Consider the following 72089-nt stretch of genomic DNA (forward strand, 5'->3'; position numbering starts at 1 on the left):
TCAAAGATTCAAATTGACCCGATCATGTCTGTCTTCTGTGTAAGTCACTATATGGCTTGAAATAGAATCCTCGGGCTTGGTATCAGCAATTTGTAGACTTTCTAGCTACTATTGGTTTTGAAAACAGCAGATCCGACAACTCACTATACATTTATCGCCATGGTAATGATACTGCTTACATTCTTCTTTTTGTTGATGATATTGTTCTCACTGCTTCTTCAGAGTCTCTGCGTTGTCATGTGATCTCTAAACTCAGCTCTGAATTTTCTATGAAAGATTTGGGTAAGTTGAGTTATTTTTTGGGAATTGCTGTCTCCCGAGCCAAAAGTTACTTGTTTATTGTCTCAAAATAAATAAGCTCAGGAAATCATTCAGAAAGCAGGAATGACCAACTGTAAACCTTCCCCTACTCCTGTTGATTCCAGAGGCAAGCTTAATGTCGATTCTGGTGCACCTTATGATGATCCGACGACTTATCGTCGTCTCTGTGGTGCCTTACAGTACTTGACATTTACTCGTCCCGATATATCTTATGCGATGCAATAGGTTTGTCTATTTATGCACGCACCTCACGTTGAACACATGAATGCGTTGAAACGCATCCTTCGTTACATCCAATGTACAACTGATTTTGGTTTGCATTTGTATAGTCATCGGTTTCTTCTCTTCTTTCATACACGGATGTCGATTGGGGGGGTGTCCTAGCACTCGTCGTTCCACATCAGGGTAATGTGTGTTTCTTGGTGATAATCTGATATCTTGGTCTTCCAAATGCCAACCTACTTTGTCCAAGTCTAGTGCTGAAGTAGAGTACAGGGGCGTTGCTAATGTTGTTTCAGAATCTTATTGGGTACCCAATTTGTTGCTTGAGCTTTCACTTCCGATTTCTAAAGCAACATTAGTTTACTGCGGCAATGTTAGTGTCATCTATCTCTCTAGTAATCCGGTACAACATCAGCGCACTAAACATATTGAGATGGACATACACTTCGTTCGTGAGAAAGTTCAACGGGGCGAAGTTCGTGTCTTACATGTTCTTTCCCATTACCAGATTGCAGACATTTTTATGAAAGGTCTGCCTAAGTTCTATTTGATGATTTTCGGGATAGTTTCAGCGTTCGTGGTCCTCCCGTTTCGACTACGGGGGTGTGTTAGATTATGTAAATAATCTTGTATATAATTAGCTTGTATTTTACTAATATAGCCTTATCCCTAACTGTAGACACCCATTTGTGTCTCCCCAAAACCAAACCCAGTGATGAGTACCTTTCACGTCGAATCATAATCGAATGAAACGAAAGTGTGGAAAGTCTAGTGTTGCGGAAAGTTTTTATTTCTTTTCTCTTCTTTTTGTTTTTGAAAACTTATTTTAAGAAAAAAGCCAATCCAGTTTGGTTGGTCCATGATATGGGTCCAATAGTAGTGTAGTTGGATGAGGCTTGCAAAGACCTTTCCAACGATATATTATAAGCCCAATTCCGATGAATATTGAGGAAGTTATGGCCAATTTACTAAACTGGGCCCGGTTTGAGCTTATGTAGGGCCCAATGATCTAGGGGAGGGCCTAATATGATTTATCATTCCTAATACAATTAGGAATGGTTTTAGTCTTATAGATTCCTCTAGAAGGTTCTTTTCATTCCTAATTCAATTAGCATTGATAAATTGACTTTTGTTGACTTTTCAGAGTTTTAATCAAAATCAAATAGCATTTTTGAGGAAATTATATTATTTTATCCTCCAGTACGGTAAACTTATCGGATTTTCGAAAACGCGTTGGAATCAGGCTTGGCGCCTAACCCCAGGCCTTGGCGCCTGGAACCAGGCCTGGCGCCTGGCGCTAGTGGTGGTGCCTGGCGCCAGCTAGCCAGGGTTGGCGCCAGCTCTATTTTTTTAGCGTCAGACTCTGTTTTGTTAATTTATCTTTTTTGGCTGATTTTCTCTATAAATATCGTATTAAAAACTCCGTTTTGAATCATCAACAATCATTAATTCTTTAGCATTCTCTAAATCATTCATCTCTCTTAAAACATTCGTTCTTCTTACTTTGCTTTTTCATACAAAATTCCGCATTCGCAAGACTTAGAAACACCTAGCCATATTCGAAGTTGCCTTCGCCCTAGACGTGAAAGGTTTTAATTTCTGAGGGTTTGGTCCCAAATCTCTATTTCAATTATTTAATTTGATTGTTTTGTTTATTATTTTCCTTGAAGTTACTAACGTGTGTATTTTGTTATTAGAAAGAGGTACGAGGCATCAAAGTAAGTACTTTGATGGTTTTTATTGATATTATGATGTAGATATCATGTTTATATTGTTATTATGATATTCCTAGTATCATGTCTAGGGTAATTTTAATATTAAATATGATTGTTATGATTCTTCCTATGTTCTTCCTAATATTTATGATTGTTAGTATCATGTTAGGGTTAAAGATTTGATTTTTATTGCTTAGTGACATGCTAGGGTTTGTTATTAATCTTGTTAGTATCATGCCTAGGATCTTGCTATTTTTATTATGCTTTAACATGGTTCATGATTATTATTATGGTTAATATGATTGTTATTATGATGATTATTTCATTGTTATAATTTTATGATCATGATTATTATTATTATTAAGTTGCTTGATATTTATTTTATTGCTTGATCACACCTTTATTGCATGATTAAAGGGAATTGGTATTTGTAATCACGCTTAATAAGATAATTAATAATCTTGTTTAGGGTTAATTGTGATTATAATTTTAAGTGATCGCCAATAATAGTTTGTTTGTGCATTAAATTCAACCAACATAGATAAACAGGTTTAGGGTTAATCCTATTGATTGTATGTTAATCAGAAAGCGCACATGAATACGATCAGAATAAAGTAGAGGCCTATTATTAGGGCAGGTTCAATCTCTTTTAGGTTGGATTTGTACCTTCATCCCCGAACCCTTATTTGGTTCTAGACCTTATGGAGTTGACGATCTCTTGGATCGTTAAGGGGTGTAACCTTCATCCTATGAACGGTTTACAAGTTCCTAAAACTTGTTGGCGACTCTTTTGCTCTATCTTCTTCCCTTTTGGACGCCACCGTACTTTAGTATATGATCACAGTGGGGTTCGAGCTAGTGGGATTAAAAGCTTCAAAATATTCCCTATAGTTTTTTGGCGACTCCAGTGGGGAGGATTTCTATTTTAATTCCTGAATTTGTTTCGGCAATGATTTAGAATGAGTGGATGAGACTCGAAAATTTCTAAGTATTTCATGTGCGTAATTTTGATTAACATTATTGTCATATGCATAAAAAAGATCTCATTGGAAAAACCAGCCGTAATGAGTTAAAAACATAGGATTTTACACATAGGAAATTTGAGAAACATCTTTCACAACTAGGACTGAAATAACACCGCGCGAAACTGGAAAATTTGATCGAGCACAGAAAGCTGCTGAGGCAGGTGGGAAGTAACGTCAGGGGCCAGAGCTTGGCGCCAGCATTTTAGTCGTAGCGCCAGACGCTAGCATTGGCGCCAGGCACTACAGTTAAAAGCTGGCGCCAGTCTCTGATTGTTGGCGCCAATTTCCCCCAATACCGAGCCAGAAATATGCGTTCTAATTTCGACCGGTTTTTCGTATTGTTTGCTCGATCCTACTTCCTGATTGAATTTTTTCTCACTTTTCTGAAATCCATATGTGTTCTACATATGGACATAACCCTCTGGTAATTCATGCTCCATCTACCCGATTGAACGCTCCGTGCAACAAAGGGTACATCCGAGATGTTGAATTCACCAAACCATGGAAGCGAGTTTTTTCTAAAAACTCACGGTGTCCCATCCACTCGCGCCAACCCTTCACGGTTAGGCTTCCGCGCGGTGCATCCGGAAAATTAACCATGGACCCTCTATTGACTAAACCATATCCCGAACTTTAGAGAACTAGAGCCATGGTTAGGTTGCGAACTCATTGCATCATGTTGTGCCTACTTGACTAATTGTGCATTATTTGTTGTGCATATATATTCTATGTTTCTCTTAACCGTTTGTTGACTTGTGTTGAGACTAAATAAATGAATAACTTAAAGAACTTTGCCTAATTAATTAATTAATTAATTTGAGTCAATAAAGTCTAATATTTTAATCTGAATTGATCTAGTACGACTTTAGGCATACCCCAGTTGACTAATAACACCGAAAACAGTCCCAGACCGAAGCTCCAATACTGGCGCCAAGGTTTGAGCTGTAGCGCCACACTATGGAGTGTAGCGCCTGACGACAGCTATGTTGTCTGGCGCCAAGCTCCACAGTGTGACGCCAGTCCTGTCGCTTGGCCGACATTTTGGATTATTGGTCGAGTCATCACCTAGGGTCTAATTAACCAGTTTGCTAATTAATTCGGTTAATTTTCGCTGTCAATAACACCTTGTCGAGTCATTAATCGAGTCTTAGTCACATAGTCTAGCCACATGGTCATGACACGAGTCTTAACATGTCACATACACTCACTAATCTTAGCACACACTTTGAGTACACATCACCATGACCATGTCTTAGGTCCATGCATGAGTCGGTCTTTCTGTCATTTGAGTTGGGGGTACATTCTATTCCTAATCCTTCATATCCCTCCATCTAAATCTTCTTCACATTCTATTCCAATCTTTTTTCACTTCCTCCATCCATTGCATGTTGAATAAAGTTTGAGTCAAATAATTAATAATAAGTATCCCCAAATTCCTTTTCCACAGTACTTGGTCAAGGAGAGAAGGGCGATTAATCAAGGACAACCTCTTTATTCAAGTCTCTCTTTTTGATAAACCAATTCGTCAAAAGAGGAAGGCTAAGAAGATAATGGCAACTCAAGAAGAAGTCAATGATCTTAAGAACCAACTGGCTACCGTGACTGAAACACTGAAGCTTCTCTCACTCAAGGTTGATGATCCCGTGAAGCAACAACAAATGAACCTCATGCAAGAAAGTTTGAGGAAGCTATCTAATGACTATAAATTTCAGGGCATGAGTTCACAAGGGGTCTCGCTGGACAAGGAACTTCTTCCACATAAGTTCAACGCCACTGACATCCCTAAAATCAAGGCAATAGATAATCCTTATTTTCATCTAAGAGCTTTCGAAACTATAATGAACATTAAGGGCATCGATAAGGAGGTATTCCCTTCTCTATTCTCACTATCTCTTGAAACCGTTTGCCAACAATGGTACTTCTCCCTCGACAAAGAGAAAACCTCTACCTGGGAATCAATAGTAAACGCTTTCGTTGATAGATACAAGTGCAATATTCAAGTTGAAACCGATCATAGACAACTTGAGATGCTAAGACAAAAAGAGAATGAAGGTTTTACTTCTTTCTTTAATAAGTGGAGGGAAACTTCCGCCAAGATGATTGAGGTCCCCACCGAAAAGGAGTCTGTGAGGATGTTTATCAAGAATCTTCAAGAGAAGTATTCGAAGCATTTGAAATATCAACACAATTTGAATACTTTCAAGGCCGTTTATGACATCGGAATTGAAATCGAAGACGACCTCGCAAAGCAAAAAGCTACTAACAACAGCAACCACGGTGGCTGGAAAGGAAAAAAGAGCGACAATCTTTCTTCTTCCGAAAATGCCCACTCCAGTAATAATGTTAGTACCTTCGACCATAATGGTGTCTTAGCCATGGAAAATCAAGGATCTAAAAGGAAACCCAGGCGAGAGTTCACATCCATTGGAATGACCTACGATGCTGCTTTCGATCGTCTCTATGATCGAGGATTAATCAAACCTATTGGCCCTACCGAGGATCCAACACCAGAAAATCGATCTTCGAGATGGAATCCAAACTCCTATTGCAAGTACCATCGAGGAAACGGTCATACCACTGATGAATGCTACAGGTTTCAAAGCCTCATTCAAGATCTCATAGAAGCAAACAAGGTCCCATTGCCTCTAGCTAGCGAGAAGACTGGGTGATGATGAAACAACACAAGACAGAGGCGAGCTTCAACGACAAGATTTCATGACCTCTTTTTCTATCTCTTTTTCATTTTTTCCTTTCCCCAATAAGTCTAGCATAGCACCTTTTCTTTTCCTTTAGATTAACTTTGTAGATTTGTTCTTTTCCTTTTTTTAATAAAATGAGCATTTATTTTCTTGCATATGATCATTACATTACATTGCATCGTAAAAAAAAATAAATAAAAAAAATAAAAAAAAAATCCATGTCGAATTAAGCACAAGGCATACCAATGATTTGAGGCACCCCTTGTAGCCACATCATATCTTCTTTCATCTTCCAAATTTACAATCCTTTCTTCATAAACCACTTTGAGCCTCGTCTAACGATAGACCCTTCTTTTTTCAACCTACATCTACCTAACCTTGGGATGGGATGGTGTGCAACTTATGAAATCCTAAAGAAAGCTTTAGCAAATTCAAAAATAAGCAAAAGCAAAAAATTAATAAAAGTGTACAAAAGGGTAAGTGTTCCAATGTCTTTGATATGAAAATATCTTCGATAAGAACACGTCTCATATTGCGTCTCTTATCGAGTGCTCGGTACCGTGCCTGAGAAACATGAATGCCAAGTTAGTGATAGACCGCATGATAGGGATTGCCTACACTTATTAAAATAAAATAAATGCTAAAGCAAAAAGAGCTAAAAAAGAGTAGGAACTCAAGCATGAAAATACAAAGATTCAAAAGCAAGGCTACACACCTTGGGGGCTTATCTAGGGTCTTGGGCCTTTATCCCCTTCTTCTTCAACCTTTAGCCTAACCACGTTACTACCCTTAAAAAGACCTTTTTGAGGTATACACACTTGTGCGAGGTTCGGCTAGAGCTACGTTCGGCCTGATTCCTAACGGATACGTAGGCAATCTCACAAAGAGGTGCGGCCGTAATAAACATGCATTCATATTCACATTCACACACTTACACCATGATCATATCAAGGGATCACTAATGCTCATCCCTATTCACTTAGAGCTAGACTTGGGGGCTTGATCCTTATATTATTAGCTTACCTAGCCTAAGAGTCACCATCATTTGACTCTTTTCAATATATGTTTCCACACTTAGCTCTTGCGGCCTGACTTTAGTGTCACTTTCACACACATCACAAATACATGACCAAATATACTTCCCTTAGGAACCCTTTGTCATGGAATCTTAACACAACGTTGAAGCATGCCTTGTCATATCAACATCACTTATCAATCATTACCATCATTGCATCACGAAGTATGAAGTGCTTAGCCTCCATGCCTAAGTTACCCAAATACTTTCATTGAGTCAACAGTTGAGATAGCCTAGGATGAATTAATCCTTGCACCTTGAGAGATAGTATCAAATGACATTTGATTAAGCTCATTCAACATGCATCTTCAAAACTTCGCTTCTTCTTTTTCACGTCTTTCTTTTTCGGGAGAAAGTCGGTACCCTCCACAAAAATGGCGGAAAACTTTTGCTTTTCTGCATTTTTGAGTCGCAGAATCATAATACAATGCATACACGAGTCATGTACACATTGATTCATGTCATGTCATATCACTTTGATTTGAGTCTAACACATGTGTCAAACAGTTTGATTCGAGTCAACCTCGAGTCAGTCAATCACATCGAGTCAAGTTTATACCTTGAGTCGTGTCAAGTCGATGAGTCAAGCAACGCTAAACCTTAGGACAACCCTAAGATAATTAAAAAGATTGGCAAAGTTCTATAGTCAAAAATAAATACAGGTGCAGCAGAATAGGGAAGACCCTATCACAGCGTTCGGCGACAGAGTCAATTCTTGGCACTAGAGATATTTCAGCAGTGACAGAGCTCGAAGCCTCTCCAAAAGGTGATTTCGACCTCATACAGCAATTTTGGGTTCCTTGGTACGCCAGTTAGCCCCTATAAGCAATTTGACATGATTAAGTAGTCAGTTTGATTACAATCACAATAAGTGGTCGACCTGATGAAAGATCGTCTCACTTAGCTTAAGCGCCTAAAACACTGGCTCATTACAATCGGTTCAAAAGCAAGCACTTAAACGACAATATTTCCAAATATGGATTGTCGCGCATTCTTAATTAAACGACAAAGTTTTCCAAAAATTGGATTGTCATCACCAACTGACAATATTTCCAAAAATGGATTGTCGTGCATCTTCTTCAACGACAATTTTTCCAAGATTGGATTGTCATCTCTGGCAAAGTTCCCAAGCGTGGATTGTCGTGCTCCTTCTTTATTGGCAAGTTTTTTCCAAGTTCGGATTGTCATACATTCATAGATCACTGGCAAGTTTTCCGAGATTGGATTGTCATACACCCAGTTCCCTATGGCAAAATTTCCCAAAGGATTGTTGTAGGTCTCTATTCATCATAAATTTCCGCAAAGGTTCCTCAACGTGGATTGTCTTCAACAAGTGGAAAATTTTCCCGAAGAGGATTGTCGGTTGACTCTTTTTTTTGCAAATGTTCCAAGACGCAGATTGTCAATAGTGGCAATATTTCCACAAAAGGATTGTCGCATAGCATTTGGAAAATTTCCAAGGTGGATTGCTTTCAAGAGTTATATTCCAAGATGTGGATTGTCGATCGTAGCAAAGTTCTTATGAAAGATTGTAACGAAGCATTGGCAACTTTTCCAAAGATTGGATTTTGACAAATTTTCGAGATATGGATTGTCGCTTCATCGTGGCAACATTTCCAAGGATGGATTGTTACGAAGCATTGACAACTTTCCCTAAATCGGATTGTCATACATCATACAAGAGTTGTGTTGGCAACTATTCCCAAAGAAAAGAGGATTGTCATCACAGCAAAAGCACCGACATACTGGTTCACAAGCAGCAAAGCGCCGACGTACTAGCATAGCAAATATTAAAAAGCAGTGATCTTTTCGAAGACTATCACAGAGGGAAAAAGAAGCTCTTTGTTCAGAATGTCAAAGCAGCAAGGTGGCATTCCCTAGATTGTGAAGAGTTGTCACGAACGAGTGGAGGTAATTTCGGGCGAAGTTATCTTCGATGGTATTCCCTTGGACGTAGAATATTATCAATGCGGATGAGGATTGTTTCAAGAGAAATAATCTTCGATAGTATTCCCTTGAACGTGGAATATTATCAATATAGATGAGGATTTGTTTCAAGAGAAATAATCTTCGATGATATTCCCTTGGACGGAATATTATCATTGCGGGGAGGATCGTTTCAGGCGAAGCAATCTTCTAATTTGGAAGCAGTTATGGGCGTAGCGGTTTTCAAGCGGGATGGCATTCTCTAGCTTGCAGGAGGTCATCAAAAACAATCGGTTACTTTCAGAGATGTGTGCTCGACGGTGCAAAATACGCGTTTCTTAACTCTTTTATCTGTTTAACTAATGCTAGTTTTGCAGGTATCGGCGTTACAAGAGTGATTTAGGATTGCAGAACGTTCTGAATCATTCTCCGTCCCTATCGATACTTTGACTTTTGTTTTCGAAACCTGCGTTTCTCCAAACTCAGTCAAAGTGGGGGCTTCTGTAGACACCCATTTGTGTCTCCCCAAAACCAAACCCAGTGATGAGTACCTTTCACGTCGGATCATACTCGAATGAAACGAAAGTGTGGAAAGTCTAGTGTTGCGGAAAGTTTTTATTTCTTTTCTCTTCTTTCTGTTTTTGAAAACATATTTTAAGAAAACAGTCAATCCAGTTTGGTTGGTCCATGATATGGGTCCAATAGTAGTGTAGTTGGATGGAGCTTGCAAAGACCTTTCCAACGATATATTATAAGCCCAATTCCGATGAATATTGAGGAAGTTATGGCCAATTTACTAAACTGGGCCCGGTTTGAACTTTATGTACGACCCAATGATATAGGGGAGGGCCTAATATGATTTATCATTCCTAATACAATTAGGAATGGTTTTAGTCTTCTAGATTTCTCTAGAAGGTTCTTTTCATTCCTAATTCAAGTAGCATTGATAAATTGACTTTTGTTGACTTTTCAGAGTTTTAATCAAAATCAAATAGCATTTTTGAGGAAATTATATTATTTTATCCTCCAGTACGGTAAACTTATCGGATTTTCGAAAACGCGTTGGAATCAGGCTTTGCGCCTAACCCCAGGCCTTGGCGCCTGGAACCAGGCCTGGTGCCTGGCGCTAGTGGTGGTGCCTGGCGCCAGCTCTACTTTTTTAGCGTCAGACTCTGTTTTGTTAATTTATCTTTTTTGGCTGATTTTCTCTATAAATATCGTATTAAAAACTCCGTTTTGAATCATCAACAATCATTAATTCTTTAGCATTCTCTAAATCATTCATCTCTCTGAAAACATTCGTTCTTCTTACTTTGCTTTTTCATACAAAATTCCGCATTCGCAAGACTTAGAAACACCTAGACATATTCGAAGTTGCCTTCGCCCTAGACGTGAAAGGTTTTAATTTCTGAGGGTTTGGTCCCAAATCTCTATTTCAATTATTTAATTTGATTGTTTTGTTTATTATTTTCCTTGAAGTTAATAACGTGTGTATTTTGTTATTAGAAAGAGGTATGAGGCATCAAAGTAAGTACTTTAATGGTTTTTATTGATATTATGATGTAGATATTGTTTCGGGGTTTTCTGATGTCCTGCGGGAGAGTTACAACTCCGAGACTGGAACCGGACGCCTGTACCTGCAAAACAAACGGATGCTCCGGATGATTGGAGATCCGCCTCCGACGGTCAAGTTAGTACTTGATTAAGGAGTAATTAAAGCGGAAATTAAAGTGATTGGGTCTCTCTAGGTGAGAGTGTTTAATGTGCGTAATCTCCCTTAATGAGGATTAAGGGAGGTATTTATAACCTCGGGAAACGTGCCAATCCTAGGTTTAGGTTAACCTTGGGCTGATTGGGCTTCCCTCGGAAGTTGGGCCTAGGTGGCCGGTTTCTCCATTAGGCATGGAGTATGCCACGTGTCATGACATAATAGGTCCAGGGTGGACGAATAAGCGTGTGCCACGTGGAAAGCCCTGAGAGGTCCAACTGGGGGACACTTGGCAGGACCTGATTGGCCCACGTGGCGCATTCCGATTGGTGGGAGCAAAATCCCTTAATCATTTGCCCCTCACAGGTGGCACGTGACTGGTCACGTGTTACTTGTGACAGGTGTCGCCCTGTAACAGGCGACGGCCTGCTACAGGTGTCACTCGGCGAAAGGCCGAGAGATTCTCCCGCCAAAATTTTGAATTCTGGAAGTGACCCTTCGCCTTCTCACTTCGCCTATATAAAGGAGTGTTGACTTCGGTCATTTTCACACTTGAGAACTTTGTGAGAGAACATTTGGACCCCTGAACTTGCTCTGACATTTTGGACCCTTTCTGCCTACCGCCTGCTCTGACAAGCCGACTGCAAAGGATTTTCAGAACTTCATCAACGTCACTCGTTCAGGTAACTGTCGGTTCTCTTACTCTTAATTTTCTCTTTATTTTATTCTTTTTTGGAAATGGCACCACGAAAGCACACGACACGACCTAGGTATGTGATCAGCCGGTCACCGGGGGACGGCTGAATCTAGGATTAGGAGTGCCGCCTGCCCTTTTCCGGACCCATCTTTGCCCTTTATACAAAGTCCGACTGTCTCTGTGTCTATGCAGAACATGATGGCTAGAACAAAAAGAACTGCTAGGATTTCGAACTCAAACGGCTCCTCTCACAGGGTGCCGATTAGTGAAACATCTGACCAGGCGCCAGATGTGGAAGTGAACCAAAACGGCTTGAAAGCCGGCAGTTCTGAGGGAGGAGTCAAAGTGACCCCTTCCAATTTTACAGTTGACAAGTCTACATTTTCTCCTGCTCCTTTTAAAGGAGAGGAGGCGGGCCCCTCTGGGAGAGGGGAGGAGTCGTCCTCTTCGGACTCGTCAGAGGACGAATCCGAGTCTAGCTCTTTTGGCCATGCTTCTCTGGACACAGAAGAGAAAAACAGTCGCCTACAAGAGGCGAGGCTTTCTCATGCAGTTGAGAAGGGGGACAATTGGGCGGAGCCATCCGCCTCTTACCGAGAGCAAAATACCCCCTACTACTGCACTGTTCCTCGGGGCCGGATAACGGCCATGCAAGAGAAAGCGGGGAGCTTTATTGCGAACCACACAATGGGCCCCGGCTTTTTAGTGTTCGTGCCGGATCCAGAGGACACAGTCGTCTGGCCGGCTGGTACTTGTTATGATGGCGCCTGCTTTGGCTGCTACGAGGCGGCCATCAAGGCTGGGCTGCGCTTCCCACTACATCCGGCTGTTCAGCGGATCTTGGATGGGTATGAGTTGGGGTTATGACAGTTAGCCCCGAACTCCTGGGTCAACGTACTCGGCTATGTGGCCGGGTACGAACTGCACGGGGTGGAGCCAAATTTCGAGGCTTTCGCCCACATGAACTACCTCAGCCGGACCCCTAAGGCAGGCGGTACCGACTGGTATCAATTGACGAGCCACAGGGGCTACCTCATGACAAGAGGTAAAGCAAACAAATGGAAGGACTGGCGGAGCACCTTCCTTATCATTGAGAGTTCAGACACAGAGCTGAACAAACGCTTCAACAGGTGGAACAGGAATCCGCCCCTTCTTGCAGGCGGCCGCAGCATGCCGCCTGTTCCCCCCAAGGCTAAGAAAGAGATCCTAGATAGAGTACTCTTCAAAGTAGAGTCGAGGGTGAACTCTACATCAGGGGTACGAGAGCAAGTACCCCAGCACTGCGTCCCGAGCTTCAAATGGCTCTACGACGAGTACTTTTTGGCCGCCTGTGGCCTCAGCAGTCGGTGCTCAAGAGGTAGCCGGCCTGTCGAATACTCTGTTTTTCCGTGCATTTCTGTGATGACTTTTTATTAACTTTGCTATTTGTTTTTGCAGCGGACGCCATGAGCAAAATTACTGCCTCCAAGACTGCGGCGGCCATGTTGCGGGCCTCCATCATGCAACAGTCTTCAACCGACTCCCCCAACAAGGGGGCACCCTTGGTGAGCTTCGAACCCTTCACTCTCTTTTTTGGAGTTGGGTTTATGCATATACTGACCGAGTGTTTTTTGTTTTTTTTTTTTTTTAGACGGGAACTCCAAGAGCTTCTTCTTCCCAACAGCCGGACTCCAAGACCCGGAGGACGACTGTTGCGAGATCTCCTGGTTCTGCCAGGAAACATGCGGCGGCTGAGAAGCAGCCGGCCACTCCTTCTAAAACTCCAGCTGGGCCACCTAGAAGTATGGAATTGTCCTTGTAAATTTTAGACTTGCTCCCTTCTTTACTAGGTCTAATCCGTCTGTTTATGCTTGATGCAGCCGGCCCTCAGGAGCCTGACTTGGTCGAGGTGGCCAAGTCTATGATCAAGGTCGTTCCTCCAGCTGAAAGGGAGGCGGTCAGGGGTGTCGGCACCCTTGACCTAGACAGGATTGCAGGGGTCCTTGTTGAGGTATACTTAGCATATTTTTTAGTATTTGATTTCCAAGACGCCTGTTTTTTTGTTTGGAAACTGACGCTTGTTCCCTTTTTACTTAAGCCCTGCTCCGAGTGAACGGCCTTCGCAAGCCGCTTGACAGGAAGAACAAAGAGGTAAAGGCTGCAAAAGCTATGGCCGCCTCTGACTGTGATAAGGCAATGTTTCAAATTGCCCAAATTGAAGTTCTGACAATTGACATTCTTTATTATCAGGCGCAGGCTACTTCTGCCATCCGGGCTCAGTTAGAGGCGGCCCAGAAGAGAAATAGCAAGCTGGAGGCGACCATCAACAATCTCAAGGCCGAGCTAAGACCTCTTCGCCAAAAGATGTCCTCATACGAAACCTTGGAGAAATCCTTGGCGAACGTAAAGGAACGCCTGGTGACCCAGGAGAAGAGTCTTACTCAGGAGCTCTCGGAAAAGGCCGAGCAAGAGAAGAAAGAGCTGGTCCGGGAGATGATGGAAGACTCTGCTCAAATCCAGCGCATGACCTGGGGCCGCCTCTTCCCCAATGCCGACTATTCCTCCTGGGAAAAAACGTACCGCCAGTGTTCTGATAGATATAATCAAGAGATCCTGGCGGCTGCTGAGGACGAGGCGTTGGAGGAGGAGGAGCCGGTAGTGGCGCTTGTGCCCCTTGGGGGTAATTCATCGAAGAAGGATGCAGCTGAAGTCGAGTCAAGCAAGAAGAGTGCTGACCAGGCGGCAGCTGCTATTATTGAAGATCTGCCCCTTTCTTAAGCTTTATGTCTTCTTTCCACAGCCTGCGTGCCGTTTGTTTGTATTTACCCGGCCAGGGGGCCGGGGTTCTGAATATTTGGCCGGTCTTTAATGACCGGCTTCTTTTTATGCTGAAATATTTCATTTTTGTTTTGTTTCAAATTTGTTTAAGTATTGAATATTCTTATATCCAATTGCACACTATACCGACTGTTTTGCATGGCCGATAGTTGCAGACAGGTACGAAATAATTAGTCACACTACCTATGCCCCTGGACGACTGGTTGTTTGTCTCCAGCCTAAGCGATCAGTCGGCCACTTTAAAGAATGGATTTTTTTTTTTCAACCAAGTAGGAAGGTGGTTTCCTACCTGCCTTGTTTGTTTTTTAAGCTGGAGACTCTAGTCGGTCCAGGCCGACTGGTCCCCGCCATTTTTAATCTAGTGTGAACAGGCGCTGTATGAACACCTTTTTTAGCTTCATACTATAAAATTTTTAAGGAGTGACCAAGTAAACATGATTGTTACCTAGTTGCCAAGTAACTGAGTAGTAGAGGTATCAAGCGGTGGGTACCGGTTGTTCCCCTTTATTCGCCAATGTTTGTTGGCTATTAACTCATAAGATACCAACTGTTCTTATCCCAAGTAGTTCAGTCGGTCGGTTGACCCGGATGGTTACTGCGAACACTTGCTTGACCTGATTAGTCAGTTAACTGAGAGGTATCCTTATCCGGGAAACGGCTATGTGGTTGTCTTGGTTAGAAAGTCGTATAGGTGCCGTGTAATGATTTTATAGAACAATGTTCCACCCAAAAAGGAGCTGCTCTCTGCGACGAATTTCATCCGGATGGATGCCGTCGGACGCCTGCTATAACGTTGGGACAGGTCGAATTGAATTTTTATATTTGGATCAGTTGGCTTGGCGCCTGGTCTGATCATTTTAGCAATGAGCCTTTGATAGTTCTTGGTGAACTGTGTTCTGGGAGAGTAACCGGTTGTGTGGAACAAGCGGCGTGCCCTTCTTAAGTAAAAATTAAACGTGAAGAGTAGCCGACTGTTTGTCAGCAGGCATGCCCCTCTTAGGTAAAAATGAAAATTAAACATGGAGAGTAGCCGACTGTTTGTCAATAGGCATGCCCCTCTTAGTACAGAATTGAATGAAGCATCAAACTTTTATTAAGCAGTCCTCGACTATTTACATCATTCAAAAGAAATATTTCTTAAGATTATCTACATTCCAAGTTCGAGGCAACGGTTGGCCGTCTGTTGTTTCCAGACGGTAGGTACCCTCCCTGACCTCTTCATAGATTCGGTAGGGTCCTTCCCAGTTGGGAGTTAGTTTGCCAGACTCATTAGCCCTACCAACTGCTTCCATTTTTCTAAGTACAAAGTCCCCCACTTTGAGTGGACGCCTGTGTACTTTTTTGTTGTATGATCGAGTCATTCTCAGGCGGTAAATTTCATGGCGCAAGACATCATTGCCCCTCCTTTCAGGGAGTGAGTCTAATGTCAGGCGCATGGCTTCCCAGTTTGCCTCTTCGTCATATAGCATTACTCGAAGAGTCGGCTCGTGGTGTTCAATTGGAAGAACAGCTTCCGCACCATAAGTTAGGAGGAATGGAGTTTCTCCAGTCGCCCCTTTTTCAGTCGTCCTAATAGCCCAGAGAACATGTGGTAATTCATCCGCCCATAGGCCGCCTGCTCGTTCAATCTTTTTCTTGAGACCGTCTGAGATGATTTTATTAAAGGCTTCTACCTGGCCGTTTGCTTGTGGGTGGCCGACAGATGCAAATTAGTGTGCAATTCCTTGGTCACCCAACCAGCTTTTGAGAACAGGCGTCTCAAATTGGGGACCATTATCAAAGACCATAGACATGGGAACCCCGAACCGAGTGATGACATTTTTCCAGATGAATGAAATTACATCCTTCGTCTTGATTCCCTTTACAGCCTCCGCCTCCACCCATTTAGTGAAGTAGTCGACTGCAACAAGTATGTACCTCCTTCTGCCTGTAGCAGGCGTATAGGGACCCAGAATATCCATGCCCCACTTAGCAAACGGTAGTGGGCTATGAATGGTAGTGAGGTTAGTAGCCGGACGGTGAATTAGTTTGCCAAACCTTTGGCACTTGTCACATTTTTTCACCATCTCCATTGCATCTGCTTCTAAAGTAGGCCAAAAGTAGCCTTGCCGCCTTGCCCGTTGAGCAAGCGTCCTACCGCCTATATGGGAAGCACAGTAACCAGAGTGAAGATCGTCTAGTATCTCTCGCCCCTTTTCTGGAGTAACACACTTTAAGAAGGGTTGAAGGTACCCCCTTTTGTGAAGTTCTCCCCTTATCATTTCAAAACTGGCTGCTCGTTTTTTCAGCGCTGCTGCCTGGTGATGATCATCCGGCAGGGTACCGTCTGTCAAATATGCTCTGAATTTCTATGGCCCATTTGATCATCCGGCCTGACGACTCCATGGTGGTCAGTGGCCGCTTGATAGGTTGATCTGTATACACGGCGACTGCATGTGCCAAAAAGTAGGGCTTCAAATTTTTAACAGCCATGAAGAGTGCAAGACCAAATTTCTCCACTAAGGGATACCTCAACTCGGCATTTTTCAATACATGACTGACAAAGTAGACCGGGAGCTGACAACCGTCTCTTTCAGCAAGAAGAACAGCGCTTAACGCATGATCAGAGACGGCCGGGTACATGTAGAGTACTTCTTTGGGCAAAGGGCTGACCAGCCTTGGCAAGGAATGCAAGTGAACTTTCAATTTATGGAAGGCCGCTTCAGCATCCGGCCCCTATTCAAACCTTGCCTTCTTCTTAATGGCCTGGAAGAAGTATAAGCATCTGTCGCCTGATCGGCTTAGAAATCTTCCCAAGGCCGCCAGACAACCTGTTAACTTCTGAACCTCTCGGACGGTACGAGGCGACTACATATCGATGACCGCCTGCACCTTCTCAGGGTTCGCCTCTATTCCTCTCTGATTGATAAGGAATCCGAGAAATTTCCCAGACTCAACTCCAAATACACATTTCTTGGGATTGAGCATGACATGGTGCCGCCTGAGTGTGGCGAAAGTTTCTCGGAGGTCCGACAGATGATCTGTCTGAAGCTTAGACTTGACAATCATATCATCAATATATGCCTCGACGTTTCTCCCTATTTGATCAAAGAACACAGTGTTTATCACTCGCTGGAAGGTGGCCGGGGCATTCTTAAGACCGAACGGCATAACCGTGTAACAGTATAACCCTTGATCAGTGACGAAGGCCGTCTTCTCCTGATCTTTCTTCCATAAAGGAATTTGATGGAAACCAGAGTAGGCGTCCATAAAGCTCATCAAAGCATGGCCGGCTGTTGAGTCGACCAGGCTATCAATTTTAGGCAGAGGGTAACTGTCTTTGGGGCACGCCTTGTTTAAGTCTGTGTAGTCTACACACATTCGCCAGGTGCCATTCGGCTTTTTAACACGCACCACATTTGCAACCCAGACTGGGAAGTAACATTGCCGAATGAACCCTGCATCAAGTAGTTTTTTTACTTCGGCAGCTGCCGCCTGACTTCTTTCATCGCCATGGTGCCGCTTTTTCTGCCTTACCGGCTTCTTTTTCGGATCCACGGCCAATTTATGTACCGCCAGGTCAGGACTAATGCCTGGCATTTCATGGACTTCGAATGCAAAGATGTCCTTGTACTCTTTCAATAGTTTGTGCAAATCGTAACCCAGGATCTTCAGAGCAGTCGTCCCAACTTTGACTGTTCGGTTAGGACGTGAGTCGTCTAAGATCAGATCCGTATGCTCACCAGCCGGCTGAGGGCGGAATTCGTCCGACCGCTCCTCTGCCAATGATTGCTATTTTCTGTCTTTTCTTGCGGCCCCCGTCTGGGCTGCCTTTCTCTTCTTGTCGCCTGCTTCTTGAACAGGCGCACTCTCCTTGACATTGTCAAGGTCTGTTTTTCCACCACTTGACCCAGCGGTCATAACAATGGGCTTGATATCCGAGAGATAGCACTCTCGGGCCGTCCTCTGATCTCCCCTTAGGGACCCGACTGTTCCATTATCCCTCTCAAACTTGAGCAACATAAGAGATGGGATTATAACAGCCTTGGAATTATTCAGGGTTGGTCGTCCCAGAATCATATTGTAGGCCGAGAGTTCTTCTACTACCAGGAACCGGACTACCATGTGTCGTCCTTCCCCTTTTTCACCCAGGCGGATGGGTAAATCCACTCGTCCCACTGGGTGGACGACTCCTCCTCCAAACCCTACTAAAGGGTGGGATGCCGGGTGTATGCAATCAGTCTGATATTTTAATTTTGACAGACATTTGCTACTGATAAGATCTGAGGAGCTTCCAGTATCTATAAGGATTCGACCAACTCTTTGGTTGACCACTTTACACTCAATAATGATAGGGTCGTCATGCGGCCCCCTTACCCCTCCTAGATCTTCTTCGGTGATGACAATCTCAGGAAATGAATATTTGGAGGGCCGTTCTTGGTAAACGGAATTTACATCTAGTCGCCTGATATTGTCTTTGTTGCCCCTAATAGTGGGACCGCCTCCTGCGAAGCCGCCTGCAATGGTGTAGACGACTGCATCATCTGTATCAGAGCTGTCGGCCTGTTGATTCTTTTTGGCCGACTGCTTTTTTGAGGAAGTGTTCCCCGTGGATTTCTTGATATAAGAGTCAAGATCACCTTGCTCAGCCAGGCGGTCCAGATACCGCATAAGACTGATGCATTCGTTAGTGTGATGACCAACATCTTCATGATAATCACAGAATTTTTCTTGGTTCCTGTTGCTTGCAGAACCCTTCATGGGGACCGGCTTCTCAATTCAGATCCATCCCTTGATTTCCTTTAGGATAGCTTGGCTGTCCTTGCTAAACGCATACTTTGGGGAGTATGGTTTGAATTCTTTTTTCTTCTTCTAGGCCGGCTGTTTAGAGGAATCAGCTGCCCATACCTCTTTCCTTTTCTTCTCATCTTTGTTCGACAACTGTTTCTGTCGCCCTTCTTTTTTGTCGAACCTTTTCCCGTCCGACTGTTTTGTACTGCAAAGATCAGTCGCCTGTATATAGGCTTCTGCTTCAATCAAGGCCTCTTGAAGAGTCGCCACCCTCTTTCGGACCAAATCAAATTTGAATGTCGATCCGTCCTTGAGGCCTCTGAAAAAGTCTGTATAGGCTACCTCATCCGGTAACCCTTGAATCTGTATTCTCATCAGGTTAAACCGCCTGATGTAAGAACAAAGCCCCTCCTTCTCGCCCTGCTGAATCGTTCCTAAATCAAGGGTCGTCTTCTTCGCAGGGATGTTCATGGCAAAGTTGGAGGTGAATAAGTAAGCAAGCATCCTGAAGTTATTCACACAACCAGTCGACAGGTTGCCGAACCATTGTTGTGCGATTCCTTTGAGAGTCGCTGGGAAACACTTGCACCAAGTGGGATCATCCAACCCTTGAAGGTACATCAGGTTGGTGAATGCCATCAAATGGTCTTCTGGGTTAGTAGTGCCGTCATAGGCGCCTACTAATACATTTTTCACTTTGGCCGGCTGAGCGGCTTCAGCAATTTCCTTGGAGAAGGCCGACGGCTGTTCCCCAAGTCTAAGCAACCGTAGCTGCCAGTCCATAGGTTGGACATTCTTTGCTGCATGCCCACCAAACAGAGGTGGCTGCAAAAGGTATTGTTGTTGCGGTACAAATGGTAAGTTTGGTACCGCCTGGTCACTATAAAAGTCGGACTGACGGGAGGTATCGCCTGATTGACTCTCATGATGCGACTGAGTATGCCTCATCGAGGTATTGCGCAGACTGTCTTGGAAGTTTGAAGTAGAGGCCGACTCCGACAATTGGTCACTCTTCTTCTGTTCTAGCAATAACCGAGCATCTGTGTATGTTTTCTTCGACCCGTCCGCCTGAATATGACGAACAGGTTTCCTCTTTCCTGGAGTAGGAAAACGGTATTTTGTGAAATCAAGGGCAGGCGGCTCCCACTTCCTAGATTTAGGATGAGGGGTCGCCTCTCGCCCTTGAACTGGCTTCCTCTTCCCTGAAGTGGAGGGTTTCTTAGCCGACTGTTCCTTGGCCAGAGCAGGCTTCTTGTTGAGCAACTCTTGAATCTCTCCCTTGAAGTCCCTCATGAAGGTCATTAGTTCGTTCCTTGTGATGGGAGCAGACCCATCAGTCGGCTGCTGCCGAACAGGCGGTGCGCCTGCTGGCTCACTTCCAGTTTGAAGATGTTCCCGTTCCCTCCTTTCGGTATGACGGGTGCGTCGGGCCCTTAGGGTCCCGTCTGAAGCTGTGTGAGCTTCAACTTCAAATTCATTCTCAGTATCATGGTCCGACTGAACTTGAGGGTCGTCTAGGGGACGCCTCTCTTCAGGAGTCGGTACAGACATGGATGCCATCTCAGAAGTACTCCCCCCACAGACGACGCCAAAATGTTTCGGGGTTTTCTGATGTCCTGCGGGAGAGTTACAACTCCGAGACTGGAATCGGACGCCTGTACCTGCAAAACAAACGGATGCTCCGGATGATTGGAGATCCGCCTCCGACGGTCAAGTTAGTACTTGATTAAGAAGTAATTAATGCGGAAATTAAAGTGATTGGGTCTCTCTAGGTGAGAGTGTTTAATGTGCGTAATCTCCCTTAATGAGGATTAAGGGAGGTATTTATAACCTCGGGAAACGTGCCAATCCTAGGTTTAGGTTAACCTTGGGCTGATTGGGCTTCCCTCGGAAGTTGGGCCTAGGTGGCCGGTTTCTCCATTAGGCATGGAGTATGCCACGTGTCATGACATAATAGGTCCAGGGTGGACGAATATGCGTGTGCCACGTGGCAAGCCCTGAGAGGTCCAACTGGGGGACACTTGGCAGGACCTGATTGGCCCACGTGGCGCATTCCGATTGGTGGGAGCAAAATCCCCTAATCAATAGTAATTGAGATTTCTAATCTAATATATTTTTTTTAATAAAATTATAATTTAATTTGTACATATTTAATTAAAAATAAAACTCTAATCTAACAATTTTATCAAAATTCTATCCATATTTTTATTAAAAATAAAATTTTTAAATTAATTTTTTTATTCTACAAAGTCCATCTAAATTTACCCAATTTTTTTTATCAAACAAATAAGACATATGTATCAAAATAATCTTTATATATCGCCAACGTGACACGACATTTGGCGAAAAGTTGAAACATCAAGTGTCGCTGTTTCGTAGGTTGGCTAAAAGTTTAGCTTTATATATCAACTAGTTTTGTGCCTCGTGCAATGCCCGGGTTTTGTTTATTGAATTATAAAATAAATTTTTAATCTTTATATGATTAGAGTATATTATTTTAACCGATTAGTATATATTATAAATGTATGTTTTACGCTTTGAATTATTTCCTTTGCCCAAAAAATATTATGATACAAAAAATAATTTATTTGAGAATTTTTGAGAATTATAATCTAATAATTTTGTTAATAGAATTATAATTGAATTTGTACATTTGAAATATTGGTATTTTATCGAAAATAAAACTAATATTATCCTAAAATTCTATCCAAATAGAATTCTAAATTAACTTTTTTATTTTATTTTATGAGGTCTATTTAAATCTATCCAACGTGGCGCGACACTTGGCGAAAAGTTAGAACGCCAAGTGTCGCTATCTCGTGACCTGACTAAAAGTTTAGCTTTATATATTAGTTATATATGATTTATGAGTGTTATATTTTTTTTAATAAAATTATAATTTAATTTGTACATATGAAATATTGATACTTTATTGAAAATAAAACTCTATATTAACAATTTTATCCTAAAATTATATCCAAATTTGATTGAAAATAGAATTCTAAATTAACTTTTTTATCCTACAAATCGAATTCTATATAACTCTATCCTAGTTTTGTGCCCCGTGCGATGCCCGGATTGTTTATGGAATCATAAAATAAATTTTTAATCTTTATACGATTTGCTAGATTGTGAAGTATATTATTTTAACCAATTAATATATATTATAAATGTATGTTTTACGCTTTGAACTATTTCCTTTGCCTAAAAAAATATTATGATACAAAAAATAATTTATTAATTTTTAAGAATTATAATCTAATATTTTTTTTAATAAAATTATAATTGAATTTGTACATTTGAAATATTGGTATTTTATCGAAAATAAAACTAATTTAATCCTAAAATTCTATTTAATTATATCCACATAGAATTCTAAATTAACTTTTTTTTTATCTTATGAGGTTTATTTAAATCTATGCAACGTGGCGCGACACTTGGCGAAAAGTTAGAATGCTAAGTGTCGCTATTTCGTGACCTGGCTAAAAGTTTAGCTTTATATATTAGTTATATGATTGATATATGTTTATATGCTAAAAGGCTGATTAAAACTTTAGAATTTACCACTTTGATTGTCATATGATTAGTTTTTTTTTTTTTTTTTTTTTTTTTTTTTTTTTTGGTAAAGAGAGTTGTAATGACGCTGATATAGCAGGGATTTAATCTCAAGTTTTGAGTGTTATTCTAAAATTTTAACTAACTTAATTGACATTTATATAAGATCTGAGTTAATTAAATACGACATGTTTTACAATTGATATTCCTACAATAAATGATAAAGAAGAAGAAGAAGAAGAAGAAGAAGAAGAAGAAGAAGAAGAAGAAGAAGAAGAAGAAGAAGAAGAAGAAGAAGAAAAAGAGAGAGAGAGAGATTAAGCCAATATTCAGATTTTTATTTCGCCTAATTATATATGAATTCCTATTGAATGGTCCAACACCTTACATCACAAATTTACAATTACTCAAACAGGCCAATCCTAATTTAAATTGGCTATTACAGAAGCGTGATGCATATTCAATTACACATCATTACTCAATCATCACCATTATCATCATCGTTAGTCGATAATCATTTAGGATTATTATAATGGGCAAGTTAACATTTGATTGTCGGCTTATGTTGGAGTTTATACTATCCCACTATATCTCTGGCAAATGGTTATCCAAATTTGATTAATGTATTCTAGTATTTGCCTTATCTATGCTAATGTATAATCCTATAATCCAAGTATGCTAATGTATCCTTTACCTTATATGGAGTGTAATATTAGTGTACACTACGTCAATAGGGACAACTAAAAGAGTATAGAGGAAAGAATTGGAAAAGAGATATGAAGGGTTGATCTTAATGGATCCATATAATCCTTCTGTCCACAAATAATCACTCTGTATTTTCCGTTAGAATGTTTTAAAAGTAAAAGTATAAAATTTTCATATAAGTGTATAACCCATGTGATGTAAATCCCTCCACTAACAATTTTTTCTCTCGCACTCTCACCCAAACATATTAAATTCCTCCTTAATATGTATTCCATTATTAAAGCATGTTGGACAAGAATCCATTATTAAGGCATTTAATATTTTTAATTTTTTTTTGAAATTAGGACAAGAATAATCACGTGTTAGAAATTGAAATAATACATCCGTCTTATGTACAATAGTGGTCTTTTAAATTTGTAAAAATTTACAAGAATAATCTAATACGAAATGCAATTATAAATGGCTTATGTGATCTCAATTCCAATAGATGAGAAACAATAAAGCATTCCACATGAACAATAAAAACATATTGTCTGGGCATATCAAAACTTTAAATACATAATTAAAAGAATTTTGAAACACTTGTTGAGAAATTGAATATTATATCAAAACTTTAAATACATAATTAAAAGAATTTTGAAACACTTGTTGAGAAATGGAATATTTTACAAAATATTATCGTTGCTAATTGTTTTTATAAACCTTTGGTAGAAGTTTTAGCTTAATAGTTTAACTTATACTCCCTCATAGGCTCATATTAGAACTTTTGCCTATACAACAAATTTATTTAGCGGAAAAAAACGAAAAAAAAAATTACATACAATTGTAATTACCTTGGCAACAATCACAACCCTCCTATATATCAAACTAACTCCTTTTAATATCACATTAAACTTAAACTTAAGTATGAAACACGTTTTCATTAAAAAAATATCCAAAGTTTCAATTGTACAAGTCACCCTTCTATGTTTCTCATCACAATCCAAGTCACAAATCACAATCACAAAAGTTGTATTATATAAAATCCTTCATTAAAAAGAACCCTAGAATCTAATCCCTTGTATTTTTTCATTTCATTTAAAATTATTACAAAAAAATATACTCAAACTAATAAACATTAAACACCATAAATTTTGATCCCAAATAAAAAAAATGGCAATCATCCTGGTCCTATAACTCACCATCACCACACCTCTTGTGTTGTCACAATCACCAATTTTCTCTCTCCTAATCTCTTCATTCATACATTCTATCTATGTCACTTGCACAATCATGTAACTTTATATGTATTTTTTCTCATGTTTTTGCCTCAAAATATTCACCCATTTTTCTGGGTAATTTTGGGTGATAACTAATTTAAATTCTTCTGTTTTCTAAAAGTTAAACCCAGAATCCAAATATTTGAAATTATGGCTGTGAAAAAAGTTGCAGAAATTTTTTCAAAGAGTTTGATTGATGAAGTTCATAAATGGGGTTCAATGAAACAAAATGGAGTAACATTAAGGTATATGATGGAATTTGGATCAAAACCTACTGAACGAAATTTGTTGATTTCTGCTCAGTTTCTTCATAAAGAGCTTCCCATTCGAATTGCGCGTAGAGCTATTGAACTTGAGTCTCTTCCTTATGGTTTATCTCTTAAACCTGCTGTTTTGAAGGTAATTTTTTTTTTTTTTTTTTTTTGTCATTTTGGGGTTTTAATTGCTGTTTTTGGTGTGAATTTTGTTGGGTTTATGCTATTTTATGAGAATTTTCATTTTTATTTGGTTGAAATTCTGAATTTTCGGGGTTTTTTGGTGGGGATTTTGTTGGAACTGAAGTTATGTATTGCATTTTAATTTACACTTCGTATATATTTGAGTGCTTGTAATTTTGATGTCGATGTTCTGTATTTATCGTCATTGAAATTCTGAATTTTTCTGGTAATTTGCAAACAAAATTGAATGTTAGTTTGTTGGAATTGAATATAATTTTTTGCATGTAATTTTGCAGTTGAATCTGGTAAATTTTGTTATCACTAATACAATAGTAAGCTTGATTAAATGGTAAAAATATTGTTAAATTTGCAGGTTAATGTTTTTTCTGTTTTTTCAAAGAACACTTCCTTTATTGGTATCCTGATATTGCAAAGTGCTGTTGGTTTGATAGAGAATATTATCTATGATCCACAAAAGTAAAGAGTATCTTGAGTATTGTTTATGTATGTGTATTATTTAGATTTTTGTAATGCTATTTTAATAATCAAAGTTTGAATTTTTGAGAATAATTTTTCTGTTATGTGTCAATTTAGGTTCATTCACTGTCATGTGGAGTTTGCTCTCCTGTTGTCACTGAGATTAGTTAGGTGATGATATCATATTGTGTGCGTCATTTTCTCACCAAATTCTTTTTTAAAAAAACATGATTTCAAGTTTACCTTGGAAGATCATAAAATACTGATAAATTGCTTAACTTTTATCTCCTACTATATTATCTCTCTTAGGAAAATTTAAGGCTCCTGTTGTTGGCCCAAGTCACCACCCAACCTCTTCCATGGCCACGCCCCGGCTTCATTAAATACATATTCCCTCCGTTCCACAAAGTTACCCATGTTTATTGTTACTCTCTCCACTTCTCCAGTGACAAATACAAAACAATAAAGTTGGGCAATTGGGGTCCTCATGTGCAGGAAAGAGAAAATCACATATTGATAAACAAATTGATGTGTCCCAAGTGGTGGATCATTTGAGGTTAATGTCGAATATAAAACTTGCCATAAAAGGAATAAAGCTATATAGTGAGGAAGCTTATGGAACAGACTTATATGAAAAGAGAGAGGGATTTTGTGGAAAGGAGGAAGTGCATTATCATCTACGCAGATAGTAATTATTGCTTTTCAGTTGGATTGCATATAAATTAAAAGGTGTATTTATAGTGGAAAGATGAGAATATGTACAAGATAGATGATGAATATGCATGTAACTGATCTAACAATATACGTTGGTTACATGTCAATTAACTGTTTAATGGCTTAGCGCCATTCATAATATGGGATTCTTTAGTAAATTCTGGCAACATAAATCCCAACCATAGCAAATATAATGACCTGTATTATATATGATAAGTATATGTTTATTGAATTTGAAAGATCCTACTACTTTTTCCATCAGAAGAATGGTCAAGTTTTTGAATTGGATTCCAAGGATACCATCATTTGACTTTGTGGATGACATCATACCTTTCTAAGGATCCTGTAAACTTCCATGAAGGCTCTTCCCAACGAATCTTTTCATTCTTACATTGTTCGCTTGACTTTCTTTGACCTTGGCACTTGTAAGTATAGTAACCTACTGGCCTGTCATAAGGCTGATCTTTATCTTGAGTTGTAATCCAAATATAAGCTTTCATTCTGTTTGAGACTACCGTCAATCAAATTTATACATGAAATTAATAGTAGCAGATTAATTTGAGTGATTTTGCAAAGAGTGTGTTGAGTACTTGAGGGATCTATTGGCCAGACTCTTTCATCAGGCCTGAGAATACAAAAGCTAGGCTCCAGCAAACTATGAAAGTTATTGCAAATTACGAAATACATTAGCTGTGACTTAGATGACAGTCTTCAGTGGGGTGAGGAGAAGTATACCTTGAGAAATTTCTACTTTTATTGATAAGTAATATGTCACCACTAGAAGAGTTTACTGTTATAAGCTTCCTCAATGGATAATGTATTAGAATAGCTAGCAACAGTGACAAAAACATATCTGCTTCGTGTTATACTGTTGTGTGCAAGTTTTGTCAACTCATTTTGGAAGTTAGAGTTATTATGAAATTTTACCATGGGATCACTTGTAAAGGTGTTATGAATTACCCTGGGGTTTGCCAAAATCATTAGCATTTAATATCATCTTATAATGTTATGAATCCATTTAGTCATGCTGAGGTCTTTGAGTGTGAGGTTGAATAATGCTAACTGAAGAGCAGAGGTGGTTGTTTCTTTTGTAAAATTAACAAAGGAGTTATCATTATTGCTATATTAATAATTATAAACTCTTTTTCCTTCTTAGGTGCACGATTGGTATTTGGACTCTTTTCGTGATCTCAGATCATTCCCTTCAATTAAAGATAACCGTGATGAATTAGATTTCACCCAAATGATTAAAATGATTAAAGTTAGACATAATAATGTTGTCCCAATGATGGCCATGGGGGTCCAACAACTGAAGAAAGGCATGGATCCCAAGATTGTATATGAAGACTTGGTCGAAATACACCAGTTCCTTGATCGCTTCTACATGTCCAGAATAGGGATTCGTATGCTCATAGGTTGTTCCTGTTACTTTGTCCTTTTTACTTTTTATTCATATTTTGCTGTCTACACTAATCTAATAGCTTTGGTTTATTTTATTCGGTTTTCCCCCCCTTGCTATTACAGATAACATCAATTAATAGTGCTAGTTTTTTTTTTTTTTTTTTTTTTTTTTTTTTTTTTTTTTTTTTTTTTTGGCTAAATTCAGGGCAGCATGTGGCTTTGCACGATCCAAATCCTCAACCTGACCGTATAGGGTATATACATACAAAAATGTCTCCCGTTGAGGTTGCCAGAAATGCTAGTGAAGATGCTCGTGCAATTTGCATGCGCCATTATGGCAGTGCACCTGAAATTGATATCTATGGCGATCCCAACTTTACATTTCCGTAAGTTCTTCTGTATACATATATATATTTCTCTGCTGTACTTATTATTATCTCTTTCCGAAGGTACTTAAAACTAATATTTATACAGCACATGAAACCTTGTGCTCTGAGAATAATCTAGGTTATACAAGATGTGTGTTTGAGAAAGAGGATAAGAGAGATACACACAACACAGTAATATGATGCATTGCAAAATAATAGCCAGCAAGGCTTATAATTGAAGTCGTTTGTTCCCAGGGACACCCTAAAGTCCAGATCAAATGCTTATATTAGTTAATATTATTGATTATGCATATTGAGATGCTCATCAACAAAGATGAAAGGCCTTGCCAAAAATATCTCTGATTTGAACTCTGTGATGTTGTCTTCGAGGTGTCTTGGGCAACTTGATAAGCTATTTTGAATAAATTGTTTTCCCTTTGTTCAATGCTTGTCAACCATTGTATAAACTAGATGTAAGCCCGTGCGATGCACGGTTCTACTAAATTATTTTATTTAATTTAAAATTTTATGTATTTATATGGATAAAATTTCTAATATTATAAGATAATTTTTTAATTTTAACACTAAAGTTATCTTTTGTTGTTTTAACTATTTTATTTGACAATTTAAATTTTTAATTCAAAAAATAAATGACAAATCTCGTTTTTTTATTGATCAAAATAAGTCTTTTGCCTATGCATTTATTTAATATACTCATTCTGTTTAAAATGTTAGTCTCATTTATAATCGTTTAACTATTAAAATTTATTGGGAATTAGTCATATGAGATTTAGTTTTATTCGTCTCTATGAATACATTATTAAAATAAAACTTTTATAATATTTGCTAGGGAAAGATTAAATATATTTGCGATCAAAAATTTGCATCCATATATGTAAAAAAGATAATTATTACTTAGGTCAAATTTTTTTTTAAGAGAAGATAATTATTGGTTTTTAAAAATAATTTAAATTTTAATTATTCTCAATTCGTTGCTTTTATCTATGTGTCAAAATTCATAAATCTTATTCGTCACTTTTGCTTAGGTGGCGAGTAAATTTTTTAATTCTAAAATAAATTATTAATCTAATTTTTTATTGGACAAAATAATACCTTTTCTTATGTGGCGCGTCAAATGCTTCCGAAAAATGCCTTCTTTATTTATATAATTAGATTAGATTGGTAATCTTCATCCTCAGTGGTAATATATCCTAGGGATTGATCAAGATGGATTATACATAATGTAGAGTCGTGGACCATGGTCTTGGTTAGTGGGGCCTGTTTCTGTTTCAGAAGTTTTGCATCTCATTTTGTCTTTCCCAAAAACGTCTGCATGGTTTCTATAAATGCATAAATAATGATGTGGTAGTGCATTTGTTGCAATCTCGACTTATTTTTATTTGAATCCATATGTTTTGTCAACCAAATCACTGGTAAAGGAGGCTATGCAAGGAATTTTTAGATGCCGGCTGATAATTATTTATCTGAATGATCTTTTGTATTCTCTATTGGATTTTGAACCTATTGTCCTGTGAATGGAGTTATATAATGATGCACATTTCTTTATTGATCCCAGGTATGTACCTTCACATTTACACCTTATGGTTTTCGAGTTGGTAAAAAATTCCTTGCGTGCTGTTCAAGAGCGATTTATGGACTCAGACAGTGTGCCTCCTATTCGTATCATAGTAGCTGATGGAATAGAGGATGTCACGATTAAGGCACGTTGATGCTTTTGAAGACTTTTGCTTTTGTTACAATCTTCATTCCTCAGTGTGTGTCTTGACTCCTGTGATGCCATTGTAGGTTTCTGATGAAGGAGGTGGGATTCCAAGAAGTGGTCTCCCTAAGATTTTTACATACCTTTACAGTACTGCTGAGAACCCGTTGGATGAGCATACAGATCTTGGAACTGGTGATAATGTGACTATGGCTGGATATGGATACGGGCTTCCTATAAGTCGATTGTATGCTCGTTATTTTGGAGGAGACCTGCAAATTATTTCCATGGAAGGATATGGTAAATCTTCTTATCTCATAATTTCTTCCCATCTGGCTGTCTCCCATATATTGTTATGCAGCTTATGCACTTAATATCTAGCTTAGACTGGTTTTCCATCTACTCATCTAGCATTACTACATTAGTCTTACTCTTTAGCCTCTGTTATACCTATGTACTATCGAACTATGTAGTAGTTTGTTCTCATTTGGGAATTGAGAAAAGGTTACGAGGTTTAATCTGCTACAGAGAATATTAGACAATATTGTCTTGAAATAAATAAAAGATACCAGTCAAATGCATAGTTCAAGTTTTCAGTTCCTATATTGAATTAATCAAGTAGGTTAGTAGATGTAATAATTAAGTTGATAGGTCAAGTCCAAATTTTTAAATCCAGAACTGTAAAGAACAGAGGAGCTTTGAGTTTGATTTATAGAACTACAACTACTAGGCCAATAGCATCCATCTGATGTTGGGGTAGCAATAGCTCGCAGCTTGCTTATGGCAATGTTTCTGTTTTGTACACTCCTTCCCCAATTTTGTTTACTGCAAGCACGTGAACATCCAACTATTTGATGATCTGTCGTCCCTCTGAGGCTCTGACCGCCTGACCAGAGTCACCAGACTGACCCTTCCTTGGTAAGATCCCAGCCTTTTTGTCGCTAGAATGGCGCCAATGAAAACTGTTTTAAGTCACAAGTATAACCATCCTATATGCAGACTTTGGCAATAATAATGAGTCTCAGCTTTTCCCATTGACCTTCCGTAGCCTAATCTGGTCAAAAATTGGGAGAATTTCAACACATCTAGAAGCTGGATATTTATGTTACTATGGAGTATTGGTAACTGTTGGTGCTGCCATTTGCCAAATCTTCCTTTTCTTGAATTCTTACCCTAATCCTTGTCATTGTGTCCACATCCCTCTCCTTCATACGTATGCAGACAACTATCTTCGATCACCAATGATTGTGTTCAGGTCTATATTCTTCTCAAGCTATCAACTTTTAACATAATATAATTTCCATGCTCCATATTTTTTTTGAGGATAATCTGTGCAGCCTGTAACTGTTGAGCATTCTTGGAGATTTGTTTTTAGCTACTATTGTAAATTTTAATCAATCACAGAAAAGATGCGACACTGTGGGTGCATTGTGGGAAAAAGTTGAACCCCATGAGTCTTGATTTTCAGGAGCTGCATTGCGAAGCAGATTGAAGAAAGCTTCTGCACAAAGAAGGAAGTTGTTGAGAACTCCTGAAATATGGCCCCTTGGAAACCCTTTAACGAACTAATTATCACAAAAGCTATGGAATTCTATTGCCTACACCACCTGATTCACCCTACCAGCCAAAAGCCATCATTAGCAATTTAGCGTCACCTTCTCTAAGAAAATTCTCACTATTTACAAACTTTCCTCATGTTTGTTAGATGATCAATAAATGATCAAATGGGCTTTGATTAATAAGTTTACGTATATGTTGTTGGGCAATGTTATGATAATTTTTGCAGCGTTCATATTATGGTGTAATGCTTTGTTCAGTGAGTATTGTGGTTTCTGATAGTAATTATTAGGTAGTTTATATTTGCTGTTGAAGGCACCATAAGATTCTGACAAATCAGATGTTCTTATTACATTGTTGCAGGTACAGATGCCTATCTACACTTGTCTCGATTGGGTGGATCTCAAGAACCTCTGCCGTAGCCTGTAGTAGCGCAGCTGATGAGCTATATACATTCAATATATTTAGACTTCCAATGGTTTACTTGATTAGATGGTGTTCATGAGAAAAGAGCATGTATTGTTCAGATTTATATGATAAACTGGTATTGTCATCCTTGTAATCTTATTTTTAGCAATGGAAATCCTGCCTCTGGGTTTCTTTACTTCGCAAACTACCCTCTGCCCCGCCCCCCTGCCCCCCTCCCTACCCCCAACACAGAAGGATCTTTGTGGCATACCAAGGGCCAGTTATCCCCCCCCCCCCCGGGTTAATGGTGTTGGCATGTGTAAGCTACATACAGCTTCTTGTTGACCCAGTGTCGTTGCTGGTTGGTGATGCAACGGAGATAACTTAACAATGTCTAAATTCTAAATCAAATCCACGCTTCCATCCTCTTAGAGCGTGTTTGGTTTGGTGTTTTAAAGTATTTGATACTGAATTACTTAAACGTGACAATTACCTATGGTTTGGTATGAGAGGGGTAGATAATACACTCCATTCTCTGAGGGTAAGGGGTAACAAATTAACCATTACATTCCTTTAAACCCTTTTAAACCCTATGGGCCTATGGTAACAAAACAGTGGTCCTATTTGATTTTCAAGCTGATACAAGAAATTTATAATTCACAATTCCTTGTTTGGGTTTTTGAAGGGAATTGATTGGGAATAAAATTGTAAATTAACAGTTATACTTGTACTAATGTCATATTCTTAAGCTTTTATTAATGGTAAAATAGTCTTTTTCTCTTTATTCCCAATTCCCGTCTCTATTACTTGCTCTCCCAGTAATAAAATGGGAATAGAGAAATTTTTTTCCATTCACAATCCCACCTACAATTCCCCTTCCCACAAAACAAACAAGGCAATATATACTCCTACCTTTTCAATTCCCATTCCCAAGCCCCAATTCCCACATACCAAACACGTACTAGTTAAAAAAGACACATGCTTACACCTTGCTAATTTACTCTATTCACATATTCCTTACCTTTTATAAATGGTCCGAGTAGGGTATGTATGGATTGAAAAATCCGGGTACGAGTCTGGGTATTACTAGACCCTACCCAGACCCTATCCATTGCCATCCCCACTCGCACTATGTAAGGCAAAAAAAATAATATTTGTAATCGCAGATGTAAACGATTTTGTAAAATGGGGTATAATTGAGGAATTTTGATGTTTTGGGGGCATCTTTTCATGGAAATTGCTTGATATTTTTCTTACCTTAAAAAATAAACAACATAATCTAAATCACTACAGTAGAATTTATTTCTTATTTCATCACCGAACTAGAAAATTAACTCTTTTATGTGATCCGATCCAATCATCCAATTCATTTTATTTTTAAAGGTAATGAAAATTACAAATTCTTAAATGGACCTGGTTCACACTAATTTATTGTGGACCACTAACATTAGAGAAAGTATGGTTGTTTTATTAACAAAAAAAAAGGGTCACTATAATTTTAAAAAAGGTCACTATGTTGAAATAAAAATCATTTTGGTAATATATAGGTCTAAGTGGTTATTTTTGTAATGAAATATTTTATATACTAATCAATATGAATAATAAATGCCACGCTAAAATTAGGGTAATAACGTCGTATTTCAAGTTCACAATATTATTAAACGTTGTAATAGTTTTAATAAAGGTTACTATGTTAAAAATAAGGTTACTATGTTAAAAATAATGGTCACTATATTCAATATAATGTCAGTTACGTGTGTATAGACCTCGAATCTACAATAATATTATTGTGGACCAGGTGCAGTGTTTTTGAATGAAAATAACATGTAATACATTTGCACACCAAATATATGTACGGTAACAAAATCCATTTTTTTTAAGGAAACAAAATCCATTTGTTAAAATTAGAAAATTTCATAAATAAAAAAACAAAGAAAGTACAGTAAAATGAGTAAATAAATGAGTAATAAAATATTGAGACAAAACGTCATAGAACACAGCCTGTAAACATTCATACGATACTCTTTCTATTTCTATTACACCAAACCAAACTAACGATTCATTCTCTCTCCAACTTTCCCTCGCCTTTACACATTCAATCATTTCTCCCACTACTCTCTCAATTTTTGTCTCCTTAAGAACCCTAATTTTTCTCTCCTTTTTTCTTCAATTTCTTCTCTCTTTTTTGAATTTTTATTCTTTTTTGTAGTTTGTAAGTTTCAATTTAGGGTTCCAATTTTAGCAATTTCTTCAGATCAAAAGCTCGTCACTCGATTTGAATTTTTCAAACAATCACACTGTTTTGTTTGTTTGTTGGATTTTTTGATTTGGGGATAATTATGTACGTTAGTTAGGGTTAAGCATTGTTTTCAGTTTGGATTTGGAGTGGTGATTTTGCCGGATTTTTTCAATTCCGGCGAAAATGGCGACTGATTTACCGATGAATCCTCAGATGGAGCAGATCCATGGCGAAATTCGCGACAATTTTCGAGCTCTTGCGTAAGCTCCTTTCTCTTACTTTTTTGGTGTCAATGTCACTAGGTTAGTGATGATTAGTTCAATTTAGGGTTAGTTTTAAGTATTTTTCTTTCGATTTTAATCTTGTTTACTTGTTAAAGAGAAATATGATTTACAAATTTCTAATTTTGGAGTAGTTTACGTTATTATTTGATCATTGTGATGGAATTTCGCTATGATGTGAATAATTGTCTTTGTTGACAAAATATGGTAACTTTTTGGCCCGTAACATAAAGGACTGGCAATGTGGATTGATTGCCTTGTGTTATTCGGGTACGGTTTCGGCTAAGCTTAGCTACTGCCTATGGTTCAGTGAAATCGTAGATCCGTACTGCACTTGCATGTGACTAGCATTTGACAGTTAATACTGAGCATTAGCCCATTTTTAGTTGGGCACATTGTGGGATTCATTGTGAGCTATCTGTTTGTTATATTGCAAGGACTGAGGACTAAAGTGATGTCAAACGGATTATATATGGTTTCCATTCCTGTTGTTCCATTTATGTCTCTTCAACAGAGAAATGTGGGTTCCTAGTGAACTGACGGCGGAAATATTGGGCTTTTTTTGCTGTGGTAATCAAGAGATGTCAGGATTTCACGTTGTACTTTTGAAGGATTCGGGCTTTCGTAGTGCTAATTGAGGGATATCAGGCTTTCTTAATATGCAATTTGAGAGATGCCGGGCATTTGTCCTGTGCTAAATGAGGGATTTTGGTGTTAATTCTGCGCTATCTGAGGGATATCAGGTTTTCGTGCTGTGCTGTTTGAGGGATATTGGGCTTTCAAGCTGAGGGATTTCGGGCATTCATGTTGTACTAATTGAGGATGTTGGAAATTTATGCTGTGCTATATGAGGGTTTAAGGGTTTTTGTACTGTGGTATTTCAGGGTTTGTGGTCTATTTTTATTCTGTCAGTAGAATGTCATTTCTGTTGCTGTTAACAGGGAAAAAGTGAAATTAAAGCTGAAATTCCTCAAGGAGGGATCATTTGTTGTTTTCATTTGCCTTTTTTTTTTAACTTAAATTCTTTCACTCTATCATTTAATAACAACCTTTTTCAAGCCAGTGTGTGATCACCTCTGTGTTGCTATTTTCAAATATCACTCACCTTTATAGTAGGCTATATAGCTTAGCTTGGGCAACTGTTTTGGTGCCTCGTTTTCTTCATCCTTTTATTCTGATCTAATATCTTCCCAAAAACCTTTTCCTCTTGGCATGTGCTGCTGTGGTTGGAAAATTAAGCTTATGTGGCCTGGGACCTCGGTAGGAAATCCAATTTAGTAAGTTTTGGTTTGAAACGTTCCTGTATGGATGTAGTCTGAAGTAGTTCGGTATCAATTTGGTTAGCGCGTTCTAAATCTTATGTTGAGGTAGAATTTCGTACATCCCTCAACCTATTTAAAAAAATGTATTTTTGTACGGCTATGGTAAGCTGTGCCATGTGTTTTGGTTTGAAACTTCCTGTATCGATGTGGTCTGAAGTAGTTCGGTATCGATTTGGTTAGCGGGTTCTAAATCTTATGTTGAGGTAGAATTTCATACATACCTCAACCTGTTTAAAAAAATGTATATTTGTACGGCTATGGTAAGCTGTGCCATGTGTTTTCAGTTCTAATGCTGAGAAAGGAGAATATCTTCAGCTGATTAAATTGTTGGGATTTTTGAGTGCTGAAAACAGGTAGTTTACTAGTTTATGAGTTTAGAATGTCAATGTTACAAGTGTGGGCATCTGATAAGTTTTTATGTAGTGAAATACTATGGACAGGGCATCTAGGATGTTATATTATTGAAAATGTTGTAACTCCTTATTAAATTAACTTATACACTGTTGTAGCACCATTGATATTACCCTGCTCTAAATTTTGTGCATGCATGTGGCTATGTGCAAAATCCTGCTCTGTTACAATTTTTGTGGAAATTCGTTTAGATTTTGGCTAGAGTTACATTACTTAACTCTATTGCCGGAAATAGACAACTTCTTGGCACAAGGTGAAAAATCCATTATAATTAGGGAGTTTAAGATGAAGCAGAAGTGTTAAAAGATTACTGAGGAGCATCGTTAAGATTTGGATGTCAAGCTCAAGCATTTTCGGAGGTCAAAATTTCAATGAATTCGATAACTTTTCAATTTTAGTAGCAATTATTGAGGAGAGTTTTCTTTAATTTATTTTGGTGATGTTGTGATTGGTTTTTTTTTTTTTTTTTTTTTTTTTTTTTTTTTTTTTTGGTGGGGGGGGGGGGTGGGGGTGTGGTGGTGGTGGTAGGGGTTGCATGCGATTGTCACATATATAAGTCTTTCACCCCTTTTTTGATCTTGTGTTTGCATGTGCTCTTGTGATTTCTTTGTAGCAATGGTTTCCAGAAATTGGACAAGGTCAAAGACCCAAATCGACAAAGCAAGCAGCTGGAAGAACTTACAGGGAAGATGAGGGAGTGTAAAAGGTACATTAAATGTTGTTTTTACTTCCCATAATGCAACTTCTTTGAATCTTGAGCATAACTTAATAGCTTATAATTCTAATACTGTGGTTTGGTGGTACTGAAAAGTGGAGTATGACTCTTACAAACTTACCTTATGTAATATGGCCATGGAAACTCTCTGAACAGAAAAACACCCATATGTTATGATGTTTTATATTTTTTGTGACCTTGCTTTTGGTGAGAAAAGAGAAGGGGGGGGGGTGTCGGGTAACCTTTCTCTCTTTTTTTGTCACTTTTATTATAGTTTCTTTTGTGTAGTTTTTGCTTGGTTTCAGGTAGTTATTTTTCATCTACTTCATGATTTTTGTTCATGTAATTATTTTTTTTTATTTTTTACTTTTTTTTTATTTTTTTTTATTGTCTTCTTGTTTTGTTAATTCTTTCTTTCTTCTTCCCCTCCCTTTCTACTGTGATTGAGTATAATTGAGTGTTGATTTTTATTTATTCCTACCTCCTCTTGCTCTTTAGATTAATTAAGGAGTTTGATCGAGAAATTAAAGACGAGGAGGCCAAAAATCCGCCTGAAGTCAACAAGCAACTCAATGATGAGAAGCAGTCTATGGTTAGAAACCTTCTTTACTTTAAGACGATTCATCGTCCAAACAATAATTTTATAAATTACTTTTTTTGTGTGTGCCTGTCATAAGGATTAGTTTTTCTGTGGCAAGAACATAAATATAGTTACTTATTGTAATCACAGAACTTCTAGGAGTATTGCTAGTGTTGCAATGTAACTCAATGAATATGGAGAACTCTAATGGTCCTGTTTGCTTCATCTTTTTTTGAAATTAGCTGTTCAGATTTAAAACCCGCAACTGTTATTTGGTAACAGTAGTGACGCATTGAAATTTATTCCTCAATGTACATAATGTCACTCTTAGACTAAGGAGAATTGAAGTATCAGAAATAAGGCAGAAAGAAAGTCATTGGTTTGTCTCTCTTTTTTGCTGGAGATAGAGGTTGTAAATTACATAGTTGTATATTAGGATTCACTTGAGCAATCTCTCTTCGTCTTTAGTGGATTATTGCAGCTTTCGCATCATATTCCTGTTTGTGCCGAACTCTGATACAAGGAGTCTTGAAGCAGATTACTTAGTTGGGGTAGATATGCTTACGTGGGCTTCTGAACTCAAATCTTTCCACTCTCATTTCTCAGGTTTTATGCTCAAGTACGTTAAGAATATTGAGGCTTATTACCTGCCATATGAGGATGTAAGGCTTTTAGAAGAAATATCAGAATGTGAGGAGGATGAGGAGATAGAAATGAGTAGAAACTGGAAAGTTAGGGCGGGATTTGTTATAATAGTGTTAAGCAACCAAATACTTGGCAATAGGTAAAAGTTTCTAGTATTAAAATCAAGTTTAATAACAAACCTCATATCAGCTATCACCTTATTCCTCAAAATTATCCAAATTCCCTCAAATGGGTGGTGAAAATGTGGAATGCTAGTAGAAGTTTTAAACAAATGTATCATTTTTAAAAGGTTGCTGAGATCAAGAGTTTATAGTTTAATTGTGTAGTTGACTTGTATAATGGTTATTAAGATTAGGATGACATGTTTGAAGTATGTGGGCTATGCTACTTGGGAGCATTATCACTAATAGGAATTTGTGTAGGGTTCTTCTGTTCATTTAGTGTAAAAAAGACTAAGAAAGCTCTATATCATTGAGCACTTTGGTGCAAGGGGGCCCTAATCAATTAAGTGGAGGGGGGTAATCCAACCTTTAGTTATGGTTTGTAATATTAACTGTCTTAAGGCTGAAATATTGACAAGGTTTTAAAATTTCTCCTTTTGAAGATCAGCTTGTTTGAGTGTTGAAAACTATGCTTTGTCAAAGGTCATATACTGTATTTTAACGGTACATTGTTTCTTTTACTGAGAGTGGGCACTTAGATTTAGGTTTGTTGAGAGGTGGAAAGTTGTGAAGGTTTTATATTAACTTTTATGTTATTTCCATTAGTGATTAACAATAACTCTAACCCATTTCTGGAGGACGTCAAGTGGAAAATTATAGTTGCTTACACCAAACCTATTGCTTTTGCTGCATTTCTCGGTGTAGAAGGTTGCAAGACGCTGGGTTTATCAAGTTTGCAGAACAGCAGAATTGCCAAAAAATTGTGTTAAAACAATTCATGCCTAGTGGGTTGAGATAAATTTTATTGGTCACCAGGGCACTTAGTTGCTTATTGATAGGCAATATGATGACAATAATAAACCTGCCAACCATTGTATAAAAAAGCGTAAGGCGCACTAAAGCGAGAGGGGTTCTGCTGCGCCTAAGGCGCGCCTCTTTGAAGTGAGGCACACTATATGGGCAGTTGTGCCTAACCCAAAACGCCTCGCCCAGACTAAAATAAGCGCTCACCCTGATCGCCTTGCGCCTCAGCGCGCTTTTTAAAACACTGCTGCCAACTTTAAATGCTGCTCAAATTAAACATAGTGTTCTGTAATAGTGAAAGAGTTGATAACTTATTGGGTGGACTTGGCCGCGTAATCTCTATTTTTTGAGGGTAGTTGGAAAGCTCTCTGGCTCATTTGTAAGTCCAACATTTTGGGTACTGCCTCATCTTTGTAATAGCAACCTTATTTTTTTTACTGCTTATTCTTTTCAGTCCCTTGAAATTCAATATTGGAGAAAGAGATTTACTTGGGATTGTTAAGTACTTTAAATTTTCCTGATATTTCATTGCATTTAATGCTAGATTTGTAGGCTGCCTTTTTTTCTTTCACGTAACTTTTTTTTTTTTTTTTTTTTTTTTTGTTGAAAAAATTTGCAGATCAAAGAGCTAAATTCATTTGTGGGCTTAAGGAAGACGTAAGTTAACATCTTCAACTTTACTGTTTCTTTTTTAATTTGTTAATTCTGTTGCTAATATATGGCAGGTTGATTTAGGATGCTTGGTTAATAATTATAGTAGTGGTAACTTGTGGACTTTTGTGATACTTGTTATATATGTATATCAAATGAACCTGTTTTTCTGGCTGCCTATGCTGTAGGTATATGAGTAGCCTTGGCAATAAGAAGGTAGAATTGTTTGACATGGGAGCAGGAACCAGTGAACCAACAGCCGAAGAAAATATTCAGATGGCTTCATGTGAGTTATTCTTTAGCTTATATTTGCATCTTGTACTCTAATGGGGATTTTGGCTTGATGTTTGTCTTTTTTATTGTTATTCTCCACACTCCTATCTAAGAGTATGCTTCTTTGCTAATCCTTGTGATCTTTATTTCAACAATCATATTGTCATGACCTCTGTGTTGAGCTTTGTAGATTGAGTCAATTGTGGTATTTTTAGAATACAAAAGGGGCAAAAGAAAACCAGGGGGTCATGTCAATTGTGGGAATGTCAGCTTTGCATACCGCTTTCTGTAACTTATCAGGCTATATAATGAGTCATTCTCAGAGAAATACTTGTAATGTATTGATTAAAGTGATTGGCATCTTGTTGTATTATATGTCTATACTTCACATTTACTGAAGGATCTATGTTTGTACATTCAATAATGAGTTTCAACTTTAAGGGAGTGAACATTGGTACACCTATATATGATATATTTATTGGATTGATATATGTGACTTTCAAGGTTTACTTTGCTGATCAGCATCTCCATCAAAGGGTGAGAGGTGTGCACATAATTTGAAGTCTTGTGCAGTTTCTATAGCACGCTCTTTTAAATGTGTATTAAACAAATTATTAGCCTTCAACCAAGGCTTAGTGTTTAAAAACAGTGTATTTTACATTTATATTTATCATTTTGTACCAATATCACAGCAGACTCTGCAGAAGCTTGTTCTATTGGGTGATGTTTTCCACCTCATTTTTATTTTTTCATAGCTAATTTGAATAGTTTGTCAATACAGTTAACAGTATTCCTCTTTTTTACAATATTTTCTATCGGAGCATTTAGCTTCCTTGCATTTTCTTATAATCCTGTGTTGGAATGAGAATAAATAAGGTACAACAATACTGTGTATTGATTTGCATGTGTTTCTTGTATCTGATGTGTGATTTGTCCTTCCTATGCAGCAATGACAAATCAAGAGCTTATTAATGCTGGGAATAAGACTTTGGATGAGACTGATCAGGCCATTGAGCGCTCTAAACAGGTGAGAAGTTTACTGTGAACGGCTCTTGGCTTGTTTACTGTATTATCTTTCTAACTATAATTTGGTTGCCTAGGTAGTTGCACAAACTGTTGAGGTTGGAACTGAAACTGGAGCTAAACTAAAGGGTCAAGTAAGTATTCATAATTGATTGGTCCTATCTCAATCTTTTAGGTAGCAGAAAATAATGTAATTCTATTTGTGCAGACTGATCAAATGGGTCGTATTGTTAATGAGCTGGATACTATTCAATTTTCACTCAAGAAGGCATCTCAGTTGGTGAAGGAGATTGGTCGGCAGGTCTGGTTTTTTAATCTTTAATTTTTAATTTTTTTTTTGTTTGTGGCTTTGTGCTCAGATTGCTATTCTTCCTTTGCTTCATTTTAATTGCAACAAGGATTTTGGCACTATCCATACTCCTACTATAACATATTGTGATTCATACGGAAGAAAGTCACGTGGAATCTTGTAGGATTTGTCTTAATTTATACTTTATTAAAATCTACTTTTTATAATTTTTACCAAACCACCAACCAAAGATATTAATAGTTTAAATTTTGTGGCAAGCGCTGAAACTGTTAGTGTTGCAAGTAAAATGGAGCCGAGGAAGTATTACTTTTATTATAAGCTCCATGTTATCTTGACTGATGTATATACTTTCTGTGTTGCAGGTTGCCACTGACAAGTGTATCATGCTTTTTCTCTTTCTTATCGTCTGTGGTGTCATAGCCATTATTGTTGTGAAGGTATATCCCTTATTATCATTGCTATGGTATTGCATAATTTGTCTGCTAGCCTGCTCTCTTATGAAGTTGATGATATTGTTATCGTTTTCGTCTGGTATTATAGCCTTTTTCTGGAATTTGGCTCTGTTAATGAAAGGCTGGTTAGACGGTTAGACATGCTGGAGACAATTATGTATTCTTTTAGTGTATCTTTTTTTTTTTTTTTTTTTTTTTTAAAAAACTTTCTTTCCTCCACAGCTATACCTTCACTTCCGATTAGCAGGTCCTATTTTATAAATGTTGTGCCTAAATTTGTGACACCAATTATTTGGCATTTGAAGCCTTCCTATCATATGGCCCAATAGATATTTAGGTGTTGGCATTCTGCTTCCTGGTAGAATCTTGTCTCATCTACTGTTCTGCCCATCATGTGGTTTCTTTTCCTGATTGGCATGAATTAATCCCCCTTCCACCCCTCCTCCATGCTATTGTTTGAATTGGGTTTTGCTCCGTTTCGCCTATTAATCTGTGCTGAAAATCTTGATCTTATTTGCTATGCCTGTAGATTGTACACCCAAACAACAAAGATATTAGGGACATTCCAGGATTAGCACCTCCAGCCCCTGCAGCAAGAAGGCTCTTGAATGTGAAAGCTGAACATTTCGGATAAATTGCTGCAATTGGATTCTTCCACAGTTCAGTTTGGATTATTGGTTCCATTCCCCTATAGTTTGTGCATATCGAGTTTGTGTCATTTGTAAATCATGTTGAGGAGATTTTTGTTTATCCTTTTGGCAGTTGTATTCTTTCTCCAAAAACGACGGCTTTCAAAATCATTGTATCCACATTCAGGTTATTTTGCTGTCAATATTTTATCCTGTGTGTATTAACAAGGCACTCAACATTCAGAGGATGCAGTAAATGTGTGTTCATTCTTTATACATTGTGTTGATATGCTTTTTCTCACATTTTTTATTTTCCAATATTGGAAACACTTGGTCAATTTGCATTTTGTTTTCGAATTTCTTTCACAGCCACTGCCCAAATAACAATGGAAGATAATTGTCAACTTGTACTCCGTTACAATTTCAGAGGAATTCATGTTTTTTTTATTAAAAAAAAAAACAAACAAACAAACCACAAAGGGGTAATAGATGAAAAATATTTGTTTGTCTTAAATAGCAAAGATTGTTTATTATTATTTGTATATATACACCCGGATGCAAGGTGTACCAATAAGTATATTTTTGCTCTTTTTGATGATTATTGTCCTTCAATCGTCATTTGAATAAAAAATATCCTCAGATGTTCCTTATACCCGAAAGGGTATAGAAATTTTCACTTAGAATAGCGTGTTTTTTTTTAATTTTTTGTACTTCTGAAATATAGCAATATATTGAATGCAAAAAACTTGGGTCAACGTTTACAAATGTGGGTGTGAAGAGTATCATTTAGACATTATTAATGTAATTCGTGATTGTTGCATATGAACCATGTGAACATTGGTGTGTTATGTGTAGAAGGAACGAACCAATGTTATTGACATTTTCAGCATCCTCATATCTAATTATCTACATCACATGTAATGCATGTCTACTGTTGTCTATTGGGTATCTGAGAAATATGCCTTTGACCTTTGTGAGTAGTTGACCTTGGTGATAGACTTGACTTTCTACTTTCTAGTCGCCAACTCTTCATTATTTTTGCATGGTCATATGAATACTTCTTTCGTCTCATTTTATTTTTTGATCATTTTTTTTTCCATCAGATAATTTGCAAATGTAAAGCTTAAAACAGTAGTAAACAACTAAATTCAAAGTAAAAGTATATTAGTAATTTTTTTTTTTGGTACTACAAAAAATCGATCTAGGTTTTCCAAACCAACCTTGAAGACTTCGACCAAAAATGTTAATGTTCATTGGCATTTACGGCAATTAGTTTAGGGAAGGATTTGATTAGGGTTTAGCCCAAAAAAAAAAAAGTTGGTTTTAAAAATTTAAAAAGAGTTGACTATGACGCACTTGGTAATGGTTGCCATTTTTGTGAAGTGGATTTAATTTAATTTGTGTTTTGAAAAGGAGTTGTGAAAAAACTTTCAAAATTTGAGTAATAGATTATTAAGTCAAAATTGATGATGTGGGTTATTAAATAAGCTTATGCCTAGTTGCCTACCCAAGTGCCTCTCTTGAGTCATGAGCTGACGCCTGACGACAGATAACACTCTAGTCTAACAGTCCTAAGTTATCGATCATTCTTGCTGAATATATATAGGTTTTATATGGTCCAATTCATTTATTGCATATTCGGGTACATTTTTTCATTGCATATCCAATTTCTTTAGTGTTCATGTTCTTAATAATAATAATAATATCCTAGGTATTAGGTACAAGTCTCATTTGTTGAGAGGTAATTAACTAACTAAGGTAATAGGAAACCCTCCATTTCTAAGCTTTAATCAATAGCATTATTTTACTTTTTTGCACAGATTCTAATACAATTTAATTTTGAGTAAAATCATCATGATTGTTTTAGAAAAAAAAAAAAAAAAAATTAATATCATCATGAAAAATTTGATACTTCAAAATTATTCATCAAAACGACTCTCATGCAAGAGTAAATTAATACTCGGTAGCTAATCTATACAAATATATCAAAATACGTTATACTGATATATTAAAAGAGGATAAGGAGGTTTGAACCCTCAACCTCTTATAAGAGGATATCTATTTAAGCATCTAAGCCAATCATAAAAAAAATGTTATTAATATGTAACAAATAAAAAAATAAAAAAATATAAGTGCAAATCACAAGTTTCAATTAATAAAAAAAAATAAGATACTCAAAGAGTAACTCAATTTTGGTTTGACAATATTAATTGCAGTTTTGAAAAGCCTTTTTTAAATAAAATAAAAAAATCAATTGTATGTCTATAACAGTAGCAACCCATGGCAACGCTCGAGCTACTCACTAATTAGGGCATTAAAATCAGTGATTTTAAATCACTACTTGTGAAGTTAAATTACATAGCTATGTACTCTCTTCGTCCCTATTTTATTGCCCCATTTGACTTTTCATAGTCTCCAAAACACATGTTAAAATGTATATATTTCCATTTTCATATGCATAAAATTTATTAGAGCTTGATATTAATGAAATACAATGAAATAAATCTAACAAGATCTCACATGACTATATAATCTCTTATTGATCAATGAGAATTTATGATCAATGTTCTTGAAATTTGATCCATTTATTAACGATGGGAAATTTTTTTGGGACAAAGAGAGTATAATACTATGACTCAATACTTGAATTAGCTACCCAATGTGCCGATTTTAGTCGAAACCTTTGATGCAAACCAATCTACAAATATGGTAATTGTGTAACCAAATTCTAATGCAAGTTATTAGAGAACTAATTAAGCTGTTAAACATCTCCAAGACTCCAATATTAAAAGAGGGAAAAAAAAGAAAAAAAAAAAAACTACTTTACTTATGGACAAAAATAGTAGTTGGACATATATGCCATGCAGAAGATTGCACCAATAAATAAGAAATATAAAAGTATTCTAACTATAAATTATTTCTCTCATTTGAAATTATATTCGACATTATAAGACAAGGCCATATCACATTAAGATCTCTTAATCAGTATTCACAACTACTGTTCTTTTTAATCTTAAGTAACAACCTAACGATCGACTAAATAATTCACTTGATTAACACCATTATTAGATAAGGATGGGACAATGGTGGTCCAATTGATAATTAATTGCTATGATCTTATGCTATAACCAACCATAAACATTACATGCATTGAATGTTCTTTTGTTACCAAAATTTAAACACGGGGTTTTATATATGTTTTGATCAGTTGGTAAGGGAGTCAGTATACCTTTATCAGATCAAGTTTAAGTTCATAGTTATAGTTGTTGGGAGAGCTTCTCCCATGTGGGATTACAATACAATTCAAATTTGAATAGTTGAAATCAAAGATATAATAGGTTTTAGATGTATAGATTAAAAAAAATAGTTACAAATCGACTTTATATTTTCGTTAACATGTCATAATCACGTGTTTAATACGGGATTTAACTTAACTAGATGCTTAAATTAGAGCACCATGTCGCATGTTTGCTATTATCATAACTTGGTTAGTCTTTGATTAGCCAAATAATTTGTGTACATGAAGGCGCCGAAATTTTGTTGTCCATATTATCCTATAATAATTAGTCTCTCCAACAGCACAAATGTATTTGCTTTAAGTCTCAGGAAATTTCAAAATCTTGTTCTTTATTTCAATAACTAAAGTCCAAATTGGAACGTTCAACGTTTGTCTGTATCACTTGACAATCGCAACAAATGGGTAAGGCAGTCTTCATCTTAAAATTGGTACCACTCTAAATTTGATTACAGGTTGTAATTAATGTTCATACCCTTTATCCAAGGGCACGTCAAGTACTTAAGCTAAGTTTGGTTACTATCTCCTTGGTTATTTCTCGGTCAATAGTTATTTAATATACTATATACTAAAGTAATCACCGAATGGGACACATGGCATGATTTGTTAAAAAAATTTCCCTCCAAAATGCTCTATTTTTTTTAAATTCTATTAAAATATTTAAATAATAGACATTAATAATTCAATTTTTTTTTTGAATAAAAGTGTTACACAAGTTAGTTATTTTCAATTGACTATTATTATATCATTCTTTAGAAATCCGTGCATTGCACGGGGCCAAAACTAGTACTCCCTCCGTCCCTAAATTACATTCCTCTTTATCTTTATTATGTGGGGAATAAATGCTAGAAAGAGGAATGTAATTTAGGGACGGAGGGAGTAGTTCATATATATGAGATTGATTGATGTCATTATTTGATTTGTTAAAACTTTTTCTTAAATATATGGAGGGATATGTTAAGCTCTCCCTTCAATTCTCAGGTTTTCAAATTTATTACCGCGTTTAGATTGATATTATGTATCTTTAAGATGGTATCTCCTCAACTAATTATTTATATCCTCACTAAATCGTTTGTATATTATATATGACCTTAAATTAATCTTTGTCTCTCTTGATCCTGGCTCGTATTTCAATAAATCTTGTGTAAGACGGGTGTACATCAATTTTATTGTAAGACAATCAGTTTGAGATTAAGTCTAACTATTTTTATAGCAACTTTAAACCGTTAAAACGGCAACTTTTAATTTGTTATTAGTTTGAATTTTATTTTAAAGTGTAATTTCTTATAGATTCGTGATTACATATTATAAAAGCTAATATATTATAAGTTTTTTGTAAGATTAAATTTATTATTACAATAAGGAAAAATGTGAGAAACCACCTTTTATAGGACCTTTTTTGTGAAAAAAACACCTTATAAAAAATTTCTTCTGAAAGCACACCTAAAACCACTTTTTTTTTTTTTTTTTGGCGAAACAACACCTTACCCCGGTTTTCGGTGTTTGACTTGGTTTATAGGCATTGACCCTCACGTGAGGGTCATGTGCTTGGCCTCTCCTTCCTCAAAACCATAATAACCGCCTAGCCTACCCTAGCCACCGACACCACTACCTAGCCACCACTAGAACCACATCTCAACCTTTGCCGCCGACGCCACCACTCATCAACCATGAACACCACTACCTAGCCGCCACTAGAACCACATCTCAACCTCCGACACCGCAACACCACCTAAATCACTCAAAACCCACCTGAAAAAAAAAATCCCTTTTTCTTTCTTTTCCCCTTCAATTAGACTTTCTCACTCCTCTATTCTTCCTAGCTAGCAACCCCCAAATTTCGTCAGTAGAAGGGGAAAACTCCATTGTTTTGCTCGAATAAGGGCAAAGAACAACATCAATTTATCTAATTTTGAGGTAGGTAAGTTGTTAAAGTTAATAAATTGATTTGTTGTTGATTTCGTTGGATTTTTTGTTTACTTTAGATCTAAGGTTTTTAATTGAGGAAAAAGAAGGGGGGAAAGTGCTACCTACCCCCTTCTCTCCTCTCTATTGGTTTTTGGGGGCCGGTACGCTTTTTTCTAGTGGATTTGGGTCGGAAGTGGGTGGTTCTAGTGGCGGCTATGTGGTGGTGTTGGCAGCTAGGGTTGTCTAGGCTTAATTTTGGTGGTTTTGTGGAGGGAGGGGTTGAGCACTTGATCCTCGCGTGATGATCAAGGCCGGAAAATAGGGTCAATGCCCTGAAACCGGCCTAAAGTGTTTATAAAAATATATAAAAAAAAAATAAAAAAAAACTTGTTTTAGGTGTGCTTTCGCAAGAAATTTTTTATAAGGTTTTTTTTTTTAAAAAAACAAAATGAGTGTTTTAAAAGGTGGTTTTGACAATTTCCCTTAGAATAATAATAACTTTTGTAGTTTCTTTAAAAAAAATATATAACTTTTGTAATATAAAAGATAACTTTAAATAATTTTTAAGATAACTTTGACTCGTTTAACAATAAATTGCGTACTCCCGTGTTTATTGAAAATTTGTGCTCGTGTCTAAACGTATTTTGATGATCTTAATTAATTAGACCTTGATCATAAGTTTATATATTTTCGTGAGATGGCTACATTAAAGGAAGTTGAAAATTCATCCTTATAAAGTCCCTTGTTTTCTCAATATATAGTTGCAATCATGTCTTGTTGAAAAAACATTTCAAAACCACTCTTAGTTAAGTAGGTGTACACTACAATTTAGCATTCAAATGACTAACTGCAAATCTATTAACTTTTAGCTAATTTAAAAGAAAATTTATATTATACCACTACTACTATACTTGTTTTTATTAAAATTTTGGATACCATTGTCGGAGTCCAACCGATCATACAACTATGTATAATTGGACAAAAAGAATTATTGAGAATTCTAAGAATGTTTTTATTAGCCTCAAATCTAACCCATTAGCATCTTTGAGAGTTGATAACTCTATGATAATATAAAATGCATTTTGATTAATATTAATTCATGTAAATGATAATTCCTCCGTTCTTTCTTTTTTCATATTTAGAATTTACACATGCATGTAAATAATCTTTTGATTTTTTTTTAATTAATTAATTAATCAATTTATTTATTTATTTATTTATTTTTATTATTATTATTATTATTATTATTATTATTATTATTATTATATCTCAAAAACAAAAGTCATACAACCTACAATAAATTAGTGGGAAGCTGAGATACAATATGGGCCCCACTCCTCTAGCTATAGCAAATCCTACCCTAGTGAAGATATGAGCTGCAGCACGAGCCCCAATGTCTTGCGTCGTTGAGAACCTCTGAACCCTCTTCAGTAACGCAACAGCCTCCTTCTCTAATTCCCCAAGCGAAGAAAAGGAGAAGGGAATGAAACCATATCCAATCGCCTGACATCGAGCTTCATACTTAACCCTCTTCCGATGAGCAACATCAGCCACAACCCGCCCAGGAATAAAGTCAGATAGCCCTGACTGTGTCAAAGGAGAAGACCCTGTCAAATCAACACAGACATCGCGACCACGATCCCATGTATAAAGTAACACATCCGCAGGTCTGAGGGCCTCGTCGTTCCCTCCAACCAACCCAATGTCAACCTCATTTCTCGCTGAAATCCCAGAACGATAGCAAACATCAACAAGGGTATCCGGAACAACATTATGCCGATGTTTAATACCCACAATACCAGCACAAGACACCGTGTGATCACCGAAAATATTTCCAGCAAAAACCCTCGAACAAGCAGAGCACGACGTTGAGATAGAGAACAATGGAACACCCAACCGATAGGACAACACACAGCGATATGTCTTGGCGTTCATCGTTTGACCCAACCCCGAAATAGGAACCGCCCGAAGCCAAGTAGAGGTGTGATCACCCTGCTGTGATTTCCATAATGCTGATTGTCGAGGAGTTAAAGAATAAGCAGATTCTGCAGAAGCGGTAATCTTTATGAAATACATATCTGCCAATTTCTTCATGAGTTTAGGGGCAGCGACCTCACTAGGATTACTCAAAATGTCAGACTCCACTGTTCCATTAAACAGACACAACGCATCCTCAAAGGTTCGTCCAAGACCAACAATGCCAGCATGCCGAAGAAGTTGTGTCTGCAACCCAGCAGACTGCAACCGAGAAGCAAGAAAAGCATAGTTTACTTCTTCACTTAATGGACTTTGGCCAATAATGTTAATTTGTACGTTCATGCAGACCTTTCACAGTTGGCTTGTGCATGTGTCCTTTTCATATCTTTGAGGCCTTATCTCAAAACTCTTCAATTCCTTGCTCTCATGATTATGCTGGAGCTCGAAAATATTCATAAAACAAAGGTAATGCTAGTTGTTTTTTGTTTTTTGTTTTTTGTTTTTTTTTTTTTTTTTTTGAACGGAGATAATGCTGGATTGATATCACTACGAATCAATTAAATTCATTACCTTTGTTTCAAATTAATTAGTTGCAACAATTTGACATAAAGTGTGAATAGAATATGATCGATCAATCGTTGACTCATTGTAAATCATTTAAAACGGAGATAGAATAATAAAAATTAAGAAAAGGTGTTTAAAAGTGGAATTGAAAGTCATAAATATATATATATATATATATATATATATATCAATTAACCTAATAAGAAGGTATTGGGTGCGGCTAACAATTGGTGCATCAAATATATAAGATATGTATTATTTGATAGACGATACGTACAACTTGGAGGATATGTGTTATTTAACAGAGAACATGTACAAATTGTTAATAGGATCTAATCCCTCCATCCCATAATATAGTTCATGTTTTCTTATTTTAGATACCCAAAATGTTGTTTCAATTTTCATTATATTTTTCATTTTTGGATAGTATATAAAGACCATTATACCCTCACTTTTTTTAACTTTATTCATTGTTCTTTTTAAATAACCCTTGAATTTCGCACATGTCTTGTATTTTTTTCCACACTCTCTCTAACTTTTGTCTATAATTGTATTTTTCACTTTTATCAATGTATTTCATCTACTTTTTCCTCCTATTTCTTAAATACCGTGAAAAAACACAAATAAAAACTATTTTGGGACGGAGGGAGTGTATTGTTTGTTATAGGATATGTAGTATTTGATACAAGATATATACAATTTATCTTTGATAAAGGATACATATAGCTTGTTAGAGGATATGATGTACTCCCTCCGTCCCTAAAAGTTCGACCCTTTTGGCCTAATGTTAGGGCTTGTTTTCTTACGTTGAAATTCATTTCAGTTCAGCTCCTAATTTCCTTCTCTTATAAAATATTCAGTTCAGTTCAGCTGACTTCAGTCAATAAGAACGGACCCTTAGTCCCAAAATGATCGACCCATTTGCATTAAAATACCCACCAATTTACAACAATATTTGTGCAAAATTAGCTTCCCCATATAAAATTTTGTTTTTTCATGTATTTTTAATACTGTTTCTCTCTATTTTTTTACAAATCCCATGTAAATTTATTTTTTCAATATATTTTTATTTAATTTTCTTAATAGCCGTGAAATCAACCCAAAAGGGTGGGAGTTTTGGAGACGGAGGGATTAGTATTTGGTGGAGGATATGCGTTAGTTGATAAAGGATACGTACAGTTTATTAAAGGATATGTCGTATTTGATGGTGGATATGTAGTGCTTAATAGAGGATATATATGTTGCAACAATCCCAGTTGTAGATGATAATCATATAACCAATAAAAGATATCATCAAGCATATACTTCTTCTGTTTTTTTTTTATAGTTGCAACACTTCTCTTTCCACGCTTGTCAATGCATGTTTTGAATCTTTAATATCTTTGATTACCATTGTGTGAAAATTATAAATTTTAGATATTAAAATTGTACAAATCGAGACGAATCTAACAAGATCCCACATGACTATATTTTTATGGATCTTGCTAACGAGCGCCCCGAGGCGTTAGATAAGGATAAATTATATTGGTTGAAATGGTATTAAGTTAGGAATTCATGACAAAATCACGCGTCGTTTGGTGTAATTAATGTTACTTTTACTCTAATATTTGCACTTTAATTCTCTTATCTAATGTCTCGGGGCGCTCATTAGCTTTTGCCTATTTTTTATTTATGTATAAATCATCAAAGCTAGTCAAAGTGAAACACATGAATACTGTTAAAGTCAAACTGTTGCAACTATAAAAAAAAATGGAGGAAATACATGATATCATGAAACCAATAGAGGATATCATTGAACAAACAGATGATATCATATATAGGCGAGATGATATCATATACATACACTGTAAAAATTATTATCTAATATGATATCATGGAACCAATAGAGGATATCATCGAATCAATATAGGATTAGCATAGATACAATAAATGATGTCATTTAACCAATAAAGAATATCATTTAACAAACTAATTTAATAGAGGATATCATCCGGCTGGCCTACAAATGATATCATATAACCATTAAAAAAATATATCATCCAGCCTATAAATGATATCATCTAGGCAATTGATGATTTCATGATATCATAGAGCCAATAGAAGATATACTTCCTCCGTTCTATTAATATTGCAACAATAGATTTTTGCCACTATTCATCACTCTTGTTTGACCATATAATATGAGTTATACGTTAAGCAAAATATATTCAAGTGGGATCTTGTTGGATTCGTCTCATATAATACATTCAGAATATCAACTTTTTATAATTTTTACTCTTACACAATTATAGATATTTAGCATATAAAATGTGTTTTGGGATGCGTAATTTCTTCCTTGTTGCAATATTAACAGAACGGAGGAAGTATATATTATTGAATGATAATACCATGAAACCTATATAATAAAGGATATCATTGAATTAATAGAGGATATATATCATGGAACTATATCATGAAAGCTATATAATAAAGGATATCATTGAATTAATAGAGGATATATATAATGGAACTATATCATGAAACCTATATAATAAAGGATATCATTGAATTAATAGAGGATATATATAATGGAACTATATCATGAAACCTATATAATAAAGGATATCATTGAATTAATAGAGGATATATATCATGGAACTAATACGGGATATCATCTAGAAAATGGATGATATCATCCAACTTATAGATGATATCATCCAGCTTATTATAGATGATATAATCTAGACAATAAAATTTATTTTATAAAAGTAATTAAAAGATCGACAATGGCGAACTACCATTGAAGGTCCCGTACTTAGCTCATGGGTATAACATAACATGCTCATTTCTCAACCAAAATACATGCATTTGATATCAAAATGCTCACAATTCAACATTCAATCACATAGGATAGTCCATTTCAACCATTATACATCACACAAGAAATTTTTGGGGGCATTTTTTTGAAAATAAAATCCGAGAATCTCAAGCCACAGCATGCATAAATCATGGACAAATATAATGAACAATCTTTATTTTCTCCACCCTCTTCATTCTCTATTTCAATTCAAGCATAAATTATGAACAAATGAAGGAATTTAGCCGAAAGTTGAGGAGAGAAAAAATAGAGGTGGGTTAAAGGTGAGGGAGGAGAGAGAAAGTGAAGTAGCATTGAGTGGGAGTGCGGTTGGTGGTAGTGAGCGGAAATGAGGGGGTGAGAATTTTATATTGCTATACAAACAATAGCCAGACTGACGAAATGTTTGATCAAGCTGGAATAACCCAATAGTTTGTGTAACCTAATTACCTATATATTTCTTGCAAAATACATCAAAATGAATATAGAGTGCATAGATTATTTCTTTTTGATTAGAACTTTAGATCCAATAAGAATATGTGTGGATATTCGATAATATTGCGAGCATGAGATTTTTAGAAGTACAAACTATTATATCAAAATTCAAAAGATATGTACATGGCATTATTATTATTATTATTATTATTATTAGTCCATATTACTATTTTGTACAAATTGTACAATTTTTTTTTTTTAAGATTTTGTACAATTATATGGTAAACCTCTGTTTTCCCTCCCCCACACTCACACCCACACGGCCACACCCCATAATTAGTTGTACGGATCGGACAATGAGAGCAATATGTTTGAAATTGGTTAAGATATGGTGAATTAATGACGATTTACATGACCATTGGGTTTACATATGGGACTTATGGGTGAGGATAGAACATGTCATTAAATTTTTAATTATAGTATGGTCATAAGGCCCCTCCATGTCTAGTAACTTGCTTAAGGCTATCAAAACAAGACCAACGAGCCTAATAAATAAAAAAAAAAAATTAGATGCCCCATATTAGGTCGGCCAGTAATAAATTGAGTATCTTCATATACAATTTGAACCTTTGTAGTCTGATATTAATTAGTACTCCGTAGTTACATTGTTAACTACCTTATTTTAAACGAAATTAATTTTACACCTATTATCTATTATTGAGTATCTTCTTTGTGAATTTCTTGTTAAATTTACACCTATTATTTATTTCTTTCTCGCATCCGTTTGAACACTCACCCCAGCCTTCCTCTTTTATCTAGTAAAACAAACATGACATGTTTGAGCAATATTGCATACGTTTTTACACTTTTATTAATTATTACTACTACAAATATAATTTTTCTTATAAAAGTCAATTCCCAAACACAATGTTAGATAGCTATACAAAGAATGAAAGAATATATCTTATTAAAATCAAATCAAGGAAAAGAAATTAGCAAGCTAGGAACGATAAGCTATTACAAGTTATACAACTAATCAAATCAATAAATGATGCAATAATCACGTGTAAATGCAAGGAGGTTGAAATAAATTGCATGCATGTTTCTTACATCCCACTTTTTTTTTATTCGAATAATCTTCCTATACAATATACGGAGTATATTTTTTCTTTTCAATTTAAAGGTGTTATTGTTTGTGTCTTAAATCTTTAGCAATCGATTTATCCTCAAATTTCACTTTGTTGGACGCTTCAGGAAATCCGCCAGCTGGGGCAACCCTTGCAGATTAAAGTTACATTATGACACTATATATTCTGAAAGTGGATAAAGATTTAGGTTGTGTTATCATATGATTATTTTCGGTTCATTTCAGTTTAGCTTTTAATTTCCTTCTCTTATAAAATATTCATTTCAGTTTAGTTTAACTTTAATAGGTTTAGTTCAGTTTAGCTCTATTAAGTTAAGTTAAGTTAAATTCAGTTCAGCTCAATTAAGTCAATCAGAACAGGCCCTAAGTACAAAAGGCACACTATATACGAAGTAGCAATTAAGTTTTTTTTTTTAAAAAAATTATTTTAAAAGCAGCAATTAAGTTGTTTTAAGCTTAGATTTTACAGTTTTATACTTCCTCCGTTCTATTAATATTGTAACAATGGACTTTTTACACTATTTAATTATTCATCATTCTTGTTTGACCATATAATATAATTTATACGTTAAGCAAAATATAGTCATTTGTGATTATATTAGATTTGTCTCTTAAAATAGTTTCACAATATCAACTTTTATAGTGTTTTACTCTTACACGATTATAGGTTTATAGATATTTATCATAAAAAATGTGTTTTGGAATGTGTTTCTAGAAACAGAATGCTCCTGGGAGTCTTAGGGTAATAAAGGTAATCAAGATGTCCTAGAACTATGTCCAATATGTGTCCGAATTTCCCTCAGCTACGCCTTGCTGTCCGAGAGCTAGGCCTGCAAAAGAAAGAAGGTTAACTACCCCGGGGGTGTGACCCGGGGAAGCCCCTCCGATGCTTAAGTCAGCGAACGTACTTTCTAGTGAGAGAAAGTAGAGAGAGAAAAAGCACTTTAGAGAGATAAAGTAGAGAGAGAAGATTAGAGAATTAGGAAAAAGTTACCATCATCAATGATTGGAGAGCTATTTATAGATGTACTTTCAGGTGGCAGAAGTTATACTTAATTGGACAGATTAGGGGTAAATCCGTACTTTGCTCTGACTAATGATGGGCTGGATCATGGAGGGGTATTTTCGTAATTCCAGGTCACTGAGCTTAGGACAATGGACTAGGCCCAAACATTTAGCCCCACGCGTGATGTGGGAACGAGATCGCATGAAGTTCGGATATCACGCGGAATAGAGATGAGAGAAGTTGTAACATATGCTGAAGTAAATCCCGAGGTGTACCTGAGGGCTAAGATGAGCCCCAGGGGGTTCTGAGGGCTAAAAAGAGCCCCAAGCGACTTGCAAGGGTGAAAACCAGCCCCAAGCAATGCATAGAAGGTACTTTAATTCAGATGATTGAGCAGTTTTGAGAACTAAGCCTGATGATGGCTTGGGAGTAACTGATGAAATTTCCATTTGTGGAATATTTTCTTCAGGCCGAGCCTCAGGTATTTTGCTGAAGGCATGTCTTGTTTTCAATTTTGACTGAGCAAGGGTTTTCTAGAGACAATCTGATGATGATTCCCTTCTAATTAAGCTGGTAATCAAGCTTAATCCTTCAATGGTGACCTTCTGGGCTCAAGGATCACTTAGGCCCATTTGAACCAGGGTTTTGAGGAGTTGCTCTCTCCTTAGCTTGAACATATGAATTCCCACTGTACTTGCACTTGCTTTTTACTCTTTTCATTTTCCTTAGAGAATTTTCAAAGAATTCCCCCAATTTTTCTCCCAAGTTCTTGAGAGTTTGAGTGTTCGGGTCACATCATTCAAGTTCATATCATAAAGTTCTTCCAAGTTCATCAAGATCTTCAAGAGGTATGTGAGAATTTCCACTTTTTGATTTATTTCTATAGATCCGAAAGCATGTCTAGGCGTTTTTGTACTTGGAATCTCTGAAATTTTGAATTTATGCTAGGAGTAGACAAACTTGAATTTTGAAATGTCTTAACCTCGGGGTAGAATGGCTATGACCAGCCGAATTTAGGGATTTTTGCGGGTAATTTTCGAGTTTCTGAGGTTTGTGTCTATTAATTTTCCAAATTTGGCTATGGGTGAGGGTGGTTATGGATTTCGGCCAGGAAGGTAATTGAATTTCATGATATATTTTTTTTTTAAATAGTTTCGGGTATGCTGAGGTGAGGAGAGATGAGGGGGCCGAGGGATGTAGAGCAGGCCGAGAGAGGTTCTTGCCTAGCCGAGGGAGTATGTCGCACAGCCGAGGGGGGTGCTGTGCGACTGAGGGGTGTTGTGCAACAAGCCGAAAGGGTCAGCGGCGCACCAGCCGAGAGGGTCAGCGGCGCGCTGAGGGGGCATTAGGCGCCTAGGTGAAGAGAGATAGGGAAAGCCGAAAGAACTATCCCTTAGGCCGAGGGGGTTTCACTCAGGCCGAGGGGTTTCCCTTTTGTATATAGCTGATGAAAATAAGAGATGTGAGGACCGAGAGAGTAGGGGAAAACCGAGAGCTTTGTGAGCAGATCGGAGGGGTTTGACGCGGAGGTGAGAGGTCGAAAGCCTCAACCTTGCCCAGGCCGAGGGATGTGCCAATGTCCGAGGGGGTAGTGTGCGGCTTGGTGCCGAGAGGGGTGTTGTGCACGGGCCGAGGGCCTTTGTGTGCGAGCCGAGGGGTAGGCTTTGCGTGCTGAAGGGGTGAGTGTACGCTAGGCTCTCGGCCTGGCTGGGGGATGCCTAGCCGAGAGAGATGTGGGCTGATACGAGAGTACCCGAGAGAAAGACAGGCGAGAGAGAGAGAAATATGCGGGAGAGAGAGAGTGATGCGGGAGAGCTGAGAAGAGCCGAGGGCTCGGCTGGCCGAGGGCTCGGCTGGCCGAGGGGTCCTAGGTGAGCGAGGCTGAGAGGGTTAGGTGAGCGAGGCCGAGGGGTTTTTCTATTTACTTTGTAATTTTTGGGTTTTCGGGTTTGTAATTTTTGGGTGATAGCTGAAATTTAGGCTGAGAATTAATGTGAAATTAGGCTGAGAGGGTGTATAGCGAATGCCGAGATGCGAGGTGTCCGAGGGATGTGAGGGAGAGCCGAGAGGGTAGAGCGAGGGAAGGCCGAGGCACTGCACAGCCGAGTGCCTGCCCAGGAGAGAGAGAAAGCCTTCGGGTTTTTTGCAAGATGAGAAACGAGCGCCCTTAGGTTAGAACTGGGTGCTTGAGCAAATGGGTGAGATGACGGCCGAGAGGGTACGCCTAGGACGAGGGGGTAGCTGGTCGAGTTAGGCGCCTAGGCAGAGAGAGAGAATGCGAGGCTTGAGGGGTTAGTTTTCCCTACCGAGGGCCTCGATGCGCGACCAGGCCGAGGGGGTCTCCATCAGGCCGAGGGCCTCGCTGACCCAGTTGAGAGGGTATATGCGCGCGAGAGAGAGAGAGAGCATCCCTCGGCTTTTTGTTACCCCGGGCTAAGAAAATTTAATTTGTGAACTCGGTTTGAGAGCTGAGGTATGAGAGAGTAGATTTAGTAATTTGGGTTTTTAATTAGAAAAGATTTCTATTTGAATTTATTTCATTCGTAAACCACTTTGATCATGCTTTTCACCTGGGCTTGTTTATGAATATTTTTCTAACACTTGAAATTTTGGTTGATATATTGCAGGAGTATTTCTCTCCGGGGTACACTTGATTTTGCCTCGAGAAATCCTTTCGGCCTCTCTGACTAGTTGGTGAGCCTTCAATACTTGGTTTTTATTCTCTAAGTATCATGTCCCCATGCTTAGTAATTGTGTGCCATTTTTTTCCTTGTATGCTTGCTTGTTCCTCGGCTGCGCTTGTGATGATATTAGGCTTAGAGGTACGCCTGTTGTATTTTTGTATGTACATTGAGAATTCCTCGGGGTAGTCTTGAGTTGAGCTATGCATGTATCATGAACGACCAAGCGGCTCAAGATTACCTTGACTCTCTCCCCGGCCCTTCATCTTATGATTTGTTTAAGGAAATCTGGGCGGGGGAAGTGCTTGTAACAAATGTCATTGGTAGTAGTGTTGATTCTTCTGTTCCCTTGGGTGTGCCTTTTCCGTGTGTGCCATCCCCACCCCCCGAGCATGATTTAGGCTTTGATTATTTTTTGCCTCCTTCCCCTTGGGAAGTTTCTCTTGCACGTGAACCGACTTCTAGAGGTTCTTTGAACAGATTGCTTGTTGACGGAGTGGTGACAATGTCAAGTGAGGATGATACTTTGGCTTCTCTTGGGGCGCCGGTGGCTTTTAAACCCCCTGTTAGGAGAGTTAGCCCATCTATGTGTTACCCCTCCATTTCTTGGCTTAGGTCTTTGTCTGAGGGTACTAGACATTTGCAGACTAAGTACCACATTAGGGAGCCTTTTCTCATTTCCCCTCCTGGGGGCGATAGCACCGTAGATAACCCTCCCCCGGGGTGTATAGCTGTATATAGGCAATGTTTGGACAACGGGTTGAGATTTCCGCTACACCCTTTCATTGAGGAGTTGTTGGTCGAGTATAACCTTAGCATAACTCAGCTTGTCCCTAACTCCTGGTTGGCGATCAACGCGTACATAACCACTTGTAGTTTACTTGGAGCCCCTTGTACCATAACCGCCTTTAGGAACACACATAGGATTCAGGAGGTCCCGGGCAATGTAGATAGCCATGGGTGGTATGCTTTTCATGATAGGGAGTTCTATCTCACCATAAACACCAAACCCACGAGTCAAAAGGGCTTTCGCCATACCTTTCTCTTCGTCTACCATGCTGGGGGTTGGAGGATTCCCCGAGATCATAGTGGAGTACCTAGGGTTGGCTTGAACTACAATGTCCCTGCCATGGAGGTTGATGAGGCCGTGACGGTTGTTTGGTTGCAATCTTATAAGGAGAGAGGGTCCAAAGAGAAGCTTCCCACCATGTGGATTTTGAAGGATAAACACTTCCAGAAAGAGCGATTTTTGAGTGTGGTGGGCTTGAGCCACACCTATGATAGTGGTAGGGTTTATTTTTGTTTTACTTATGTCTTTTACACTTCCATGCTTTCTCCCAGCGATGAAGTGCTTTTTGAAGTGAGTGGCTAACATGTCAAACGTCCTTATGCTCCCGGGGGTAAGGTTGTTGAACCATGTCTGGGCTATGCCCTTGAGAGTAGTAGGGAAGAACCTACACCATGAAGCCTCACACCCGGTTTGGACTCCCATCTGTGCTTTGTAAGCGTTCAGATGGTCATTCGGGTCTGTCTTTCCATCATAAGGGTCCAATGTAGGGATCTTGACCTTAGGAGGAATAGGGGTATTCATTATCTCCTGGCTGAAGGGGGTGATGTTCTTGACAATCCCGAGCCTCCGGGGTCTGGGGGAGGAAGGACGCTCGGGGCTTTTACTTACTGAACGAGCGGGCTGATCAGCTCCTCTTCTTGGTCTGGAGGTAGCCGAGTGAATCATGCTATCTCGGTACCTTGTTGACCCATGCCGAGAGTGAACTCTAGTTCGACCTCTCTGGGGGAGGTTGTTATCTTCCTTGGAGTTCTCCCTCTTGGAGTTGATTATCTCTCGGGCATCTAAAGTGCCATCCTTTAGCCTTCGGTCATTGATGATCTCTCTAGCATCTCTTGGCCTGCTGGGCTGCCTTGTCTCCCGCTGGGGGTCATGGGACTGATTGGGCTGAGAGCGGCGAGATGTCTGAGGCCGAGAGGAGACTTGATGGATATGGGACACATGAGGAGGAGGATTAGGCTGTGGAGCGCTCCCCTGCCTACCTTGCCCCACTTCTTGGTTGATAAGTGCCCTGAGGCTTTCCTCCAAGTTTCTGTTGATTTGGGCTGCCAGCTGGTCTAAGTCTCGGCGAGTAACCACCTGAGGGCTGTTCACTTCTCTCTCCGGCTCACTATGAGTCCTAGGTAAAATCTCCTCGACTATGTGAGGGTTCCTAGCCGAGAGAATTGGAGCTTGCCTAATGGCATCTTGATGAGAGCTACGGGGACGCCTAGTGTTCACCATGACTTTTTGTTTGTTAATCCCTACAGACGGCGCCACCTATTTCTGGAAACAGAATGCTCCTGGGAGTCTTAGGGTAATAAAGGTAATCAAGATGTCTTAGAACTATGTCCAATATGTGTCCGAATTTCCCTCAGCTACGCCTTGCTGTCCGAGAGCTAGGCCTGCAAAAGAAAGAAGGTTAACTACCCCGGGGGTGTGACCCGGGGAAGCCCCTCCGATGCTTAAGTCAGCGAACGTACTTTCTAGTGAGAGAAAGTAGAGAGAGAAAAAGCACTTTAGAGAGATAAAGTAGAGAGAGAAGATTAGAGAATTAGGAAAAAGTTACCATCATCAATGATTGGAGAGCTATTTATAGATGTACTTTCAGGTGGCAGAAGTTATACTTAATTGGACAGATTAGGGGTAAATCCGTACTTTGCTCTGACTAATGATGGGCTGGATCATGGAGGGGTATTTTCGTAATTCCAGGTCACTGAGCTTAGGACAATGGACTAGGCCCAAACAGAATGCGTAATTTTATCCTTGTTACAATATTAATAAAACAGAGGAAGTATATACTCCGTATCTATTTAATATTAATAAACATGCTTGAGCCTCTACATGCTAGGCCTTCAGGTTGCTAGCCCTAAGCTAGCTCCGGCATCAAAGAAGTCCCCTTCATTCACCATCTAAAACCGCATCTTTAATTTGTAATCTCCCATGACTCCATGAGCCATCAATATGTACTGTAGAGTGCAATTTGGCAAGCCCGACCTGGGACTGAAAACGACGTCATATTTAGAAACATTGGTATTATTGTACTTCGTATTTTATTTTGTAAGCCATGAAGTGGAGGTAAGATGGGATAAATAAAAAAAGAAAATTTCTTTACTAAAGTAAATTGTATACAATAATAAAGTACAAGTAGTAAGATAATTTTTTTAAAATCCAAATGCAAAGTAGAATAAATAAAAAAGAACATAGGGAGTATTTTGTAAGTAGACAATGGTCACTATTCCTATTTAGAAAGTGATTTGATAGTATTAAAAATTTACCTTTTAATACAACGTGTTTTCTGTGCGACGGGTAGTCATATCATTTGGCCGCTTATTAAATAAAACAAAGTAATTTGTATAACACTGGTAGAGTAATCCCTATATTACTAACTAGCTTGTTTCAAAAAAAAATAAAATTACTAACTAGCTAACTAACCCTATACCCGTAACAAAGTAACCTTTACAACACTAGCAGTATAGTGATAGAGTAACCCCTATACTAGTTGTAATCCCCCGTATTTTTTAAATATTTTATAAATGAAATTTTATTTTATTTATAATATTTATTTGTTATTTTATGGAATTTAATTTCAAAAGTTTCAAATTATTAATCTGGGTCGAAAATACTTTGAACAAATTATTTTATGCACCTTTAATCTACATTAATGTCCAATCAAACAAGCCTAACCCATTTGTTTACTTAATTGACCCATTATTTTTATGAGGCCTAATCTTCCTATTTACCCTACAATTCTCTCCTATAAATACCCCATGAATCCCCAAAAAACTTCCCACACAAAAAGGTTAATCTTATTTTCTTTCTCCTTAATTTTATTAATTTGTGTAATTATAATTATTGATTGATGGGTTTTGATTTTATTGTTTGAAATTAATTTAATTAGTATCAAATTGTATTTTGATGATTAAAATTTATAATTTCAGATTTTTTTTAAATGTCATAATTTTCAGATTTTGTAAATCTTATAATCTAGGGTTTTTAATTATTGAAAATCATGATTTTAGGGTTTATATGAACAATTGATTTAGGGCTTTTATAGTACGTAATGATGTTTTGAAATTTTGGTGATTATAACTAATGATTAGTTTAACTTAATTCCAAATTATTTTGAACATGTAAATTCGTGTTTTAATTTTTAGATTTCCGTTCGTTAATATTAATCCCGTTTTAATCCCGGTTAGGTTCTGAACTCATCCGATTTTGATAAAAAAAAAAAGCACGGTTTTCCATGTAAATATGATTTTCGGGCAGTTTTTTATTTTAACGAAGTTTTTTATACTTAAAATATTATCCTTGAGTTTGATTAATAGAATTAATTATGTTTAAAGTTAATTAAGCATAAATATATGTTTTTATTGAAGTTTTAAGTGCTGGAAATAATTTCTAAGTACTACTTTTGATGTTTTATAAAGAGGGTTTAATCACCCATTAATAAGGGAGATTATTAGGGGTTTTAAAATAATTTTAAGATTTTTATTAAACTTTAAACTTGCAGTAATTTCATTATAAGAGTGTATTTTAATGTTTTTATGAAGAAAATTTAAAGAACTATATATAAACCTTTAATTTTAACTAAAGGGAAGGTTTTAAAGTGTTGTTTGATTTGGATTTTGAAGGTTTTAAAAGTAAGTTAGTATTGCTGTAAATTTGATTGATTAGGTATTGATTGAGATGTCATTGTTTGGTTTAGGAGAGGAGTTTATTGAAGGTGATTTCTAGATAGTAAAGTGGCATACCAATTCATTTTTCAAGGTACGTACAAGTTACAAAACCTTGCTTTTAGGTGCATGTTTAATGACGAATCGAGAACTTAGTATCATGTATAAGGATGACTGGGTTAAATTGTTTGGTTATACATAGTGAATTTCATATGATTGTGCACTATTTTATATTGCAAGTATTATTTGTGCTCTAATTATGCAAGGTGCGCTAAGAGGCAAAGGTATGTGATTGGTGTAAAGATTAATTTATTACTCATTCATGATTATGCAACACAGGATAAGTAAAGGAAAAAATCAAGTCTTATAAGACGAGATTAAGGTTTTGGGGTGCCTTATGCACTCAAGGTGTTTATACACCGAGGTAGTTAAAGGATTAAATAATAAATGTTGTTTGTCACTAATAAATCAATAATCGAAATTGGAAACTTGCCTTGTTTGATTGAATTGTGTTTGGAATGTTTGTATTGTTATGCATATGAGTCATCGCCAAGTCTAAACCTGTAAATCAGGTAAAGTGTAAGATGGATGAGCAATAAAACTCTGGATTGGTGCACATCTGGAGTAATGACAATCAGGGGTTGGGGTACATGGGGTATTAGCCGTGTACTTTTCTCGAGACCGTCTGATCTACGAGTCTCTTATTTCAATTTTTTTTTAAAACTAGGATTTAGGTGAGATCTCATACTAACTACGGTCACGGAGTCGCGCCCGTGGTCGTTGATGTTTATTGATGTTTCCGAAAGGAGGCATGGGGTTTTTCTCTTGTTGATGTTCCAAATGGAGCATGAGTTGGACAACCTTGTCTATTGCGTAATCCAATGAATAAAAATAATGATTTACGTATTATTAATTAATGGAGTCTTACTAATATAAATAGTTGAGTCATGTGTCGAGTCTATAAACTAATGATGCGTGATGATTGACTATCAGTAGCATGTTATGGATTTCTTTTATGTTTTGCAGCTTGTATATACTCAGCTTTGCTGATTGCGTGCTTTGTGTGTCTTTCTTTGGTCATGGCCTTCGCCTTTGAATGACCCTGTGACGATCCAATTTTACACTTGTAATATTGGGGAGCAGATTAACCACAGGTTCTTACACATGCAGCATTCGCATCAGGGTTGTGGGATTTTGAGTGAAGAGTTGGTTATTATTCGTAGTTTATTTCTTTTCATAAGTTTGAATTTATTTAAACTCTGGTTTTATTTATTTGCTACTTTTGTTGGGTTTTGATTAAGGGTCTTAATGGTTCCAACTTGTAACACTTAATTTGGTTTCATTCGTTGGTTTTGAAACTTAATTATATAACTGATTTAGTTTTTCCGCTACTAATTTCTGAAATAGCCTTAACGTTTGAACACATGGCGGTAGCACACCAATAATTCTCTTGAATTTTGTTCAGGGTACTCACAGGTTTAAACAGAGTATTATTGGGGTGTTACACTAGTAACTAAGTAATCCCTATAACCGAAACAAAGTATCCTCTAAACAACAACGAGTGACCTTTTAATTTAGTGGATGATTAAACGGTAAAGGCTACACATACAATCATTGTATGTGGTCCTTAGACTCCTTACATACAACTTTAATTTGTCATGTTTTTATTGACTAGTATAATAGGACCAAGTTCTATTAAATTCAATTTATATTTGACTCCTAATTTTCTCCCTTCTTTCGATGATGTGTCAAATTTTTAATGTTGTAGTATGTAGGGACAACATACAATGATTATATGTGTATCAACTCTCTGGCTAAACTATGTGACAATTCACATAAAATTAATGGTTGTATGCTTTTAATATATGTTAATAAAATTAATCAATAATGTGAGATAGACTACCCAAGACATTTCAAAAAAGTTACTCCACTGAGTAAATATTGTTGGATATTTATGTAAATATTTTTGTATTAATGAAGAATTATGAAGAATAGTGTTGTATGACTAATTGTATGACAATTGGATTGTATGTTTGGATAATTGTAACTCTTCATTGGTAATTGTTAATATGGATAATTGCATTATTTCATTATTTACTATTCATTAGTCATGATGGATAATTGTATCTTTTCATTACTTTCATCTTTTCATCCATGTTTCTTTGTCTATAAATAGTTGTTGGTTGTTCTCATTTATGGAGAGAGAATATTAGTTTTATTTACTCTCTCAAGATATACATGCATATAGTTGCGGTTAGTCTAATCTATTTTGTTCGCTGGTTTCTTATAATTACAATACCATTTTATAAGAAACGAAACCCGTTCTATCCTGGGAGACAATTGCTTTATAACCTTGGGTATCGTAGAAGGAGCAAAATTGTCTTAAGGACACAACGTGATTTGTTGGGCTCGGGTAATAATATTTTACATTTGAATCAAGTATAAAGGTATGTGTAATGTTTAATTTGTTTTATTTATTTGATATACATATTATTTGATTTTTAATACTAGTTTCGTGTAGTATCAATAACAAATACCTCTGTTACAGATTATGTGCAACGATTTGACATAAAGCAGAGAGGAAAAATGTCTAATCGTTATACATAACCAGTAACGGAGGTAGTATTTTTTTTAAAAAAATAACGGAGTAATGAAGTACTCCGTAATAATAATGTTGCATTGCTCCATTTGCTCTTATGGCCCAAAGCCTTACAAGTTACTCCGTACAACTTAAAAATTAAACATGCTATAAATACATCCTTATACTCCGTAATAAATTACAGTAGCAGATCTTTGTCCTGCAATATACTTAATTAATCATGTTAGTTCTGTTTAAGAAGTCTTGTGTTAATTTCTTAATTTGTGGCATGGGTCGGTCGGTTGAGAAGTCAACATACTAATTATGTGATTTGTTTACGAGGTAAAGGCACAAGACACAGGGTACAGAACTACTAACTGACCAAATTATTAAAACTAATTACATGTACTTTGTAGTTGGTACTACGGAGTACGTAATTATGACATTGTTAATATTGAGAAGTTCTTGGAAATTTGTGTGTCATCGTGTGTTTGTGTCAGTCTGCTCAATCAAGTTTCATTCAAATTGTTCCCTGTAAAAAATACATACAGGAAAATAAAAAATTGTCAATCAATTCAAATATTCAAATACTCAAGTATAGGCGGGAAACTGAAGTTTAAAACATACACCGTCGACTAATAACATGAATTGTAGAGTACTTTGTATTAATTTGCACAAAGTGATTGATTAAGGATCTATTCTCTTCAATTTAATTTCACTTTAGCTCATTACAGTTCAGTTCCCAATTTCTTTTTCTCATAAATAGTTTAGTTCAGTTGAGCTCATTAGCTCAGTAAATCAGAACAAATCCTAAGACGTAAGGCTTTTTGGATTACTCAATGGTTTTGACTCACTCAACTTATGTTTGTCCTAAATTTAGTGTTATTACTGATGGTTTATGATGGTTGAGTGACCCACAAGGAAGAGAATAGGGGCAAGGTGAGAATTTTTTTAGTTTTATTTTATTTTTTTTTAATTTATTTTTCACAGCAAGAAATTTTAGTTACGACTTGATTAGGGTTCTATTGTCAGGAAACTTGAGTTGTGATAGTATTTAATGTTCTAGTGTCAAATTAGCATGTGTCACATGCTTCACCTCCAACTCTATAACAAAAGTCATAATAAATCACAATACAATAAAAGAATTAAATGCGGGATTAAAATTATGGAGGGAGAATTTGGTCACAATATGTACTTCATATTAGATGTTTCATTATAAGTAATCAAGAAGTTACAATTAAGTTGTAAATCCACGTATTGATCAGCCAATTCAATGCACTCAATTTTAACAATTACAATACGAGTAATTTACTTAATAGAAAAAAAAAAAGTATTATTACAATATTACTTCAATTCACATCAATCTAATAAGAATTGAAAATTACCAACCTCGATTAATACGAAATTACTTAAGTTGTGAAGTCAGATTGGGTCAATTTTTGCAAGCCCCAGAAAACAATATCATTATCATATGATGTTGAATGAAGACCTTGAAAAAAAGTGGAGAAGGGCGCGAAGAGAGGCACGTTGTGGACGATAATTACAGGGCAGGGACACGGGGATTTTGCGTAAGATTGATAGTTTCCTCAACAACTTGTACTTTGTAGTTGTATTGCATGTGCAAATACGCACCCAACTCATCATCTTCTCATACAAATTTTTGTGATATCACACACCTTGTCATAAATCATAATTAATAATTTAATACATACACGAAGGAGTATAATATTAATACGTACTTTGAGATAAATTGTAGGATACTCATTAGGAGTAATTGCTAATTTAGTAATTAAATGTTACCACTTACACCATCTTGTAATCAATGATGTAATCATCCAAAATTCCAATACCATCATTCATATGGATCTATTTGGCATTCATGAACGGATAAAAATAGGGTAATGGTTTTTTCTTGTTAACATTTCTATTAAATGATCAACTATACTCAACCAAAATCTCAGGCCAGTTTGTGTCACGCTGACTCTGATACCATGTTAAGAAACCAACTCAATCAAAAATTTAAGATGATAGTTGAGACCCAGAAATATGTTAAATACTCTATCAATTTTTATTACGGAGTATTATTTATATAGACAATTATCTTCTCTTATAATATTTAATAAAATAAGTTTATAGTTAAAGGTTTAACGTCATATAAATAATGATTTTGATACTCCGTATTAAATACAAGGTTTTTATTAAGATTAATGTTGCTACAAATTAAGTTAGGAATAGTAAGGTATTACAGTAGTATTGTTTGTTGTGTTCAAATTGCAAGAGAGTAATATGAACTACATACATAATAATTATTTTGGCAAAAATTGACTTAATTTTGTTAGCAATTAGTCACATATTGTCGCCTTAACTTGTAATAATTTTATTCATATATTTTATAATTTTATATTAATTGTACTGTATTAAAATTAATATTTATTGAATATTGCCCTTTTCATTGATTAAAACTTATTTACAATAATTGAATCTTATATATTAATAATTAAACTATATTGTATACAAATAAAAGTATTTGTTTTCTTTATGGCCTATGAAGAGAAAATGAGCTAGTACATAACACTATTTATTGAATTGTGTTTGGCTTAAATCTAATCGTTCACCTTATTCTTACTAGATTTGAATTGAGAAAAATGAGTTTAAATAAGTTTTTTTCTTCTTTATTAACTTTATCAAACAGTCCAAATATGGAGTAGGAAAAACGTACTCAGAGATATAATAATTAAAGTACCAATAACTTAAATTAGGAAAAATCATCGGATCAGGAAATTAAATTAAAAATAAGTTAAAAATCATTTTAATTCATGAAAAAGATTTATTGTTCAAGTTAACTCACATCTAAAATCAATATCTAATACATTCAAATAAGTTTGTTTAGAAAATATTTAATTTAGGTAAGCAAAAATCAAGTCCATAAAATGCACTTCCAATCAAACATTTGGTAGAGCAAGCTATCACCAAAGAATTTATAAAAATAGCAAATGTCAATATACTAAATTGGTAGTATTTTGAGTAAGCAATGATAGATAAGGCTCTTTTAGTTTATGTTATATGTGTTCTATTAGAAGATAACAAGTCTTTATCACTTTCACTATTAATGAAGTTATGAGAAAAGGAAGTGAAATGTCAATCTCAATAGTTGTTAGGGAAATGTGCTAACTTATATCACCTTCGATCTTTGCTCATATGTGTAGGAAATGGTCAATTGAACGATATTGAATTATTGAATAATAGACATACACTAAGCTAATACCTTATCTTTAATTAAGCTAATTTAATTACACATTAAATTTGCTATCTCATGTAATAGTAGCTTCGAGTTCAGTTTTGAAGTACAGAAATTTGCTATTATTTGAGGAAAATTCAAATTCAATTACTTTGTCTAACTACTTGATGTGATAGATAATAAAATTTATCAAATGAAAAATATTGATAATAGTAACCCCTCCATTAATTTAAATAAATGATTTGACTTTCATAATTATGAATGATCTCAACTTTTAAATAATCTTAGCTTTATAATTTGAGTTTTGGAATGACGACTCAAATCAAACCAAAATCACATTATTGTTTAATTCATTACCATAAATTATTATATGTAATCTACAATTTACTAAAAATTGTAAAAACATGTATGTCATAAATAACGTTTACTTTGCACTTCAATATAATCACATCACGTTTACCTTTGAGTAAGATTGGATATATATTTCTCATCTCTATTATGTATTATATGATGCATCATTATTAAAAGAGCTAGAGGATGGTGGATCAAGTGAAATACAAAGACGGGGAGAAGTGGAGAACTACAATCTTTTGTGTAAAGAGATCACAATTAACCTCAAAATCTCGATCTTATAAAAATACACTTATTTTTGGAAAAATTGTGATCTTATTAATTAATCATCAAGTATGCATTTATGAAATTGTAATGGTGTTTCCACAAGCAACTTTTTTTTTGAGTAAGATTGTCTTATCATCCAACTAAATAGCTGTGATATATACACGAATGGATTTTCAAATTGACAATAATTTTTCAATCTTAATTACAACGGAAATTTACACGTATTTAGATTTTACAACTTTAATTTCATTTTATGTAAAAGAGATCATCCACGTACACACTTTCCATATTTTACTAAATTTTGTTGTTCATTTTATTTTCCAAATCCAAAATTAATTAAAAGAAATGTACTTGTAATTAGTTAGAATGAATATACACTTACCTACTAGTCACTCTAAACCAATCCAGCACGTCCATATTTGCTATGATTGAGTATTCTGTATAGGAGTGAAAATAACCTTTCTGCATGCATGAAGTCCATACGTAGCTACATACAGTGGCGGAGCCAGGATTTTCAACTTGGGGGGACAAAATGCTTAACTTACGAAAAGCTTAACAAAAAATAAAAACAAAAAAAAAACTCACACACAAATTGGTTAATACTTAATATTAAAATTTCAAAATACAAATATATACTTAGTCATACAATTCAAAATGATGAAAAAAATTACATAAACATTACATTAAAATTACAAGTTCATTCTTCGAGTCTTCATACTTTGAAATCGATCAATAATCTTTTCGTCGGAAACTCGTAAGAAGACATCCTTCTCAATAAAAGTGACCAAACAATCATTCATAAGTTGATCACCCATGCTATTTCGCAACTTGTTTTTGACACATGTCATTGCAGAAAACACTCTTTCAACACTTGCCGTGGCAACGGGAAGAATCAACATCAACTTGATAAGCAAATGAATTGTCGTTGCCATAATGTTTATTCTTTTTCCCGGATCATGAGGAAGAAGTTCAACATCGTACACCGAATCTTCCTCTAATGGTACATTACTATTACTTGAACCACCCATTTCCATACTATTTTCTTGACTTTGAGGGGAGCTAAATGAAGGTGAGTTATTGGACTCATTTTCATTGGACTCATTTTCATTGAGTTTCGTTCTTTTAAACAAGAATTGTCGAAGATCGGGTTGTTTAGTTGCCTTTGATTTGTTTGAATTTGGTGAATCGTTTGACATTTCCTAATTAAATCGAAAATTATATATCAATTTCCACAAGACCACAATCCACATCATTACATAATAACAAAACCTAAGAGGCTAAGATTTTAAATTTCTAATTCAACTACACATTTCAATAATTTACAATAATTAATAATTTAAATTCACATTTCACAAAAACAACCAAAAACTCTAACAGGGGAAACAATCAAACAAATATAAATCAATAATCATTTATCAATTCAAATTATTCAATAATCAATACCCACAAGGCCACAAATGACAAATTCACAATAAAAATATAAACAATTAAACAATTAAACATTTAAACAAGTAATAAAAATATGAAATTCAGAATTTCAGATTTACTGTAAATTTAAACAATTAAACATTTAAACAACAAAACAAGTAATCAATTATTCAATTAATCATACATTCATACCTCCATTGAAATCCAGATTTACAGCAAATGTGTTATGCTTATGCATATGACGAAGTCACGAAGACACGAAGTCACGAAGGACGAAGGCTCAAGGGCGGCTGTTGAACCTCGTCACTGCTGCGAACTGCCGGCGAACGGTGGACGGCGTCACGGCGAGCCGGCTAGGCGACAGGCGAGGGCGAATCGAAGAGAGAGAAATTGAAAATTGAAAAACTTAGGGTTTGGCTGGCAAATGTCGCAACAGAGCACTGTAATTGCATTTTTTTTTTTAAAATTTTTTTTTTTAATTTTTTTTTTTTGAAAATGGGGGGACAAGTGTCCCCACATGTCCCCTTCTAGCTCCGCCCATGGCTACATACGTAACTATATATTGCAACATTTAATATTTGATAAATGTAGCTCGCACTAAGGTCAAATTAGGTTTTTTCTTTTTTTTTTTTGGAAGTAGTAATCATTATCTGTAGTAAATGCTATAAAAAAAAAAAGCACAGTAAAAATATATTTATAATTTGAAAACTATATGCTAGGGCATGGTAAGAATCTAATAAGAGCTCACAATATATCCTTACCATTATACATATAGTCAAAGATGAAGATGGTCAAAGTGAATGTCTAATCTCTATTATGAAAGTCAACTCTTAATTAATTTAATTTGGTGTCCACTTAAACTAAGGAGTACTACCTAAAAGGCTAAAATACTCTTACTTATAATTCTATACACCTTTAAAATATATGCATAAGTGATAACGTGCATTTAAATCTAGAATGAATTTTCATAATAATAATAATAATAATAATAATAATAATAAAAAAAACTAGAGTGAAAAGTGTTGAAAGCTAGCACTATTAAAAAAACACATATGTAAAATCTATATCTATACTTAGGGGTCGTTTGGTTGGGGGTAATCAACAAAGGGAATGGGAATCAACTGGCCCGATTCCCTTTGTTGTTGTTTGTTAAGCACATTCTTTCATTCCCTTTACCCCCCCCATTACCCCAATTCCTTCTAACTTTATTCCCCACCCCCCTAGACTTTTCCATTCCCTTTTTTTAGCCACCCCTCCACCACCACACCCACACCTAGCCACCACCCTTTTCCTTACCTTCACCACCCAATCGCACCTCAGCTCCACGGCTCCACCGACCTTCGCCGCCCCTTCCCCGAGTCTCCACGACCATCGGAAATCCTAAAAAACCAACCCTCTTCACTGAAATCCGTCGAACGACCCTCCCCCACCCTCGAAACCCTGGCGCTAGGGTTTTGAGGGTCGGGGAGGGCCGTTCGACGGATTTCACGGGGAGTGATGAGGTTTTTCAGCGGTTCTAGCGGCGTTAGGGTTTTTCTGGGCTAAGGAGATTTTCGGGGGAGGGACGACCTCCGTTGGGTCGAC

At 36.6% G+C, this 72089-nt stretch overlaps 2 protein-coding genes across 2 annotated transcripts; both read left to right on the plus strand.

Annotated features, from left to right (window-relative positions):
- Positions 1 to 24314: 24314 nt before the first annotated feature.
- LOC110722049 (pyruvate dehydrogenase (acetyl-transferring) kinase, mitochondrial-like) lies at positions 24315 to 31781 on the plus strand. The gene is made up of 6 exons (XM_021901282.1): positions 24315 to 24893; positions 27279 to 27537; positions 27729 to 27909; positions 29468 to 29612; positions 29698 to 29911; positions 31532 to 31781. The coding sequence occupies exons 1-6, from the start codon at positions 24645 to 24647 to the stop codon at positions 31588 to 31590; spliced, it is 1107 nt and encodes a 368-aa protein (XP_021756974.1). The 5' UTR covers positions 24315 to 24644; the 3' UTR covers positions 31591 to 31781.
- Positions 31782 to 33559: 1778 nt separating this feature from the next.
- Positions 33560 to 42346, plus strand: LOC110722050 (novel plant SNARE 13-like). The gene is made up of 10 exons (XM_021901283.1): positions 33560 to 34075; positions 36443 to 36535; positions 37043 to 37136; positions 39354 to 39391; positions 39574 to 39671; positions 40606 to 40685; positions 40759 to 40815; positions 40890 to 40982; positions 41354 to 41428; positions 41973 to 42346. Exons 1-10 carry the CDS (start codon positions 33999 to 34001, stop codon positions 42075 to 42077), a joined length of 810 nt encoding a protein of 269 aa, XP_021756975.1. The 5' UTR covers positions 33560 to 33998; the 3' UTR covers positions 42078 to 42346.
- The last annotated feature ends 29743 nt before the right edge of the window (positions 42347 to 72089 follow it).

This window comes from Chenopodium quinoa, unplaced genomic scaffold, assembly GCF_001683475.1.
Source record: "Chenopodium quinoa cultivar QQ74 unplaced genomic scaffold, ASM168347v1, whole genome shotgun sequence".
Taxonomy (NCBI): domain Eukaryota; kingdom Viridiplantae; phylum Streptophyta; class Magnoliopsida; order Caryophyllales; family Amaranthaceae; genus Chenopodium; species Chenopodium quinoa.

What these genes read in the sequence shown, in the direction of transcription:
- LOC110722049 (XM_021901282.1), top strand. Translation starts at nt 24,645, where the DNA reads ATGGCTGTGAAAAAAGTTGCAGAAATTTTTTCAAAGAGTTTGATTGAT. An exon ending in GATCCCAACTTTACATTTCC is followed by an intron (nt 27,910 to 29,467) that starts GTAAGTTCTTCT and finishes TATTGATCCCAG; the next exon opens with GTATGTACCTTCACATTTAC. An exon ending in TATTTCCATGGAAGGATATG is followed by an intron (nt 29,912 to 31,531) that starts GTAAATCTTCTT and finishes ACATTGTTGCAG; the next exon opens with GTACAGATGCCTATCTACAC.
- LOC110722050 (XM_021901283.1), top strand. Translation starts at nt 33,999, where the DNA reads ATGGCGACTGATTTACCGATGAATCCTCAGATGGAGCAGATCCATGGC. An exon ending in AAATATTCAGATGGCTTCAT is followed by an intron (nt 39,672 to 40,605) that starts GTGAGTTATTCT and finishes CTTCCTATGCAG; the next exon opens with CAATGACAAATCAAGAGCTT. An exon ending in CCATTGAGCGCTCTAAACAG is followed by an intron (nt 40,686 to 40,758) that starts GTGAGAAGTTTA and finishes TTGGTTGCCTAG; the next exon opens with GTAGTTGCACAAACTGTTGA.